This window comes from Gossypium raimondii, chromosome 5, assembly GCF_025698545.1.
Source record: "Gossypium raimondii isolate GPD5lz chromosome 5, ASM2569854v1, whole genome shotgun sequence".
Taxonomy (NCBI): Eukaryota; Viridiplantae; Streptophyta; class Magnoliopsida; order Malvales; family Malvaceae; genus Gossypium; species Gossypium raimondii.
In genome coordinates this window covers 23,502,778-23,563,725 of record NC_068569.1, presented here as the reverse complement: position 1 = coordinate 23,563,725, position 60,948 = coordinate 23,502,778, and the positions used below count along the sequence as shown (strand labels likewise).

Below are 60,948 nucleotides of genomic sequence, written 5' to 3'. Positions count from 1 at the left end.
ATCTAGTTTGAGTTTTTTTCCCCTTGTTTCTATATTGTTTTGTTTTGTTTTTGAAAACCTAAATTATTGTTTTTTTTAAAGCACTAAATTATTCTTTCACTTGTCTGCAAACGGGATACTATCTCTTGCTCAGTTGATATGGTCGATTGGAGCTGTTTTACCAACAATTGCTGTTGTACTCGATTTTCTATTTATAACAAATCTGGTTTACCAAACGCCATGCATAGTTCCTAAAACAAACATACGGGCGGAACCGAGGACCGCTTGTATGAGAAGACCTAGAAACCACAATGACGACCGTCGATGGTGCGGCCATTGCCCTAACCCTGTCAACAATTCCACCCTCATCAGTTCCAGGCTTAAGCCTCTATATATGTTCCATATTTCTCTGTAAGCCTCTCACAATTTCTCATACATACAGCCTTAAAACCCAGTTATATATATTTTCTTTTCCTCTTTATTTGACCTTGGCTTCATCATGTTCGTCGAGAAAATCCCAGGAGATTATGAGAATGGTGATGTCAACAAGAACTTGGACGATGATGGTCGTTTCAAAAGAACCGGTTAGTTTACCTGAAATATGTTATATATATATATATATATATATATATATATAATATCCCGGCTTTTCATGTTTTGTGTAAATAATATAATATTGTATTATTTTGATTTGAAGGGACTTGGGTAACTGCAAGTGCTCATATTATCACTGCTGTGATCGGGTCAGGAGTGCTATCGCTTGCATGGGCGGTTGCTCAGTTGGGTTGGGTGGGTGGTCCGGCTGCTCTAGTGGTTTTCTCCTTCATCACTTACTTCACCTCTACTCTCCTTGCTGATGCCTATAGGGCTCCTGACCCTGTCAATGGACAAAGAAACTACACTTACATGGATGCTGTTAGAGCTTACTTGGGAGGAAGAAAAGTCCAGCTTTGTGGATTGGCTCAGTACATGAATCTTACTGGAATAACCATTGGTTACACTATCACTTCATCTATTAGCATGGTGTACGTATAATCATTTTCCAAACTTTGAAATTTCTCTTCTTAAACTAACCCTTTTTGATGTCTTTATTTTTATTTTTATTTATTTCCCTTGTAACCAGGGCGGTGAAAAGGTCGAATTGCTTCCACAAGCATGGGCATCATGCGAAATGCGAGACATCAAACTACCCATTCATGGTCATCTTCGGCTGCATTCAGATACTTCTGAGCCAAATCCCCAACTTCGCCAAGCTTTCATGGCTCTCAATCATAGCATCCGTCATGTCTTTCGCTTATTCTTTTATTGGCCTTGGACTCTCCATTGCCAAAGTTGCAGGTAATGCTGAATTACAAACAAAATTGATCAATATATTTGGTTTTCTGTTGTATTGAATTTCATGCAAGTAATTTGTGGTCTGAATTCGGTGTGAATAAGGTGGGGAAGACGATGTAAGGACAACCTTAACAGGAGTGGTAGTAGGGGTGGACGTGTCGGGGTCTGAAAAGGTTTGGAGGACACTCCAAGCTATAGGGGACATTGCCTTTGCCTATTCTTTCTCCAACGTCCTCATCGAGATTCAGGCAAGATTATATATTTTCCATTTTTTACGATTTTCATTTCTAAAATTCAGACATTTAACCTCCAACAATCCACGAAAAGCACTTTCCAAAGACACAAAAACATATTACTTATTTGTGCTGATACATAGGCTGCACTATTGGAGCACTTCTTTTCCTATTTCTTGCTATTATTAACAGGCATGTGTGGTTCTCTCATTTTCCAGATTCTTACATAAACCCTTTAATTTTTTTAAGTATTTTGATATATGCTAGAAATTGAGAGTTGAGACACTGCATTCGTATTGGCCCTTTAATTGATATATGGTTACCGTAGGATAGCGAGCGACAAAGATCCCTATGGACCTTTAAGGATTTTAGTGACTGATTCTTATTGGCCATTTGTAGACAAGAAGTTGAAAATACAATGAAGTAGCTCAATTCAAGAGATGAAATTTAATTTTGATTTATTTAGTTGGCGTCGATTTGGTCAAATGTGCATGTTAACACAGATTTATTTCTATGTTATCTCATTTGAGTGATTATTATTTATTTTCAGGACACAATCAAATGGAGCCCAGTAGTACCGGAGAACAAATCAATGAAGAGAGCAACCGCTATTGGAGTATCAACAACAACTATATTTTATGTACTTTGCGGCCTTGTTGGTTATGCAGCCTTCGGAAACGATGCACCCGGGAATTTCCTTACTGGCTTCGGCTTTTACGAACCCTTTTGGTTAATTGACTTTGCCAACATTTGTATTGCCATTCATCTTCTTGGTGCATATCAGGTAATTTCTCTAACCTTTTCGAGATCCGTGTCTTGCATACCATTTAGGCTCCTAAAGCCTAAGGCCCAAGGGGTTGACGGGTCTAAGTAACGTGATTGACATATACATCCAGGTTTTTGCCCAACCGTTGTTCGGGTTCGTGGAGGGCTGGTGCTCGAGGCGATGGCCGGGTAACAGGTTCATTACAAGTGAACAGGCTGTAAGAGTTCCATTCTATGGTGTGTATTACATCAACTTGTTCAGGTTGGTTTGGAGGACAACGTACGTTATTGTAACGGCATTGGTAGCCATGCTTTTTCCTTTCTTCAATAACTTCTTGGGTCTTATTGGAGCTGGCTCGTTTTGGCCATTAGTAGTCTATTTCCCAATAGAAATACACATTGCACAGACGAAAATGGCTAAGTACTCGTTCAAATGGATGTGGCTCAAAATACTGACCTGGGCCTGCTTGATTGTTTCACTCATTGCTGCTGCCGCTTCTGTTCAAGGACTGATTCAAAGTCTCCAGGCATACAAGCCCTTTCAGCTTCAAGATTAATCATTGTTGAAGATCACTGTTTTTCCGGCCGGACTGCCTGCAAAAGGTCAAAGAGTGTCGTCGGAGTTTAGTCTTCGACCGTGCTTCAAAAATTCTATATATGGAATATAATGGAAAAGGTTGTTCATTAAGAAAGAATTTAGTGGAAATTAACTAGGTAGTTTGTGTTGTCTTCTGAAACAAAATTATTGTAGGATAAAAGTTTCTGCTATTGGTGCTGCCTTGCTCTTTCTTGATAACCAAAGCATTAGAGAGGATTAAATCAATTCTCAATGAAGTGACAAATTGTGGTCACTCAATTGCTAGATTCAATGGCAGGGACAAACGTACGTCTTTCCTTTGGCCTTTACCATATAAACACTTTGAGCTTCAAAAAATGATAAATTTACTTTCAAATCCTAAAAATTAAATAAAATTATAAATTAATACAATAATAAAAATATACTTTAACCTTTCAAAAATTTTTTGATTCAAAATTGTCCCCCACAATGGAATTCTTATTTGCCCCTGTCCGTATAACATCAATAATATTTGACAAGGATTTGGTCATGAATCATGATTACTTTATTTACAGCCCCAACAATCCCAGATATGGACCCATTAACACAAGGCAGCATATATACCAGTAGAAGATTCATAGCTGAATAACTAGTATGATGGATATGTAAATCATATATCTGGTCAATGCACTTACTATCACTAAAATGATCCTTTATGCTTATCAGATAATTACTTCTATGCTCACTCGACAGTTGCTCCTATGGCCCCATAGTCTTGTATTCATCAAGATTCTCCATTATCAGACTTTGAACCATTTTTATTACAGATTTATCCACAGCAACTAAAGACTTGAAGGAGACCATAGTAGTTGTTTGGTGTTGGAACTAAGAATGTAAAATGAAGGATGTAAGCAGTTTCTTGAGCTTGAAGGCCCGATGCTTGCTGAGCAAACAATACAAAATCAAACTTGAAAGACAAAAGAAAAGTAAGATGAGAGTTTGATGATGAATCTTTTGTGAATTTTTCATTAACTTGTAAGATGGCATAATACCATTACATATACCAGACATACGCTGGTCAAGAAAAACAAAATGGTTACCTAAACATTACCTACTACCACTAAGTACATTGAAACTTGTTGAAACAAAACTTGCACACTTAGTAAAACTGATTTATCAGCTCAAACATCAACAAATTACATCAAGTACATCAACAACTTAGTTCTAATCTAACTAAGTTACAAAATATCATTTGAAAGTAGCAAAATGAACAGCAGCATGAACTTCAGCTGCAACTGCTTGGCTCGGGAAGCTTCTGTTGCTTCTTGTCTGCATGCATGCCAGCTTCAACATTTGGCAATGTTGAAAATTAGCTCCTTCAGTAATTTAAGTCGTTTGATCAGCAATTTCATTATCAGTTAGTTTTGACAATTCATCGAACAATGGTTGATTCTTATGCTCAGCTTGTCTAGTTCTTTAGGTTTAGCTTGTATCTCTTTTTTCCTTTTAATTCCCCTAACATGTTATCATAGATAATTCTTGTCCTCCTCCGTTGGCCTCATCCCACAACTAGCCACAGCCAAGAACGATGGTTCTGATACTAATATGCGGGCCAAATATCCGAGCTAAAACTTACTGATAAAAGGAAGAATGAAGAAGAGAGAAAGGAAAGGAAAAAGAGTCATGTAGCATAGAAGAAGAAAACTCAGAGAAGGTAATTTTCGTTTCTATTGGTAGTAACCACTTACACAGTTTCTCATGTTTCCCTTACCAGCTTGTACAATTACAAATTACATAACACTTCATAGAATTGAAATTAGGCATGTATCACAAACCTCAAATTTCAATGGAATTCAAACTTCTTACCCAAAACAAACAATCAAGGCCATAGATTGATAGTAAGGACAAGTAATGTGAGATTAATGCATTTTTTATATAATAATTTATATAACAGAAATTTATATATTTATGTTATTTTATATGTGGTATATATTTTTGGGGAAAGGTCTACTTATTCGGTATAGTTTTACATCTTTCTGTATTTTTTGTACGATTAATATTTTAATGATCTAATAATTGAATTTATCAATATAATTATACTTGTGTGAATTTTTGAGCGATTCAATATCTCTATCATATTGATCTAAGATACTCTATATATTAATATATATTCAACGGTTGAATATTTTTATATAAAATAAATAGTTAGAATTTTTAGTTTATATCAACTTTGACATGTATGATCTATATGAATGAAATATTAAATTCAAGAGTTAGATCATTAAAATATTAATCGTACAAAAAAAAAAAAACAAAATCAATCATGGCATAAGTAATCAAAGTGAAAAGCGACTTACAACCTTTTTTTATTGCATTTGAGGTTCCAGAAGCAATGAAGAACACCCGGCTTTTGGAGTCAAAACTATGGTGAAAAAATGTTTTTCACCCAAATACAAAAGTTAAGGTAAGTGTTTTTGGCTTTTGCATTTAGAAGTAAAAATTACCAAAATGTCTTATGTAGGGTTTTTTTACTTGAATAATATAAAAAATAAATAAATATGAAGATAAAATAACAGAAATAATATTTGCGGGAATATGCAAAACCAACAGTGAAATACAGGTGCTGCTTGACCAATCGACGACACCACTTTATTTTTTTAAATATTTTTTCGAGTGCAACCTGATCAATTGGTGGCACCAGTATTTAATACCAGAAAATACGATTTTTAACAATATACGAATAAAAAAGAAAGAAAACACGATGTTTTAAATTTTTTTCTAGTATTAAAACACGGGCTCGTGATCAACAAGGCACATCCACATCATCCATCAAGCTGGTGCCACTTGACAAATCGATGACACCAACTTAACGGATGATGCGGATGTGACCTATCAGTCACATGTCCATGTTTTAACACCCGAAAAATTTAAAACACCATTTTTTTTTTCATTTCAACTTAAAAACAATTTAAAATTGAAAACTTTTTGGGTGCCAACATTGGCGGCACCAATAAGAATTTTTTTTCCTATATTGTTTTAAAAAAACTCATATTTTTCAGTATTAAATATGGGCATTGCTGATTGATCAAGCTGCACCCCAAAAAATAAAATTTTTAAAAATAAAGTGGTGCTGTCGATTGGCCAGGCGGCACTGGTATTCCACTGTTTATTTTGCCTATTCCCGTAAATATTATTCTTGTTATCCTATTTTCGTATTTATTTATTTTTTATATTATTCAAGTAAAAACTAGACCTGATCATGGGTCGGGCCACTCAGTCCCGCCCGAAGGCCTGCTCGAAATGTGGGAGGGTTTGGGCAAAAATATAGACCCGAAAAATGGGCTTGGACAAAAAATAAGGCTCGTTTAAAAAATAGGTCAGGCCTCAGGTAAGGCATTTTTGGCCCAGGCCCGGCCCGAATTCACTAAAGGACAAAAAATTTGCTCTTTTTTTTAATGTTATTTTCTTGTTGTTTTCTCCCTATTTTGCTACCATTTTACTATTATGTTGCTACTATTTTGTTGGTATTGTTTGGATATCGTATAAAACTTATTTTATTGTTAATTTTGTTAATATTTTAAAGGCATTTGTAAATTTTGTTATTATTTTAGAGGCATTTGCTTGTTAAGTTGCATTTATTTTAGTATTATTTAAGTCTACATATTTTTTAAAATTTATTTTCAATTTATTGAGAAATAATTATTTTGGTGTTTTTAGTATTTTTGATGTATTATATATATTTAAAAATTATATAAAAAATTAATACGAACGGGCCGAGTTGGGCCCGGGTTTTATCAATTTTATCCGGGTTGGGCTTAGGCAAAATTTTAGGCACATTTTTTGGGCTGAGTCCGAGTCTAGTAAATGGGCCTAAATTTTTGCCCGACCCAAACTCGGCCTGTGTCGGCCCATGAGCAACTCTAGTAAAAACCCCTTGTTTATATTAGCTATTTAAAAATGCATATAAAAATTAGATTAATTTATATTTTATGTATTATTATATTAATTTATTTAAATATTATATACCTTAATTAATATTTAAAGATATTACAACTTTCAATTATAATTATTGATAATAATGGAAAACACTAAATATTAATAAACCATAAAAGGAGTCCATAACTGCCTTAATTTAACCCAAAACGCCCTTATACATTCCCCGCCATTCGGCCTTAGACGTCTCTTGACACATGGACCTAATTTTGTAATTTCCAAGGCACTCTCCGCGCGCTTAAATGATTTTCTCTTCCAATCCTACCAGACCAGTAGGAGTGGTGTTTTTCCGTTTGTGGAAAATTTTCTTTCCTTTGAAATCCTTTGAGAATTGTAAACGATTTTTAATTTTTGAAACTTTTCAACTTTCAAGGGAAAAGAAATCAACGGCGGCGAAAATGAACGATATGGTGGAAGCCGTTGGGGTTCCTCCTCCGACGCCATCGTTCTCCTCACCTACCAGTCCAAGGAAACGCGGCAGCGGTGGCTGCTACTGCCGCATTTGGTCTTGTTGTTCGAGGCGAATTATCTCGCGGAACAATGCGAATTTCGAACGGAGCACGGTTCCGTCGCGGTTCATGTACTATCGCTGTGGTTCTTGGTTGAATTTCTCGGACGATGATTTACAAACAGTGCGTACAGGTTTCTTGGAGCGGAAACCGATTATTGAAGCAGTGATCGACGGTGCAAAGTATATAATTGATTTTAAGAGGATGCAGCAGATCAATTACTCGACAGGAAATTGGCGGTCAGTTGCTTGGATCGATGAAGATGGCAAGTGTTTTTTCCCCAACGTGTTTTTCTGCAATGAAGACTTGTGCAAATCTGAATATGAAAACGAAAGGGATGATGATATCAGCTGCGACTGCAAAAAGAAGAATAATCGCACTCCTGAGATTGATATTGTGAGTAAAATTGATCGAACTTCTTCGGAAAGAAAGCAAGTTGATGGGTCAGAAAGTTCCTCTGACAAAGCCGTGGGAGTAAATGTGATTAGAACTGCTGAATGGCCTAATGCGAAAAGGTTGAATGAAACAGAGAGAGAGTATATGGTCGTTTATAACCTTTTCTTTGACGGAATAAGGAGGGTAGATAATGGAGCTAGGGTTACTTCGATTTATCGGTGCAATTGGGAAACGGATTTGGATAAGGCAAGGCTTGTAATTTTCCAGAAACAGATTGAGATTACTAAGGCTGAAAGAGGCACTTCAAATGTGACTTATGCATGGTATGGGGCTTCCGCCGAGGTTGTGGGGAGTGTTCTGGCTTATGGTTTTGGGTTGCCCAATAAGGTTACGCCTATTGATGTTTACGGGAATGGCGTTTATCTGTCTCCCTTAGAGTTGCCACACTTGAGGTAATTCATTGCGTTTTTCTTTTTCCAGTTAACTGCCTAGTTTTACTTTAGTGGCTCAGTATTGGCTCGGTCACCATTTAGTTCTAGATTGAAATCAACTTAGCTTCAGTAGTAATTCAAGCCAAGTTGGTACAATGCCAATTTTTGGCTTGCCTTCGAGATACAGTCTAGTTGCTAGAACCTCTGCACTGCTGTTTCAAAAAAGATGTGTACAAGTTTGAGATATATAATTATGACGAACTCTAAATAGTGGTTCTGTTTGGCTTGAAAATATGCTTTTCTTTTTTTAGCTAGTGTACATGATTTCCTTATAATCTCATGATTGTTGTTGAATACTTAAATAGAGAGGTTCATAGAGTCTCCTTTCCTTATACCAGTTGATCTTAAGGAGGAAAAAACAACTTAATCATGATCAGTTCACATTGATAATTTTAACTACTCCTTACTACATTATTGGAGACTTGTAGTCAAACTACGAGGTATTGCTTGGTTTGGCCTAAAAGCTACACGGTTTTGTCATGCTTACTTTTGGGTAATTTTAACTTTTGTACTGATTATTTTGAGCTGTTCTAATGTTGGATTAACCGTTACAGTGCAATTCTAGCTGATGCAGATGAAAATGGTGTGAGACATCTTATTCTGTGCCAAGTTATATTGGGAAATATTGAGAAAGTGGAAGCTGGATCTCAACAATATCTCTCATCAAGTGTGAATTTTGATACTGGTTCTGATGATCCTAGCAACCCAAGGTGGTATGTAGTATGGTCACATAATGCGAACATGTATATTCTTCCCGAAAGTGTAGTGAGTTTCAAAACTTTGGGTAACACGCATGGTAAACTTTTATACTCTCCTTGGTGTCTTTGGTTCTTTTTTCTCCTCTCCTTTATATGGTTTAGAAGTTAAGAGGTTGTTTTCTTGTAGGTCCAGTGAGGCCAACTTTTTCCATTCAAAAATTGTTAAGGAAGTTGAGGGACTCTCTTCCTCCTGCCAAATTCGAGGAAATAGTAACTTCATACTGTTCATATAGGGTAAGTAGGCTGCATGCTAATCAGATGAAGATTTTGCTTGTTGCTTGTAGCGGAATTTGTCTATAAAGTATGAACACTTTTTAATTTTGTTTTTTCAATTGTTTACCACAGGCTGGAGCAGGGACCAAGGGTGATTTTACTAAGAAACTACGACTGGTTGTTGGTGATGACGAGTTTCTGAAATCTGCTGTTATGGAAATTGGTTCTAACTCATTTCAAAGTGTCCAGCATTTGAATTACTGATTCATTTGCCCCTGTCATTTTATAAAAGAAAAGGATTAGGATAAGAAAGGAAATGCTTAGTCCGCACACTAACCCACAGTACATGTAGCAATTGTGGTTGACAAATTAAAGAGTTTACAGTTTACAGTTCACAGTTTCAGATTTGTTTTACCACTGAAGGTTTTACTATGGTTATAAAAATTGGAACTTGGAGAAGAAATGAGCTTCAGAGTTCTTCAGTGGTTTTTAGCTTAGAGATGATAATGTGAATGGTATAAAACATCTTATACTGTGCCGGCCCCGGGTCATACTGGGAAATATTGAACATGTGAAAGCAGGATTTCATCTCATCTGTTGTGGATTTTGACACTGTGCTGGTGATCCTAACAATCCGAAGAGATATAAAGTGTGATTGACAAACAGCCCATATTTAACCTGAGTTTTGGGTTTCAGACCTTGGTAAATGCAAAGGTAAACTCTTTTATCTAAACTATACCCTTTGTTTTCCTTTTTGTAAGTTTGTGGTCAGTATTTTCGGTGTTATCATGCAAGTAAGTATGTTTGGCCTTACCGAATTTCTTTCGAAGATTTTGAGTTCTTATTGTCTAGCCAAAGCAAGGGAAGTACATACTTTTAACGCACTTTGATTCCCTTTTTCAATTGCTGACTACAGACTGGAGAGTCGACTCGCGATGGTTTGTTGAGCAACTAAACAGAAGCAAATAAACGAAAATTGTTGAATTCATTCACAGAATAAGGTTACAAGCTCGTTTATATACAGGGAGCTACTACTAACAGACTGCTAACTAACTTTTCTAATCTCCTAACCTTATTTAACAACTAATCACTATATTTAACAACCAACATACATTCCTACACTCCCCCTCAAGTTGGAGGGTGATATATGTCTCGCACCCTCAACTTGGATAATAGATATGTTGTTGAACTCTCAGACCTTTAGTTAATATATCTGCTAGTCGTTCCTTCGTTGTGACATGCCTGGTTTGAATTAAACCACCTGTTGGAAAAAACAACCCTCGATCAGGATTTTTCTTTATGTACCTGATCACTATGAATATATAATTGTATGTACTTGATCACTTAGACTCCATGTCCTATTATAATCGTCAAGAAAATTACTACAGACAGAAGTTTATTCATCTCAAATCAAAAGACCAATAATTCATGGAAATCATTGCCTGCAATGTCATGGAAAAGATTTGTTAATGTGAAGAATAATTTGTTTAAGAATTTGTTTAAGACTGATAAATGGAAAAGATTTGTTGATGTGAAGAATAATTTGTTTAAGACTAATAAAGTATTCGAGTGGGATGATTCAGTTGCTTTAAAAGTTTTCCAAGAAACTAAATAGAGATTTGTTTATGCGAAGAATAATTTGTTTAAGACTGATAAAGCATTCGAGTAGGATGATTCAGCTGCTTTAAAAGTTTTCCAATAAACTAAACAGAGATTCTCGGAAAATTATCATGGCTTTTCTTATAAAAATAAATTACCAAGTAATTCAACTGATTTATATATCGATGATATTGATTGAGATCTTGAAATCAACCCAAAATTTTTCTCGAAAATAAAGTCAATTTCTCATGATGATGAAGAAGAGAAGAAAGAAGAAATTATCACTTGATCGGAGTACGATGGTCCTCCACCTTGTTTGCCTACCATAGTTGAATCATAGAACAAATACAACGAAAATTGGCAAAGAACTTTGTAATTAGTTTAGTAGTTGTTAATAGAATATATAATTGTATGTACCGGTGACTCAATCCTTTTCCTTGTTGGAAAAGAAATTCAAATTTCAGTTAATCCTTTTTCTTGTTGTAAAAGGAATTTCAGTAAGTATTTGTATAATAAAATTATTAAAAAATAATTATATCTGCATTAATAATATTTTTTATTGAATGGGTTTTATTAGTTAGATTTAAAATTTTAAAAGTAATGATTACGAATTATGACTTTCAAAATAATGATTACAGAATAAAGAATTATAACTTAGTAGCAACATTCACTTTGAAACTTACAACAGTAATTCAGTGAAATTGACTAAAAAAATAAAACAAGCATCAAGTTGCATCTTTTAATCCAACCAATTGCACGCATCGACACCATAGAAAATCTATAAACTACGATGCAACACCATAGAATCATATAAGAACATCTACAAACTACGTAGACGGCTTGTTCACACATTAGATTTACCCTTTCATTCTCCACATAAAGGTCCCTGATTGTTCTTGTAGCATGTTCATTCACAGAATACAAGCGGCCTGCAAAATATAAAACAGAATAGAAGAACCCTTTGACTTGGTCAATCATAGCCGGTAGCCCCTGCACTATTCAACTTCACAAAACACACTCTTAGCAATACTTCAGAGTGACAAATGAAAATATTACCATGTCCAAGATGCTCGTTACCAATTACCAAACTATAGGGAATAGGGTTGATAGGCCTGCAACCTTTTTTCAATGTGCGAACAAAGAAATCCCTTAAACATGCAGATTCTTCAAAAGGGAAAGCTACATCATAAGTTATTCTTCATTTTCAGTTGACTGTGCATTTATCTCATCAATCGACAAAAGCGATCTAAAAGAAAATGAGAAGGGAAAAGTTATGAGGTAAACATACTTGAGTGGAAAGCATGAGCCTATGCTCTATACACATGCGGGCACAGCCAAACTGGAATGTCCTAAAAAACGATCTTTAAAGGAGCATGGGAACTGTCAATTTGTCATTAGTGTTCAAATTAGAAATCGTAAAAAATAATACATGCTTAATATTATTCAATCATTTAGTAATGATCATTAATGTTTAAACTAGTCACCACCATATGTTCAACCTATTTTTGTGTAGATGAAAATTTGGTATAAAATCCCATTAAACCTTAAATTTAACTAGATATATTCAATCACGTAAACGATCTGCATTAAAATTTAGTACATTGATTATATTGAAGTTGTATTAAAATTTAAACACAAAGATACGATAAGAGTGCATTGGTTATAGATGCAAACATGAGATTCGTAGTTGTAATTAGTTTACTTCAACTACTATTACTAAACTAATTACAAAGTTCTTTTCCAATTTTCTGTATTTGTTGTTCCATTTGTGGCTCATCATACTCCTATCTAGTGACTTTAATTTGCTCTAATGGAATTGAAAGCGAATCAATTTTTTAACTTCTTTCTCTTCCTTTTCTTCATAATTGGAAATCGATTTTATTTTCGAGAATAGTTTTAGATCGATTTCAAGATTCCAATCAATATCATTGATATATAAATTAACCGCATTACTTGGTAACTTATTCTTACAATAAAAACCATGATAACCATGATAATTTTCTTTGAATCTCTATTTGGATTCTTCTTCATAATTGGAAATCGACTTTATTTTCAAGAAAAGTGTTGGGTGCATTACTTGGTAATTTGTTCTTACAATAAAAGCCATTAAAAGTTTTCCAAGAAGCCAAACAACTGAACCATCCCACTTGAATTTCCATGAATTACCATTATCATTCGGTTTGGGACAAGTAAACTTCAGTCTGTATTATCTTTCTAGACGAATATGATTGTATTTGTATAAGAAATTTATTAAAAAACAATGGAAGTAAAAAAGGAATTATCTAAAAATTAATGTTATTTTAAACTCAGTTTTTTACCCGTAATTTGATTCTGTTTGGTAGTATTTTTTGAAAATGATAATTTATAAAAAATTTATTACATTAGCAAACTGAACTAATTAATAACATTTTAATTTGACATAATTAAAACTTTTTCGTAATGAACTTAAATAAATATAAATACAAATTATGGTGTCAAAAGAAAGATTCCAATAAAGAAGGATTCCAATTGAAGAACATAATGTATCTGCTGTCTAAATACGAAGAACATAATGAATTTGTTGTCTAAATATGCTATTTAAATAAGATATTTGATTTTTTTAAGGTTCAGGGTACAAAAGGGCATTGGCACTTAACTAATATTTGTTGACAGGAAAATTGCAACAGCAATTCAGAGAAATTGACTTGAATGTAAGCTCAAAACTCTCCAAATATCATCATTCTTTCAGATATCATGTCATTGGCTTGTTTTATCCTTTCCCTAGTTGCATCTTTTAATCCAACAATTAGCACGTATTGAGCCCATAGAATTATATAGCTGTACAGTCACTATTTTGCCCGGGCCCGGCCACAAATAATAAAACCTAAAATAACAAAAAAGTCCAAATTACAAACAAACCCAAGCGGCCCAAATCCAAAACTCTAAACGGCTTAATGGGGCCCAAAATTAAACAGCATCAGGGAACCTTAAGGTTCTCTCCTTTCTTCGCGCCGCAGCTTGCTGCCCATATGCCTCCAGCGTACTCGTCGCCCGAAGTCTGCCACCGCCAGCCAGCCTTGCACCAAAACGGCAAGCCACTCCTCTGCCTTCGCCAAAGACCTGCAAACAAGCACAAAAGAAGAAACAAGCACCACAAAAGAGCAGAGACAGTAAAAATAAATGTATTTTCTTTCGGTTATATAAGCCCAAAAGCAAACAATGTAAGGGGGGGGATATTGTATGAAAAGATTGGAAATAAAAAAGAAAGAAACTTTGAAGGTGATTTTACTTCTATTTTGGTTTCAAATTGGGCCGATTCTACTTTTTTTTTTTTTATTTTATACGAAAATAACAAGAAAAAGAAAGAAAAAGAGGAACTTACTAGGATCGTTTCGCGTCTGTGTCGTCGGAGGCTTCTTCTCCGGCGATAGAATCGGTTGTTGAAAGGCTGGTGATCCTCTCCCTTTTGTTTTCTTTTTGGTGTTTCAAGACCGGATCCGTATTTAGGAGGCCGGGATCTAAAAATAGGGTAAAAAAGGAAAACTTTTTGACTCTCCGCTGCCGTGCGCGGTGGCATTGGCGCCGGCGATTGGTGGCCGGGCCGATGGCCACTGGTTGAACCCTGGGCCGGAGAGGGGGAGGGCCTTGAGAGAACTTCTGCAGTTTTTTTAGTAAGGGGGAAAGAAATAAAAAAAAAATAGGGCTTAAATAGCCCCATAAAACGGCGCCATTTTGCTACTAGGGTTCAGGTGCCAAAACGACGCCGTTTCGGGCCTGACTCGCGCGTCGACCCGATCCAACTAAGGGTGTTCATTCGGTTAACCGACCGGTTAACCTACCCGAAATAACATTAACCGAATTAACCGACCTTTCAAAATTTTTAACCGTTAACCGAACCGAAATTTTTTCGGTTAATTTTGTCGGTTAACCGAATTAACCGAAAATTATATATTTTTTATTTTTGGTTAAAAATTAACCGAATTACCCGAATTAACTGGATTACCCGAATTACCTGAATTAACCGAATTGAATTACTACATAATTAAATTATTTTTAGACTTTTAGACTTTAGTTTTAGTTTTAGTTTTAGAATTTTATTTTTATTTATTAAATTATTTGTAATTTTTATGATTGGGTTGGGTTGGGTTGGGTAATTGGGTTGGGTAATTGGGTTGGGTTGAATACTTGGGTTTGGATTGAGTTTAGGTGAATAGTGGGCCTATTTATATATTATAATTTTATTTATTAATTTTTTCGGTTAAACAGAAAAAGTTCGGTTAACCGACTGGTTTCGAACCGAATTAACCGTTAACCTAAAAATTAAAAAATAATTAACCGACCCCCGACCGAAAATATTCGGTTAACCGACCGATTAACCAAATTCGGTCGGTTAACCAAATTTTTTTAGTTTTACCCGAATTTTGCACACCCCTAGATCCAACCCAGGGGATCCGTGTGTTTTTATTAATGGTCTATTTCGTAAATAGTCCTTCCGATTTTAAATAGTTCTGCAATCAAGTTCCTTTTAGTTTTTAATTTTGCCCCAAAATTTTGTTCTGATTTCATTTGAGTCCCACATAAAGTGCTGCGTTTTGGAGGGCAGGGATATTTTTCCTTTTAGTCCCTCCTTGTTATTCGCGTACAGGATTCAGTCCCTTTCTTTCTATTTATTTGCGATTTGACCCCGAATTTTATTTTTAATTCAATTTAGCCCTTTGTTTGTATTTTGATTATTTTATTATTAAAAATAATAAATTATTATTATTAATTTTATTGTTATTATCATCAAATTTTAAATATTGTTATTAATTTTATTGTTATTATCATGATTTTTATTTTTATTTTTATTTTTACTTCAAATGTTGCTATATATATATATATATATATATATACATATATACATGTTTAATATTTACATACATGTACACACTTACATTTTTATATATATATTATAATTTATATACATGTATGTATTTATATGCATATTTTAAATTTATATATGTACATACTTACATGTATCCTTTATTTTCATAAATATATATACACATATTTATACATATTCTTTATATTTTAAAATATACCCCTCTTTTACATATATAGTTTTATATTTTATAATTCGTACATACATACATACATATTTTTCATATATTTTACAATTCACATACATATATATCCACATATATTTTTATACTTCATAATTTTAATACACACATATATATACTTTATATTTTTATAATTTTGTTCATCTCTTTTATTTATTTATGTCTTTATTATTATTTTTAAAAGAATATTTCAATCTAATTTATTCACATATTTGTTATTATGCATGTTATTAATTTGTCCTTTTATCCATTCATTTTTATTGTTGTTGCTCGTATTATTTTTTACTATCGCATTCAATATTGCTTTGTACGCATATTAACATCGTGTTTCATTTCTACTGTTTCATGTTAGATTAATTTATTTCAATGCATAAATTACGATTTTTGAATAAGATAAATCTCGTGTTTAGATTTGAGAAGGTCGTACCCTAACTTACTTGGTCTCGATTTTCACAATAAATCTAAATACACGAATCATTTCAAACTCAAGTTTTAAACGATCTCGGGAATTAAGAGGAGATCGTGTCCTAACTTACTGGGCATGATCCTTTTTTTTTCTCAAGTTTTAAACGATCTCGAGAATTAAGAAAAGATTGTGTCCTAACTTTCTGGGCATGATCCCTTTTCTAAACCCGAGATAATTAAATATATTTTTAAATAAGTAAATTTTTGGCATTCATTCGCGTATCGGGAATTCAAGACATTGTGTCCTAACTTACTTGATATAATTCTCTTTCTCGAATAACGTGAAATATGCACTTTTTCCAAAAATTTTCAACATTTCAATAAAGGATCGTATTTTAAATCTCTTCAAAGTTTTCAATTTTCGACACTAAGACATTAAGTAATCAACTAGTTACCAATTTTGGGCGTATCGATGGTGCTAATCCTTCCTCGTGCGTAATTGACTCCCGAACCCGTTTTTCTGAATTTCGTGGACCAAAATCGTTGTTTTAATAAAATCAAATCGTTTATTAAAAAAACAACCACTTTTCGAGGTGAGCCGATCACACCTCATCAAAAAGGATTGGTGACGACTTCCATATTCGTTTTCATTTTTCAAAAGTCCAAATCGACCCCGTTTTCACAAAAAAATGGTGTCAAAGGAAAATCTACAAAGTACGTAGAGGGCATTTTAAGTTGCTGACATATTAGATTTATCCTTTCGTTCTCCACATAAAGGTTTTTAATTATTCCCGCGGCATGTTCATTCACAGGAAACAAGCAGCCTACGAAATATGCAGCAGATCAAATGATATCATTTGATACTATCATTGTACAAAGAAACTCACTGGAAAATGTCGTTAAACAACAACATTCCAATCAGCTGGTGAATGAATGCTATGATAGTCTCCTGGCTTCAACTATATTACACAGTACAATCCCTTTCTCCCGTGCTTCTTCAACCTACTACCAATAATACTTGTATATCAATAATAGCCAGAAACTAGAATTGCCCTAACATATAAGAATTAATAGCATGCAATGCACCAAATAGTTGATATAATAAGCAAATTTACACCTTCTTGTCATCGTAGAGCCATCGAGCATGAAGAACACCAAGCATGAGTAAAGTAGCTACTATGACACTTGGCACCAGAAAAGCGTTACCTATAGAAACCAAAGCAAGTAAAACAAAATTAACTTACACATATGGTAATGATCATTAGTGTTCAAATTAGAAATTGTAAAAATCAATATATATTGGTTTGAAGGTCTATGACAACAAGGACTTTTATTTAAATTCCCTGAGAACTCGAGATTATTTGTATCTATAAATGCCTTTCTTAGTCAATTTCACTGAATTGTTGTTGCAATTATCATTTTATCAGGTTGAAGGTCTATGACAGAAACGACTTTTATAATTTATGTTTATCTAATTAAATATTTAATTTAAAGGAAGTCAAAGTAAGAGATTCTCAAAAAATTATCATGACTTTCTTTGCAAGAAATAATCTTGAAATCGCCTGAAAACTTTTCTCAAAAATTATAAAGGCATCGGAGAAAGTATGATAAGCCTACACCTAGCCTACCTCCCATAATTAGATCATAGAAAACCAAATACAAATAAAATTGGTAAAGAACTATGGTTTATCATTTTTCAGTTTATAGAAACTAATCCTTAAGAACCATTATGCCTTTTAATGCATGTTAATCATAATTTGTTCACATCTAGAACCAATGAACCACGATGCCTTTTAATGCACGTTAATCATATTTTGTTCGTATCTCTAACTAATGCATTCTTATCATATCAATGTATATAGATATAATTTAACTTTTTTATTTTATAATATATCGTTCTTTTTTTAAAAAAGTAAAAGCAGTCGAATTTTAAGGTTTAATAGGATTTTCTACTAATTTCTCATTTAAAATAAAAAAAACAAAACCATACCGGTATAATGCATCGAAAATACTAGTTTAAGGAATTTTCACATCTGCACAAGAATATAATGTGACTTCTATTAATTCATCATACTCATACGATGTCAACTTCTGATTCTGTTCCTCCTCCCCCCAACTTTGTATCATGAATCAACTTTAGAGCATATTTTCGTTGATTCAACACAATACCAGCCTCAGATTGTGCAACCTCAATACCAGGAAATACTTGAGATGCCCAAATCCTTCCTTTTGAAATTGTGATGCAAAATTCTTTTAAGTTTAGCTACAAAGTCTCTACCATTTTTGGTTATCAGCATGACAACTAATTTATCTTTCTCTTAGTAAACAAAGAGTAATCATGTTTAGTTTGAACATAACTATAGCAAATAAGAGCTTCAGAAAGCTCTATATTTCGTTGTCGAGAGGCCTGCTTCCAATCATATAAGGATTTGAGCAATCAATACATCCGTTCCTCCCCCTGATTGTGAAAATCCTCGGGAAGAGTCATGGTGATAAGTGTCTAATTGAACCCTTTGAGACATAAATCTCAAAAAATTAAATTAATGGCTCGAATTAACTCTCCAATAAATAATCCTTGGCAAATTGAAGGATGAAGAATAGAAGAAAAAGAAAATAAGATGGATGATAGAAAGATTGTCCCCTTTGAAGAGCAAAGCTTTAATGAAAACAACCAATAGTGATGAAAAGTCTATGTCCTATGAAACCTTTTGAAAACTGATCTTCAACAAGCTCTACATATAACTCTAACCAATCCCCTGAGGTCGAACCCTAGTAAATTGAAGGGTGAAGAGTTCTCCCACGATTTCAAAACCAAGAAGAAAACCTACTTCTAAAATATATAACTCAAAAGTTGAAATTTAATAATTAAGGTATATCTATAATAAATAATTAAGAGGCCTTTATATAGGCTAGTTAATTACATTAAAATAAAACTCTAATTAATCGAAATATGAAGTAGTTTTAGCAAAACTAAATTTTCTTATTGACTAAGAAACATAATATATACAATAATATTGGGCTCATATATAAAAAAAATTATGCCTAAAAATCAAATTTAATATGATTTAAACTTGAATTAAAGCCCGAAACTTGTAATTTACTGTAATAATTCCGTCCAAAAATTTTACTCGCGCAGTATTCACAAAAATGGTCATAACTTAAGTTATTGAATTCAAAATCAAGTGATTCAAAATACGTTTGGAAGCTAAGAGATAACTCTTCAAACGTTATGCAAACATCTTAGCCCACAACTGCCTAGATCTCATCTAAAAATTTATTTCAGGTTAACTAATCTTTTGAGCTTGAAAATTGACAAGTTGACTAAATTTCAGACTATCCATGCATGTATCACATGTACACTTCCTCATGCAATTCACCCTATAGAAAGGCACTATAGGCATTCATCAGAAACAAGGGCCAGCCAAAGCGAGCAACAGGAGCAAGAACAAGATGAACAAACTTCCTTAGAAACATGTGGGGACGGGATAGGAGAAGATGATGAAGGAATAGTAGAAGAATGTGACAATTGAATAAGTGGGTCAGTGGTAAACTAGAAGCCAAAGGAAGGGGAGTCAGAGTCTATTAAGAAAACTGAATATCGACTGAATTATTAATCAAAAGAACACGCCTTTACATAATATATCCTACACTATTTATAATACAAAAGTTAACAACCCTTAACTACTAACTAACATAACTTCTAACTCCTAACCGTTAACAACTGCTAACTGCCACAGCAGTTATATACTATAATATTCCACCACCTCTTCAGCTCCTGCTAATCAACACCTCGTAAGCACATTCTTTTTGAACCGAGCTTAAGACCTGAACGAAACTTAGTAAACAGTGGTGCTGACAGCGGTTTAGTGAACACATCTGCAACTTGCTCGTGTGCTGGTATGTGACCTACAGTAAAATGTCCAGCAGCGACTTTTTCCAGTACAAAGAAGAGATCCAACTCAACGTGTTTAAACTTAGAATGTAGGACTGGGTTTGCAGAAACCGCAACTGCTCCTGAGCTATCACACCACACAGAAGGTTTTCGCAGAGAAGACATATGCAGTTCCTTCAACAAGGACACTAGCAAGACCACTTCAGCAACAGTATGAGCCAAGCCCCTATACTCTGCCTTTGCTGTGGATCGGGAGACAACCGACTGTTTCTTTGATCTCATGCAACAGGGTTACCACCAAGGAAAATACAAAACCCCGTAGTTGATCGACGATCATCAATATCAGTACCCCAATTCGCATCGGAGTATCCAACCACAGCCAACGAAGCCTTCTTTGTGAAGTGAAGTCCATAATCAATAGTGCCTTGAAGGTAGCGAAGGATCCGTTTAGCAGCTTTAAAATGTTGATCAAGAGGGCTATGCATAAATTGACATACCTTGTTAACAGCAAACGTAATATCCGGCCTGGTGATGACCACGTATTGAAGAGCACCAACAATGCTACGACACTCAGCCTCATTTTCAATCATACAACCATCATTTTGAGACAATTTTGAGAAATCAACCATAGGAGTAGGAGAGCTATTCACGTTATCCGTACTAGCCTTCTTTAGCAAATCACGAATATACTTGGTTTGATTCAAAAACAGACCTTCAACAGTGGGTGTCACCTCAATACCAAGAAAATAACCAAGAGGTCCCAAGTCCTTCAAAGTAAATTGAGTGTCCAAGGAAGAAACAAACTTGTCAATACTTTGTTGATTATTGCCAGTGATGATGATATCGTCGACATAGACTAGAACGTATAAGATCACTCCACCATTCTTCTTGACAAAAAGGGATGCATCGGATTTGGTACACACAAACTGTGAACCAAGTAAGAACTCACGTAGTTTGGAGAACCAAGCCCCGAGGCGCCTGCTTAAGGTCGTACAAGGCTTTCTTTAGCCTGCAAACAAGCGGACCTGTGTGGCTGTGTTGCTCAAACCCAGGTGGCTGTGTTATATAAATTTCTTCCGACAATTCACCATTGAGGAAGGCGTTGTTAATATCCACTTGTCGAAGCTGCCATCCAAGTTTCATAGCTAAGGATAAAACAACGCGAATAGTCGTTGGCTTGACAACCGGGCTAAACGTGTCTTGAAAGTCGATACCTGCCTCCTGTAGATAGCCCTTCACCATTAAACGCCCTTTGTACCGAGCAATAGTGCCATCAGATTTCCTTTTAAGTTTAAAAAGCCACTTGCAACCTACAGCTTTCCGATCAACCGGTAGTGGAACCAAGTCCCACGTGTGATTTTTCACTAAAGCGTCATACTCCTGTTGCGCTGCAAGAGTCCACTCTTTGCTCGTGAAGGCTTGCTCAATTGTCACAGGCTCAACTGTTGCAAGTTCAGCAGTCAAAGCCTTGGGCTTGAAAATCCCATTTTTGGACCTCGTTTGCATGGGATGAAGATTGAGCCGTGGTTGCATGGGAGACGAGTGAACAGGTGAAACTGGAACACGTGAACCTGGCAGACAACTAGGAGGACTCGTCGAAGAATTGGAGGCTGTAGAATTTTGACATGCAGACATGAATGAAGCATTGTTAGAAATCAGATGCACAGGAGAGCAGCTTACGTGTGACCCCCTGTGTGGAGTGACGGATTGAGGTACAGAAGGCTCTGGAGTTGGCACAGCTGTAACCGAGTTTGACAAGTTGATAGACCCTAAGCGAGATCTCATGATAGGAACGACAGACTACTGATGATGAAACTTAGGAAGATCACGAGTGGACTGAGAATTATTTCCAACCGTAGAACCAACCCCAAAAGGGAAACAACCCTCATCAAACACGACATGTCTGGACACAAATATTCTATTATTTTCAGCAAGACACTTGTACCCCTTGTGAAGCATACTGTAGCCAAGAAAGACACACGGCTGAGATCTAAATTGTAATTTGTGAGCCTGAAACGGTCTAAGATACGGATAGCATCTACAACCAAAAACCTTTAGATGCTGATAATTAGGAATAGTGTGATGAAGCACCTCATGAGGAGACTTGCCATGGAGCACCGGTGTTGGAAGTCTATTAATGAGATAGACCGCACTTGTGAAAGCATGAGTTTAGAAGCTTATAGGTAGACTTGCTTGAGCCAAAAAAGTCAAGCCAGTATCAACCACATGACGATGTTTTCTTTCGACCAACCCATTCTGTTTGGAAGTGTGAGGACAAGAAAGGTAATGTTTTATCCCAAGTGAGGTTAGTAACTGTCGAAATGGACGATACTCTCCGCCCCAATCTGTTTGGAGAGCTCGTATCTTGCACCCAAACTGCACTTCAACAAGTTTCTGAAATTGGATAAACTTGTTCACAGCTTCAGACTTACTTTTAATCAAATATAACCACGTATGTCGTGAGAAGGCATCCACAAACGAAATGTAATAGAGACATCCATCAGAAACCATAGGAGCAGATCCCCAGAGATCCGAAACTATCAACTCAAAATGGGCAGAATAAACAGTGTTTGAAGGTAAAAATGGAAGTTTATGTAATTTTCCAAGTTGACAAGTTGAGCAAATAGCACTCGATTTACAATTCTTTAAAGCTATATTACACTTTTGAAGAACTGTAGTAACAGTCTTATGACACGGATGCCCAAGATGTCGGTGCCAGAGTTTAAAATTAGAGTCACTAGCAGAGGACACTCCTGATTGTGTTGTATGAACTGCAGCCGAGCCAACAGACGAGGTGAAATTCTCCAAAGTAGTAGAGTGTTGAGAGAGCTGAGAGAGAGAGAACTGGTACATTCCATTACGCATGCGCCCCACCAGTAATGTGGTCCCCGTCTTGATGTCCTTCACAAAATAATGAAGTGGATGAAATTCAAAATAAACACAGTTGTCATTAGCAAACTGTGCAACAGACATTAGATTCTTGCATATACGAGGAACATGAAGCACATTCTTCAAATGAAACACCCTGTTGGAATGAACAAACGACGAGGAACCAACATTGTCAACTGGTACAGACATACCATTCCCCATAAACAGTTTATATTTACCTGTATACGGAGTCACCTCTTGTAGACTTTGCAAGTCATTTGTCACATGGTTAGTGGCACCGGAATCAGGAAACCAAACAGTGGAAGTGAGGTTACTAGATGACACCGGACCAAACGAAGAGGCCATATTAGCCTGTAAACCAGCAGTTTCTAAGGACCCCTTATGAGTGCAACATGAAGAAGAAGAACACAATTGATGAGGAGGCTCCTGGAACTGATGACACTGAGCTTGCATAGGCTGTTGAGACACACCCTCAAAAGATTCATCAAATCTATAGTAACATTTATGAACAGTATGTCCAATACGCCCACAAAGTTGACATTGAGGTTTGGCATGCATGAACTTGCGTCCACGACCTCTGCCTCTGAAGTCCCTGGAGCCACCACCTCTAAAAGACGAGCGAGACCCTTGACCAAACTGTTTAGCCTGCCTCGTGTCAGATTCAGAACGTTGAACCACATTTGCTTCCAAAGACACATCCGAAATAACATCTTGTTGCCGCGTCTCACAATCAGTCAACAACTCCGTAACATAATCAAGAGATACATTCATCGTTGATGCAACAATGTGAATTGATTCGTACTCCACAGGTAAACCAGCAAGAATGATACTAATCTGTTCTTGTTCAGAAATGTTATTACCAGCAGCAATCAGAGTATCACACTGGCCTTGAATCTTGGTAAGATAATCTTTAATAGACAACTGACCTTTCTTTTGAGAATACAACGCATGTCTGAGAGTTAACATCGTTAAAGAAGATTTCGCAGCAAATCTTTTGAAAACCTTACTCCACACATCAAAGCTAGTCCCTGCTCCAGTAAGATGAACCAGTATACTATCGGAAATAGTGGTCAACAACCAAGAAGCCAAAAGCTTATCTTGTTGGGTATGAAAAACAAAGTCAGGATTAGGAACAGGAGACCCATCACTAGCAAGAATAGACTGAGGAGGCACCTGGACGGTTCCAAGAACAAAACCATGCAAACCATAGCCTTCAAGGATTAACAAGATTTGTTGTTTCCATAAGAGAAAATTACTAGCAGTAAGCTTCACCGTATCATGCTTGGGAAACTGATGAAGTTTGCGCAAAGAAGCGTGTCCAAGATCTGGAGAAGAAGTTACCAGAATCAAGCGTGGCAGTATGAATGAATCGACGATCACCATCGAATCGCATCCATCGCCATAACCAAAGCAAAAAAAAATTTTATGGCTGTGATACCATATTAAGAAAACTGAATATCGACTGAATTATTAATCAAAAGAACACTCCTTTACATCATATATCCTACACTATTTATAATACAAAAGTTAACAACCCTTAACCACTAACTAACATAACTTCTAACTCCTAACCGTTACCAACTGCTAACTGCCACAGCAGTTATATACTCTAATAGAGTCAAACGTCTAGGAAGAAGAAATTGGAAATAAGGTGGAGTAGGAGTTTGACACTAAAAGGATGAGTTGGTGGCAGGATTAAACAAAAGATAACCTTTTTGAACAGTAAAATAACCCATAAAAATAGAAGGTATAGATAGCAGTTGAAATTTATCTGAAGAATGAGGGACCTTAGCATAGTAAAGACAATCAAAGACTCGTAAATGGGAAAAATCAGGCGTTTTATTATATAACATTTCAAATGGAGTCTTTCAATCAGAAATTGAGATAGATAAATGGTTGATAATGTAGCATTAGATTGAAATTGAGAGCTCGAGCAATTCTCGAGAAGTGATTATGTTCGAACGTATAAATACAAAAATTTTGATGAATAATACCCAAAGAAGAAAATAAAGAACTACTTTGACCTACTTTTATAACAATAGGAAATTAAGTGCTAACCAAGGTGATAAATTGTTTTAAAGCAACAATAACATCACTTTTAAGTTTAAGAAGATAAGTTCAAGTTGTCGTAAGAAAGTAACAATGGTCACCATGTGTTTAGAATTTATAAGGCCCTTGCAAATCAATATGAACTAAGGAAAATGGTGACTCAGCTCGAGAATGACTAGTGGGAAATGGTAAATGTGTTTGTTTAGCTAGCAGAGAAACACGACAAAGACGAATTTAATCAGTGTTTAAAGGATTACGATGCAAATGGTCCATTTTAGATGCGGAAGCGTGACCAAAACTTATATGTCAAAGAAATGATGTATCATTTGTGGACAAAAAAAATGAAATTGAAGGTGTAGCCGGAGTTGAAGACAAATGTGTTAAGAGTAGATAAAGAGCATGTTGCTCCCTACCAATCCCCTTCACCAGTCCACTGTAAAGGTCCTATAAAAATGTAAGACTCGGGTAGAAATAAAATATTTCAAGTGAAAATTAGGGACATAAAAGACATTGGTAAGCTTGTATGAGGGTGATAAATAAGAAATAGGGACAAACTTACTAGTGGGCAACTAAACAAGCGATGAGTAGATGCACGTGGAAATGGAAATGGTTGAATTCATTCACAGAATAAGGTTACAAGCCTGTTCATATATAGTGAGCTACAACTAACAGACTGCTAAGTAACCTTTCTAACCTGCTAACCATACTTAACATCTAATCAACGATATTTAACAATTGACTAACATTCCTACATTTTTCGACACAATTACAATGAGGTTTGAAGTTCTTTGATAATGTTATTCAAACATTATTTGCGTATACGATCGAATCTCATTTTCCTCTCAAAGAAAGGATTAAGAAATTAAATTCCCAGCAATGACATCGAATTTTAATTTATCTAAACTATTATAAGATATGAACAATATTTAATAAGTTTAAGATTTGAATTTTGAATGAGGAAATATGCTTGTATTATACTAGAAAAATAATGATTGTTAAGCAGCATTGTGTTTCTTCTAATCATAGAAGGAAATTTTCATATCAAGTACAAGAGTTGTTATATATATACACAGAATTTCCAACCTAATCCACTTATGTCTTAAAAGTTTTGGGGACACAATATCTAATAATATTCAAATTTATTTTCACTTATATAATGACATCTAGCTTTCTTTTAAAAAGGTTAAAATTTTATTTTACTTGATTTGTACATCACTTTTAAGAGTATTGCGTAAAATTTGATAGTTTTAGTATTAATGTTTATGATTTTTTTTGTTTTTGAAATTGTTATCTTTTAGAGGTGAGTAAAACTCGATTCAATTAAAAAATTGAAAAAATTTTATAATTTAGAGTTAACCGAATCGAGTTATTCAATTATTTGAATTATTCGAGTTATTTTAAAAAATAACTTGATTCGAGTTTCGAGTTCGAGTCGAGTTGAATTTCACAATTCGAATAATTCGAGTAACAAATTGGTGTAAATACCTTTTTGGTCCCTATCAACTTTGAAATTAAGTAAATTGGTCTCTCTCACAACAAAATTACAAAAAAATTAAAATAATTTTCAAAAATTCAAAATATTTATAAAAATTTCAAAATTCATATTTTAAAAATTTTAAAATTTTTTTAAAAGTATACAAATTTTAAATTTTTTAAAAAATCTAAAATAATAATTTCATGACCTAATTAATGATTCAAATTTATCATACTCAAGTATCTTTTTATTAATTTTTTGGAAAAAATTTCAAATATATATGGTTTCAAATTTATGTGCTCTAACATGGAAATTTTTATATTATAACAATATTTTTATTTGACATGTTTATTTTTTTAAAATTTTAACTCGAACAATTTCACTCGATTCGGCTCGACTCGAATTTCATTTCACTTGACTCGATTCGAAAAAATTTCAAATTGAGTTAGGATGATGAAATAGAACTCGTGAACTCGATTAACTCGAAATTTTTTCACTCGATTCAATCAAACGCTCATCCTTATTATCTCCTATTGTATAAAAAAAAAGTGATTGTATGAAATTGGAGCAAACAAACCTTATGTGAAGCGACCGAAGCTTGGTTATATGAGAAAAACTTGGTTATTATCTCCTATCGTATTAAAATTGGAGCAAAGCGACCAAAGCTATTAGGAGACCAAAAGTGACAAATCTTACCTTCCAAATGAGATGTAGCCTAAATTTTTAGACTTATGTTACACTCATAAACATGTATATTTATAATATAAAAAAAAAGTAAAAATAATGGAAAGAGTGAAAAAAATGGAGAGTGAATAGATAAGAAAATTATGAATTTATTTAAAATTACTAATGTAACCTTAATAATATATATTATTTGATTTTATATATTTTCACTATTGCTATATTGTTTATTTTTAAATTTTAAGTAATTTTTTGAAATAGTAAATTCTAAATACTGTAATTATGTCATATTATTATTCGGGTATGAGCTAAAATAGTTTTAAAATTATTTAAATATTAAATCAACAACAAACTAATTAGAATAATAAACCGAGCTGGATTAAACCAAAGACAAATCTAAATTAAGAAATAAACTCGATATTAATTATTACCGAGTTTTGAGACTTTATATCATGGGTTTACCCAACTTAAAAATATTCTTTTGACTAAACACATAATAACAGTGAAGGATGAAATCATAAACTAATCATTTATGTATAATTTAATTTATGTTTGGATAATTAAACTTTAATTAATTACGTTTTGATCAATAACGTTATCGATTTGTAACATTTTAATTACTATGTCATTATTAAGATTTTGGAAACGTTCTGAAAATCTAACATGACATAAACCATGTTGTTAAAAGCTAATGTGTCATCCACATCTGCCACGCATAATTATATACATTTTTAACTCTCTCTCTCTTTTTTTTTACTTTATTTCTTCTAGAGGTGAGCAAAATTTGAATCGTTTTGAAAAAAATCAAAAAAATATTCCAATTTTAAATTATTTGAATCAAATTAATCGAGTTAATCGTGTTGAAACTGCTATGGTTCATGCTGCATGGTGGTTAGTGGAAACTACCTTTGTATGTGTGATAGTGGGACACCTAGTTGGTGGTTTTTTATGGGGAACCACCACTATAAATACCAACTAGCTTAAGGTCCTTAAGCTCCAAAAACAAAAGGCAATCTCATTTCACAGATAAGGAGTTATATACCATCTAGTGAGGTCTTCGAGTGCTTAGAAGATTTTGGCGGTTTTTAATTTTTCATACAACTAAATTCGACGTCCTCGTCGGTGGTTTGACGTGCTCGACAATGGTGACGCAACATTTGGATTTTGGTATTTGGTTTAGGCAATGACTGGAGATATTTATGTTCGATCTTTTCAGCTGCACTATATTGTAAATGGTTATTTATGCTAATATTTGGTATCCAAGCATGGTTTATCTTTATCTTGTCCGGTTTTAAAAGTTTGTAAATTTCTCAAAATATCGATGTCATGTTTCTTTGAATTATTATTTTTAATTTTTTTGAGAATCTTTATTGCAAACTTTTGTGCAAAATCATTGGATTTTATTAAAGTGGAATTTCTAAAACTAATTATGTTATAAATAATTTAGTGAAAAATTTTAGAAATTTGATATTAGTTACATACATTTTTAGGTGCATAAAATTTTAAACTTATTGCATAAGGTATTTAGCAACAAAACTTTAGAATATATGTCTAGGGATCCAAATAATTTTATTTAATTAGAGAATTAGTCACAACAACTTTAATTAAATGAAATTATTTATTGTAGTAAGGATCTCATAAGGTTTATAGACAATAGATGTTGCATAATAACTTAACAACAATCTTGAATAAAGTTTAAGGATTAATATCAAGCTAAGTGATTTTCATAATTTTATTTAGTTAAAGACTAGCCACAACATCTTTAGTTAAATAAATTTATTAAAGTTAAAAAATCACATACGGAAAGCATATGTATTAAATTCCATTGCATAATTTATTAAGATAAAATTATTAGATGACTTTTATAGTTTCCCAGGAGTTATGAAAATTAATTTAATATTTTTTATAAAAATGACAATAAATAATTCTATCATAAAATGGATCTAATTGAATTAAAATTTAGTTCACAAACAATTTTTATGACACTAGATTCATTATTTACATAATTTGCATTGGTAAATTATGATTTATGTTTCCCTCAAATTTTTGTTAAGCATTTATGTTCATTCATTTTGCAGTTTTACAACCTCTGAATATGTTTAATAATAAAATAGATATCCCTGAATTAACTAGTGAGAACTTTGAGTTTTGGAATGAGAGTATTCTTCTTCAATTGGGGTGCTTGGATAATGACTATGCCATAAGGAAATCTGAGCCACATATTACTGAAACCAACATTCAGGTTGATCTTACTATGTATGAAAAATGGGAGCGATATGATCGCTTAAATATCATGTTCATAAATAGTAAGATTCCTATTGATGTTCGTGGCTCAATTGAGCATTATGAGAATGTCTAAGAATTATTTACAGCCATTGAAAAACAATTCAAAACTTATCAAAAGTCATTAGCTAGCACCCTAATCATGAAGCTCACATAAATGAAGCTCACTACTGTGAAAGGTGTACGTGATCACATCAACAAGATGAGAGATTTAGTAGCTCGATTAAGAGCACTTAAGGTTGAAATGTCTGAATCTTTCTTGGTGCACTTTATATTGAACACTCTTCCACCTCAGTATGAGCCATTTAAGATCTCCTATAACACACATAAGGATAAGTGGTTCATCGATAAGCTTTTGACCATATATGATCAGGAAGAGACTAAACTCATACTAGAGATGGGAGAGAGTGCATGGACGGTTACTCAAGGAAAGAAGACAGTCCAAGTCAAGCAAAAGGAGAAGACCAAAATACAACCCCAAGCTGACATAAAGGAAGAGTCCAAGTTTTTTTTCTGTAAAAAGAAAGGACACTTAAAGAAGGACTATGTCAAGTTTAAGAGTTGACTTGAAAAGAAAGGTAAATAAATCTCACTTGTTTGCTTTGAGTCAAATATGGTTGATGTTAGTTAAAACACATGATGGATTGATTCTAGTTCTACAATTCATATCTCAAATTCCTTACAAGGATTAGGAAACCTGAGGGAACCAGTGGGAGATAAGCGACACATCTATTCAGGAAATAAGATGGAGTTGCATGTGGAAGCAATTAGAACATGTGAATTAGTGCTTAAGAGTAGTTTTGTTTTAATTTTAAAAAAACTTTTTTATATTCCCAGCTTTTCTAAAAATTTAGTTTCTATTTCAAGACTTGCACCATTTGATTATTGTTTTAGTTTTTCAAGCATTGGTTTCAGTTTATTTTATAAAATTGAACTTGTTGGAAATAATGCTTTATCTAATGTCATTTATTCTCTTAATTTGTAAAATAATACCACTCATAATGTTATACATGTTCAAACTGGTACTAACGTGGTGTTATAAATGAATATTCCTTTATTTTATAGCACCGAAGATTAGGACACATCTCCATTGAAAGGATTAAGAGATTAGTAAATGGGTTACTCAGTACTTTATATTTTACTAATTTCAATACTTGTATAGACTACATTAAGGGCAAGCAAACTAACAAGTCAAATAAAGGTGCCAAGAGGAGTTCGACCATATTGGAAATCATCTATTCTGATATATGTTTCCCAAATATAGATGTGCAAGGTCAGAATTACTTCATCACTTTCATATACAATTACTCACGATACATGTATCTCTATATGCTTCATCATAAGAGCGAAGCATTAGAAGCCTTTAGAGTTTTCAAGGTTGAAATAGAGAAACAATGCGATAATCAAATCAAGATTGTGAGAACTAATAGAGGTGATGAGTATTATGGTAGATACATTGAGGATGGACAAGCATATGATCCATTCGCGAAGTTTCTTCAAGATAACGGTATAGTTGGCCAATACACCATGTCAGGCTCACCTGACAAAAATGGTGTTGCGTAAAGAAGAAATTGAACTTTAATAAACATGGTGCGAAGTATACTTAGTAGCTCTCAGCTGCCTAAGTCCTTATAGGTTGAAGCTCCCAAAACGACTGTGTATATATTAAACCGAGTTCTAACCAAGGCTGTCCCAAAGACACTTTTTGAGTTGTTCAAAGGTTGGAAACCAAGTTTACGACATATACGCGTATCGGGATGCTCGTCTGAAGTAAGAGTTTATAACCCATAAGAAAAGAAACTGGACCCAATGACCATTAGTGGGTATTTAATTGGATATTGCAAAAGGTTCAAATGTTACAGATTCTATTGTCCATCTCATAGCACTACAATTGTGGAATTGCAAAATGTAAAATTTCTTGAGAATGACTCAATCAGTGAGAGTGATCTATCTCAAGACACGATTTCCGTAAGTCAATCTTCCACTTCAGGTGAGAGATTGGTTATCATACATAACACCCCTCAAGCTCAACCAAGTGTTGTACAACCAATCAATGAAAATCCACACGCTGTTGAAAACACTCCAATAGAACAAACTGTTCAAGAAAATCCAGAAATTATTGAACAATTAGTTAAACAACATGATCCACAAGAAAATGTTGGTTCAACATTGAGGAGATCTACTAGAGAAAGGAAATTAGCAATTTCTAGTGTATATTGTGTATCTGCAATAGTCTGACTATAATATTGGAGCTGAGAATGATCCTGAGTCATTTTTACAAGCCATGAGTTGCAAAGAGTCAGAATTGTGGTACAATGCTATGAAATAATAGATGAATTCCATGAAAAATAACGAATTTTGGGAATATTGTGTCGTTGTTTAAAGGCGTAAAAAAAATTGGATGTAAATGGGTCTTCAAAACAAAAAGAGACTCAATAGGCAATATAGAAAGATATAAAGTTAGACTCGTTGCGAAAAGGTTCACTTAACAAGAAAGAATTGATTATACTAAGACTTTTAGTCTTGTATCTAAGAAAGGTTCCTTACACAATGTGTTAGCATTAGTAGCTAATTTTGACCTTGAGTTGCAACAAATGGATGTGAAAACCGCCTTTCTCAACGGTGGCCTAGAGGAAGAGGTATACGTAAAACAACCTGAAGGATTCTCCTCTAGTGATGTAAACACTTGGTATGCAAGCCAAATAAGTCCATATATGGACTGAAACAAGCCTCCCGACAATGGTATTTAAAATTCCATGAAGTTGTCTCTTCGTTTGGTTTTGTTGAGATCATGGATCAATGCATATACCGAAAGGTCAATGAGAGTAAAATCTATTTACTTATTCTATATGTGGACATTTTACTTGCAACAAATGATAGGGATATGTTACATGAGGTGAAACAATTTCTTTCTAAAAGTTTTAATATGAAATATATGGGTTATGCATCTTATGTCATTGGCATTAAAATTCATCGTGATGGACATTGCGGTATCTTAGGTCTATATCAAGAAACTTATATCAACAAAGTTTTAGAAACATTTCAAATAAAAGATTGTTCACTGAGTGTTGCTCCTATCATGAAGGATGATAAGTTCAATTTGAACCAGTGCCCAAAGAACGAATTTGAGAGGGAGCAAATGAAAGACATTCTATATGCTTCTTTTATTAGAAGCCTAATGTATGCTTAAGTTTGCATAAGACCTGACATTGCATTTGCATTTGGAATGTTGAGAAGATATCAGAGTAATCCAGGTATTGACCACTAGAGAGTTGCAAAGAAAGTTTTGAGATGTCTTAAAGGGACAATGGACTGCATGCTTACTTGCAAGCGATCAGACAATTTGGAAGTGGCTGACTACTCCGATTCAGACTTTGTCGGCTATGTTGGTTTACGTAAATCAACATCAAGTTACATATTTATGTTTGTTGGCAGAATTATATCTTAGAGGAGCATCAAGCAGACCTTAATGGCTACTTCCACTATGGAGGCTGAGTTCATTTCATGTTTTGAGGCTACCTCACATGGAGTATGGTTGAAGAGTTTCACATATGGGCTTAGACTTGTGAATTCAATTTCTAGGCCGTTAATGATATATTCTGACAATCCAACTGATATCTTTAATAACAACAAAAGTGGAAGTTGAAGAACATATTATCATTAAGTATCTAGCCATAAGGGAATGTGTTAAAAAAAGAAAGAAAGAAAGTGTTCATTGAGCACATTAGCATTGAGCAGATGTTATCTAATCCTTTGACTAAAGGCATGCCACCACACAAATTTAAGAATTATGTTGTCATTATGGGACTTGTTCCTACCTTGTAAATTTTCATTATAAGAACGATTATGAAGAAACTCTGTTAAGTTTGATGTTTTTCATATTTTGTGTGCACATTAATTTGATTATTTCGAGAAATATTACTATAGATTTGGAGAAAGTTTAATTTAAAAAAAGAAGTTATAAAACCCATTTGATCTCATGCGTAAAAAAAGGAAAGATAAGGGAAAATTTCGTCTTCAATCCCTGGAGTTAACATTTAATTACATAATTTGTGTCGTGGTAACTTTCCTAATGTTTCTAATATAGTGATTAAAATATTACGTTAAAGACCAAAACATAATAAATTAAAATTTAAAGACTAAAACGTAATCTAAATGTAACTATTTTTTCAATTTACCTAATAAAAAATTAATAAAAGACAACGAAGAAACCCGATAAAAATTTTTATAAAAAATCACGCGTGAGCAATTTGGTTATTAATATCAAAGAAAATGATACGCGTCCAAAAACCAAGCCAAAAAGCATGCAAATGCGATTCTTCGTTGAATCCCAAGACGCCTTGCATTTGATATTCTCCCCTTTGGGGCTTTCTCTTTTGTTTGCTTAAGCGACTCATCGGAGTTTACTCATAAAAAAACGACGGCGAAAAAAGAAGAGGAACCTAATACGATGTCGCAGTGTTCCATCGAAGTTTTACCACCCCAACAACAGAGAAATGATGTTGTTGTCGGTTACGCCCTTACATCTAAGAAAGTTAAAGAGCTTTTTACGACCCAAGCTCCAAGGTTTAGCCAGGTTAGTCTTCTGTTTAATGGCTTTCTGGGTTTTTTTTTTCTTATGGGTTGTAATTTTTGGGCAACTTTGTTTCTGGTTGATCGTTTTGGAGTCGAATGTTGTCGTTTAGTCGGAGTCTATAGTTTATTGTGGTGATTATAATATACCTATTTCAGTTTTTCATTATTTGGAAATGATGCATGAAGATATTTACAAAGTTATAGTATTTATTGAACCAAAAGATTTTGAATTTGATAATATTATAATATATTGAATTTGCTACTACTTTGTAATAAAGTCTATCTTTAAGCTGAACCTTGAACTACCTCCATTGCTCTAAAGAAAGCTTTTTCCTCTTCTTTTTATTCAGTATCTGCAACATGATACTCTGCTTAATGTTAAAACAAGTGTAATTTTCTGTTGTTGCTATGTTGTTTCTTTCATTTTTGTAACTGTGTGCAAAATGTTGGAAATGGTGTAGAAATAAGGGGATATCGTTTGTTCCAATTGATCAAAGCAGACCTCTTTCGGACCAAGGTCCTTTTGATATTGTATTGCACAAGGTTAGTAAATATATTTCTTGACGTACGTTTAACTGGCTTTCTTACATTCCAAGATGAAATGAGGGGGGAAAGCAATGAAAGGGTGCAGACAAGCACTTAATGCAAGCATGGTCTTCCCTAATACGAACCATTTTTAATTTTGATGCAGATGACAGGAAGAGAGTGGCACCAGATTCTTGAGGTTGGTCTGGGTTCTAGGTCCTATAGTTTCTGTTTCCTTTTGGGAATGATGGTAACTTAGAGTGATCTAGTGTGAACCATGAAGCCAGTTTTGTTTTATATATATATACCCTTTTGTTGTGGGTTTACATGTTAGGAAACAAATAACAGTGACCGGTGCCAGTCAATTAGCATTTAACTATAGGCGTTGGTAATAAGTTCTTTTGATGCAATATATTTTCTCCATTAGCTTATAGTTATAGTCAACTTTCCCTTAGTGAGCTGTATTCATGTTGATTTTGAAATGGTTTCATGAGTTTTATGTTGCTTTATCTTTAGAGAGTTAATTTTTTTTGGGGGGGGGGGGGGGAGGCTGTTTATCTAGCTATTTAATGGGTCATATCTGACCTGTTTTGTTGGTTTTCCATTTTTTAAAGTATCTTGTAGCCTGTATCAGCTATTTTCACGTTTCAATAGTTCATTTAGGCATGAGTTTAGGTGCCTGTATGAGCTGTCTTTCAGTTTCAATAGTTTTGGTGTTGGCATGAATTTAGGTGGTGGCATTCATATTATTCAATCTGATAAATAAGCGTTTTATAATTGCAGGAATATAGACAAACACATCCAAAAGTCCTAGTTCTTGACCCTCCAGATGCTATACAACATCTACACAATCGCCAATCAATGCTACAATGTGTTGCTGATATGAATTTATTTGAATCTTATGGTAATTTCCGCTTTTCTTTTGTTGACATTAGAATCGAGTAGATGTTGGATCTCAAAATAAACTCCCGAGCTGATCAGATTAAATGGTGATGTTTTATAATGCAGGAAAAGTTGGTGTTCCGAGGCAATTGGTCATTAAAAGAGACACATCATCCATTCCTGATTTTGTTGCCGAAGCTGGGTTGAGACTGCCCCTTGGTATGCACAGTTTATAATGTGTTGTTTTAGCATTTTATTGGGTCCATTTATATTGTACATAGTTTAATAATCTGTTTCATGATGCATGTTAGTTACCTTCGAGATTGACATTGGACCATTGCCAAACTTGAATCTTAAGAAGAATAGAAATGCTTTGTCTAGATCATGCTCCCAAACCATGTGATTATTTTTTCGGGTTCCATTGTTTTCCCCTAGTGTGCTCCTATTATTCATAGCAATTCTTTCTTATCGGACTTGCATGTTTCCATCTGTTTCAGTTGCGAAGCCATTTGTTAATGATGGAAGTGAAAAATCACATGAATTATCACTTGCTTATGATCAATACTCTCTCCAGAAACTTGAACCTCCACTTGTTCTTCAGGAATTTGTTAACCATGGTATTTTACTACAGCATTTATTACCGACTTAAAAACTGTACAGTTTCCAACTTTGACATGCCTAACTGCTGTAATGCTGTCATCTAAAGTCCATAGGAGGTGTTCTCTTCAAGGTTTTTATTGTTGGAGAAGCCATAAAAGTTGTCAGGCGTTTCTCTTTACCAGATGTAACCATACGAGAGCTCTCAACCTATGTTGGTGTTTACCAATTTCCCCGGGTTTCTTGTGCTGCTGCTTGTGCAGATGATGCAGATTTGGACTCTAGTGTGGCTGGTATGTTGTTGCATCTAAAGATACCCTTTCTCCTTTGCCGCTTTCTTGATTCTTCATGTTAGTTCTTCAAACATGAATGTTTGATCATGCAACTATATTCAGAACATATTTGAAGACATGTTCATGGTTGGCTCAAACCTCAGTTTATTGTGGTTTTCCAATTAATGTTTGCAAGACCCTGCTTTGAACTGAGTTGCAGTGTGAAACACTGTCATAAGAAATGCCTTTAGCATCTTTCTCGGCCATCTAACATATGTTTCTCCTTCCACTGCAGAGCTTCCTCCTTGGCCCTTACTCGAAAGACTAGCAAAAGAACTTCAACAAAGACTGGTAATTTTTTTAAAATTTTGACTGTTAGTTTTTTGTTCTTTGCACATTACTGATCCCTAAACAACTTTTTGTTGTGTGTAGGGGTCTTCGGTTATTTAACCTGGACATTATCCGGGAGCACGGAACAAGGGATCATTTCTATGTCCTTGACATCAACTACTTTCCTGGCAAGTGGTACCTCTATTCTATAAGAGGTTATAGTACCAGTTTTCTACCTGGTTTGAAGTCCATTTTATTCTTTACTTGAAGAATTTGGGTTTGCTATCCCGATTATGATTAAAGGTCCTTCCCTTTTGGCCGGTTGTGGGCAAAGAGGGTTTCAAACCCTCGAGTACCCTTAATAAAAGAACCTTTCCTCTCCCTAGCTATTTCAGGTTAAGATGTGAAAGTGCCTTTCTCTTTATAGGAAAAGTTGAGCTTGTAAAAAATGCTGACTTGCTTCCCCAATTGTTTGACAATATTGCAGGGTATGGGAAAATGCCTAGGTATGAACAGATTTTTACAGACTTTATATTGAACCTTATGAAGAACCAATAAAAGAAACGACCGGTTTATGTTACTCGATAAGGAAGTCAGTGATGGATACAGAGATATTTCCGTCCGACTCAGGTATATATATATTTTCAAGGTTTTTTTTTATACTTATTATATCCTCGTACTTGTATTCATTTATGTGTAGGAGTAGGAGCAACATAAGATGATACAGGTAACTTTGGGAGACCATGGGGGAAAGAAGATGTTAAAAAGATGGCAAAATGTTGCAACTCAAAGCAGTGATGAAATCTGAAAACACCAAATTTTGTGGAATTAGAATGGGGTCTGCTATTTGATTACAAATGGTTGTTTTTAACCATGTCTTGTGGGGCTCTCTCTATTACTCCATTGCTGTTGTTACGTTTAAAACATGGTTTGATAAGAGAGCAGTTGGTGTAATACATTATTTCTGATGTTTCTTAGTTTCAGATTCTTTGATTCCTTGCACTTTCTTTGTCATCAACACTCTCAATTTTTATTCACCTAAATTCCAAAAACTTAAAATCCTGTTAAATATTAAATGAAATTACCATTTTTAACTCAAACTTAGAAATGAAAAACTAGTCTATTGGTTGGATTTTAATTGATTGGTCTTATTTGATTAATAAATTGTTAAAAAATTATTAAAAACAAAAACTAGATCAATTTAACCAATCCATATTGGTTTGTGAATTAATTAGTTCAACCTCTTTCTTTAAATAAAATTGATGTACTGATAATTTTTATCCAACCGGTTCAATAGATTATTCCAGTCCATTTCCAACAACATGGTAATTTTTCATTTTCATAATGAAAACATTGAATAAAATGGGTTTGATTGAAAATTTTAAAAATAATTTTTGAAAAATGAAGATATGTGAAACTTAAAAACAACAAAGGAGATCTTTAGAGGAATCGAGGATTGTTTTTTTAACAATTTTAAATATAAAATATATTACCATAGTTCAAATTATATGTAGGAATTTATTTTATTTTATTTTTCATGTTTCTATTACAGAAAATAGGTGTCGAATATATTTTCATGTTTTCATTATTGAAAACAAATTTTATTATTACGTACACTTGATTACATCATCTATAATATATTTATACTTCTATATTATTATTCAAGCCTTCTGCTTGAATTAGTGTCATGAGCTTAATTAATGAAATTATTAAAATATCCTTCCATATTTAAAATAAGTTATATTATTTGAGAGTACTTGAATTTTTTATTTAAAATGATAATAAAATATGCACATGAAGGATTTAAACCAACGCCAATTGTATTTATAAAACTTTAAATTACCACCAAACCAAAACTTTATTTTATTTTTATACATTTTAATATTATTATGCCGACTTTATTATCTCCATCAATTGTATATATTATTATTTAAGCCCTAATCGAAGTTATTGTCACGAGTTAATCGATACCAACTCAATTAGAAAAATTACTAAAATATCCTTCCACATTTAAAATAAATTATATTATTTGAGAGTACTTTAGCCTTTTTATTTAAAATAATAATAAAATTTATGTATATAGAGGATTTGAACCGACGCCAATTGCATTGGTAAAACTTTAAATTTACTATTAAACCAAAACTTTATTTTAATTTTTAGTATAAATATCAAAATTATACATGAACTTTGATTTAATGCGCAATTGTATACATGAACTTTAATTTGGTGCAATTATACACATGAAACTCTAATTGTGGTTCAAATGTATACTTGAAACTTTAATTTTAATTTAATCATACACATTTAAAGAATAAATACATTAATTTATTTTTATATTGGATAAATATAATTATTTATGTATGGAATATATAACATAAAATGATGTTATATCAATAATTGTGTTAATAATTTACAAGAATTGGATCAAATCAAAATTTCATGTATAAAATTGCACAAAATCAAAGTTCATGTATACAATTGCACATTAAATCATAGTTCATGTATAGTTTTGGGATTTATCCTAATTTTTATATTTTAATTTTATTTTGAACGCTTTATTACCTCCATCAATTATATATTTATATTATTATTTAAGCCCCTAACTGGATTGATGTCATCATGAGTCAACTAAGTATCAACTCGATTAGGAAAATTACTAAAATTTCCTTCTATATTTAAAATAAGCTATATTATTCGAGACTATTTTAGTCTTTTTATTTAAAAACAATAAAAATGCATATGGAGATATTTGAACCGATGCTAATTGCATAGGTAAAAATCTTAAATTTACCACTCAATTATAATTTTATTTTAATTTTTATACATTTTAATCTTATTATGAACACTTTAAATTAAGTTATACTTAGTTAAAGAAATTACTAAAATATCATTCCATATTTAAATTAAGTTATATTATTCGAGGGTAATTTAATCTTTTACTTTTTTTAAAAACTAATAAAAATTTGCATATGGTGGAATTTGAACACGTGCAATTTAATTTACCACTAAATTAAAACTTTATTTTAACATAATATTTATATATTTTTGTTTTAAATATGTAGTTTCCACATATGTACGTGATAGAATTTTTAATATAAATAATAATATTTAATTTTTTTTAATAAAATGACCAAAAGATAAAGAAAATATATGAGTTACATTAGCTCTAATATCTCCATAGTTTTTCTTCTTTGCCCATGGTAGGGTATCATCGTGCTCTTCAGAGTAAATGTTGATTGTAATGCAACAACTAACACTGTTCTCAACAGAATTAGTTTCCTTAAAATTCCATTTTCGTGCCGAAAGCTTTCTTCATAAGTCGATTCAGTTCTTCCATCTAGACTCCTAATGTGAATGACCCATGCAAGTACATCATTCCTTCTAGGCCAACCAAGGGTAATGTGGTGCGTATTTATGTTTGTTAAGCTCACACTACATGCATCTCTGGTTTTTCTTTTTGTTCACTGTAATCCCATCCCTTGTTGCTTTCTTGATCTTTTGAAAGTAATCCTTTGCTTCCTTGATTTCTGCGATAGGGTTTGGTTTTATTCCTTCGTAAGTTTACTTCATTCTTGTGCAACCAGATTTTCCAGAGGAAAATTGCTAACCCTATGAGTACATCCTTTGTGAAGTCAATACCTACTTGTGCTTGTCCCGTAGCTTGTGATAACCATTTTTTGATCTATCCTATGCTTAATTACATTCCCAGAACAAATGATTTTCGTCCTCTCTATTACCTTGACAAAGTGCGCATTTCGATTTTCGTCCTCTCTATTACCTTGACAAAGTGCGCATTTCATGCTTATGGAATTCATTCTCCTTTTAATCATTGTCTTACAGGGAAGGGCCTCATTAAGAATTTTCCAAAGAAATATGATAACCTTGTATTGAAGCTTGAGGGACCAAAGGAATTCCCAAATCCTTTTTGGGACCTCTTAATTTGTTGTGTTAGTATTTCCTGTTTGCATATTATCGAAGGCTTGAAAATATGCAGATATAATCGAGAATTTTCCATCCTGGGTGTGCAAGCATTTAGGTTTTAGAAAACCCTGGACCTTATATCACGGGGTTAGATCTTTCGTCTCGCGATCCGTGCGGCCTTAGGCGATCGTCAGCCTTAAGACCACAAGCGAGGACTCCTTTAGAATTCCTCCAATGCACCAATTTGTATAGCAGAAACAATTTATGCCAAAGAAGCCACACAGAACAATAGAAAGCCACAGAAAATAACGCACGAGAAATGTTTGAGTAAATGCTCTCAAAATTCTATTACTCTCAAGAATTCAAGTTACAATGGATACAATGGAGTGATTACAAATGAGGGGAGGCTCTCTATTTATAGTTGAGCTCTCTCAAAACTGACGGTCAAGATTAAATTACACCGATGGACGAGATTAATCGTATCCCTTAAATTATGGGATTTACAAGATATACCATATTAAATCGAATCTAATCTTTACAAGATATGATTCATATCAATCTCTTAAGACTAGTTACCAAGATAGCCTATGTTGTCATATATTCATCATTGGGCCACCCAGGCTTCAATCTGACAGGTTTCTCCAATAACTTACTGAATCGGGTCAATTCTTGTGGGCCAAATGATCTCCATCTAAACAATAGACCTTCATTAGATGCATTTGGTGCATTGGTCACAGGCTTTGAATTGCGACCCATGACACTTGGATTAACTAATCGCCGCCTATTCAAGTTAGCATAATGTCTCAAATTAGTACTTAGATTAAGGGTCGTCAAACCATCGTGCGAACTCCATTTGTTGTCGTTTTGCCAGGTGATATTGTTGCTAACCATCTCCTTACCCATAAGGATGCCCTTTCAAGCCCAAGAATCACCTGACTTCATCTGAGTCTAAAGAAAATTATCCAATGTACAATATTTCTTGACAAGGTTTCTTGAAAGAGCCAGTTTTGGCCGTTTACAATTCTCCTTGCAATCATAGCCAGCAAGGTTTTATTCATTGCATGCATATTTCTTATGCCGAGGCCCCCCAAAGATTTTCTAGAGAAGACTCAATTCCAGTTTATATAATGAATCTTCCTTCTACTTGATTTGTTGCCCCACCAGAAGTTTCTCATTAATTGATCCATTTTATCACAATGTTCTTTGGGGCTTGAAAACATGATAATTGGTATATGGGTACACTTGAAAGCACATATTTAATCAAGGTGAGCTTCCTTCCTTGCATAATAATTTGATTTCCACAGAGATAATTTGGACTCCATCTTATTAAGGATGGGTTGAAAGAAATTGCTTTTCTTGTTTAGGAACCCCAACCTCATCCCCAAATATTTACCAGTCTCCCCGGTAGTTCTTACCTGTAAAATACCTTTGAACGTTCTTTCGAACTTTGGGTGGCAATTCTTACTGATCTTCAGCTCCAATTTATTATAATTGATGTGTAATCTTGATAAAGTGCAATATTGCTCCAAGATCCTTTCATTGTGTGGCATGCCTCCTTATCCATCTTACGTAGGATATCGATACACTTAATCCGACTTTGAGATCATGGATTTGACCCTCTTTCTCCACCATACTAATAATAAATGATAAGATATGCTTTGACAACGAACAAACAGATAAGACAGTAACCTAAAAGAGTTCTTTCTAAACGTGGATAATTCGTTATAAACATGTTTTAATATAAACATCTTTTTCTAAATATTTTAATGATAAATATGTGGATAATTGGTACCATGATTTGACCTGACCACATGCATTGCTGCCAACTCGACTACATTTATTCTAGCAATTTCCCATACTTCCGTGTGGAGCTGAGCCACTGCTTATCTATGGCCCTTCCTTTTCATCCTCTGTAATGCACCGGTTTTAGTCCAGAAACGTCTCTCCTTTTTTCTTTTACCTCCCCAATAATTTCTCTTCCCTAATCACATTGTTTTTTCTTCATCTCATTTCTTTCATCTGTTACTTTGAAATCTTCTTAAACATACCACCTCTGCTTTTCATTTTTATTTCTTCTCTATTATCTGTTTCAACACAAATTTTAAAAAAACAATGGCAATTCAGAAGAGTTCTTCCATACGTAATCTGCTTCAATCCTTACGAGCTGCTTCTTTTTCATCTATGGTAACTTATTAGCCTTTTCAATATATAACGTTGATTGTTATCATTGTTACTGCTTTTGTTTGCACGGAAAGTTGCTTCTTTCTTATATATATATATATATATTGTTCCTTCGTGTTCATGATTGGATTTCATGATTCTAATCTTTTTGATGATTGGGTGCGAATTTACCGTTTTACAACAAGATATCCATTGAGTACTCTCCAAATGTTCAACTCATATCTTCGTAGAGATTGATTTAGATGTCCAAACGTATGTTAGATAAGAACAACAAAGTCTCTTTTAAGATGACAGTGTTTTGTACAGTTTATTGTAAATGCTGGATTAATATGTTTTTTTATTATTACATGTTTATAGATTGCAAATGATCATAGGTTCACATCTCACGCTTATTCTTCAGCAACGACTCAACCATCTGGTTACTGGTAATTTACATGAACACTAAAAACTAATCAATTTTTGTCGATAAGAGTTGTCGGTAAAACCCTGATGCAACCATGACAATTTTTTTCTTTTTAGCTACTAATGCATGAATGTCTTTATTATTAGCGACAAATAATTGGGTTTGGACAAAAAGTACACTGGAGAGTTTGTCTTTATCACGTTTCTTTAATAAATATTATAAAAAAAAATTTATGAACTTTCTTTTTCATTTTAATAAACCCTTGCATCAAATATAAACTTTAATATTATTATAATATTTTTAAGGTTTAATTATAAATTTCATCCTTTTATTTTATAAAAATTTATAAGTTGATCCCTACTTTTATTTGGAATTTGATCTTTATCCTTTATAAAATTTGTAGTCCAATCGAGTAACACTTTTAAATGTTATCATTAAATCATCAATTTGAAAATCAACAGTAAAAATATATAGTTCAACAATTTTATATATAATAATTAGCAAAAATAAATATAGATTCGTGCGTTTACCAATAATTAGATTAACTTTTATGAAATTAAAATAGGAGAATTAATATTTTAATTCCAGAAAGGAGAGGGATGAAATTTTAAAATAAACTAATTTTTAAGATAGAGTTTATCCAATAATTTAATCTATTAAGGTGCATTTATTTATTTTAATAAATACATAAAGTGGTGACGATGAGGATGCGGATGTGAATTGGGATAAACTTGGATTTGGATTGACGCAAACCGATTACATGTACGTTATGAGCTGTTGTAAAGACCAAAGTTTTCTAAAAGGACGACTCTGTCGATATGCCAATATCGAGTTAAGCCCTTCCGCAGGTGTCTTAAACTATGGACAGGCAAGCCATGCTCTATCTCAATATTATCAATAATGCAATTTCAAATATATTCAAACATAATCTTGAAAATCGAATCTCAATATCTACTGTCATTCTTTTTTATGCCGTAATTGACAAACCCAAATTTAAATTTGGGCTAAAAATGGTGATAAAGATGATAAAGGATGGCCCCCATAAGCTTAGAATGAAATAATGAAAGCTAAAACTGTTGACTATCCAGGGCGTATACGAAGGCATGAAAGCTAACAGGACACAAGATGGGCGAATTCTTCTATTCCGAGCAGACCAAAACGCAGGTCGAATGAGGCACGGGGCTGAAAGAATGTGCATGCCATCCCCTTCCATTGACCAATTTATTGATGCAGTTAAGGAAACTGTATCGGCTAACAAGCGTTGGGTAATTTTGACAAACACAAACAGTGCATTCCCTGACAAATTACCCTTGGGTTTATTTTAACAATGTATGAATTTCTGAATTGATTACTTGCAGATTCCTCCTCCAGGAAAAGGATCACTGTATGTTAGGCCTATGCTTTTAGGGACTGGTCCTATATTAGGCTTGGCACCTGCTCCGGAATATACTTTCCTCGTTTATGTTTCCCCTGTTGGTTACTATTTCAAGGTAGACTTGTTTATTTTATATATATATATATATATATATATATATTCAAAGTATTTTTAAAACAATTTGGATGAAGACTCAATTGTATTCTGATAATCCTGGAATCAGGAGGGTACTGCACCTTTGAACTTATATATCGAGGAAGAATATGTTAGGGCTTCTCCTGGAGGAGCTGGAGGAGTGAAGTCAATCACCAACTACGCACCAGTGAGTAACGTTTGTAAATGTCTCTTTGTATTCATCAAAAATCAATTTATTTGATCCCTTTTATTACAGGTTATGAAAGCAATTGCGAAAGCCAAAGACAGAGGATTTTCTGATGTCTTATATCTTGACGCCATTAATAAAAAGTATCTGGAAGAGGTCTCCTCTTGTAATATTTTCATTGTTAAGGTATCCCAGCTCTATCAGCTTCAAGTACATGAAAAAAAGCTTTAAAAAGTATCACTGATTTGTTAGAAACCCTTTTTTTTCAGGGAAATGTGATTTCAACTCCGGCAACAAATGGGACTATTCTTGAAGGGGTAACTCGAAAAAGCATCATTGAGATTGCGAAGGATCATGGTTACCAAGTGAGTGAATTGATTTAGAAATTAATGTGTTTGGGGTTTAGGTTTTAATACAAGATTAATGTATTAGGTTGAGGAACGGCCGGTTGCGGTTGATGAACTAGTTGATGCCGATGAAGTTTTTTGCACCGGAACCGCTGTTGGAGTTGCTCTGGTTGGTAGCATTACATACAGGAACAAAAGGTAATAACCCCAGCGGTCGTAATACGATGTTAGTGTCAAGGTTTTATGATTTTCTTGATATTCACCGCAAGGAGTGGTACTAAGTGAAGCATATTTATGTGCAGAATTGAATTCAGATCAGAGGGTAGATTGGTGTGCCAGCAACTGTACTCGACTCTCGTGGGACTTCAAACTGGTCGCATTGAGGATAAAAAAGGATGGACCCTAGAGATCAACTAAGATCTTTAATGCTGAAGGCTTATAATTTGCTGCAGTATAAATCCCGTTTGCATAACGAATATAATTATTAACTTCAATAAAAATCGGGTTCATATGTAATTGTTGATTTCATACTTAAAAAGAATAAAAATTTATGGACCTAATTTATCGATTTCGTTCAACATCAATATTATTATTTAAATTACTAAATGAGTTGGCATTACAAGTCAATTGAGCACTAACTCGATCAAGAAAATTATTAAAATGCTCTCGAGTTCAAGAAAATTATTAAAATGCTCTTTCATATTAAAAATAAATTATATTATCGTGATGGTAATTTTGTACCAAATCAATAATTTGGGTATAGTAAGACTTGAATACATGCCATCTACATTAATAAAACTTTAATTTACTATTCAACTAGGAGCGGAGTCAAGAAAGTTAGATTGTGGGGTCGATTTTTTTAAAAATTAAAACATTTATAAAAGTCATATAAACTATGGATTACTATTTGATACATTGTCGATATATAGGTCTCATTTGGCCTAGGTGGGGTTTGGCTGGGCGGTTTGGTGCATTTAGAATACTTTTTGTCTCACGCTACTTTAACAGCCCGTTTTTAGTGATATTAGAACAGTGGTTTCGGGACCACAAATCCGATTCCGAAAGAAAGTTTATTTTAATATTAATTATGAGTTGCATTATGATTGAAATATTTCATGAAAATTTCATAAAGACATTTTACTGATTTTATGTCTAATCCAATAAAAAGGACCAAATTGCATAAAATGCAAAAGTTGAGTTCTACTAGCTAAAAGTATCAAATAGCTTTGGAACTCAAAATTTGAGGTCCTTATATGGTAATTAGACCATTAAGTGGAGTTAGTAGATAAGATGATTCATACATGGAAATTTAATTAAAGAAAAGGATGAAATTGGAAAATAAAAGATGAAAAGATGATAAATTAATAAAATAAGAAAATATCATCATTTTCATCATCTTTCCCCAAAATTAAATCCATGGAAACCCTAGCTAAGAGCTCAAGCAAGCTTCTTTACTTGTTTTTAGCTAAGAGCTCAAGCAAGCTTCTTTACTTAATTGGGTAAGTATTCTTATCCCGTTTTTAGTAATTTTAATATTTTCAAAATCGTAATAGCTTAATCTAGTTATCTCGGGGAATTAATTTGTAAAGTTATCAAAGTATTAGGGTTTTTCCATGGATGAGTATGCATGAATTATGAAATTTATGGTAAAAAATGAAAGGTTGTTGATAGGTAAACAACTTTTGGAAAGTGAATTTTGATGAAAATATGATTTAGGGACTAAATTGAAAAGATGTAAAATTTATGAAAAATTATGATTTTGTGAAATACATGGGCTGTAAATGTTATATGTAAAAATTGACTAGGCTTGGAATAAGGATTAAATTGCATGAATTTTATTTTCTGAGCCTAGGGATGAAATCATAATTAATCAAAAGTATAGGGGCAAATGGTAATTTTTCCTAAGATGTAAATTGGATGGAATTGAATATGAATTTTATTAAATTGAGTTAAATTTACTCGTATAGATCTGAATAGACCTAGTTCGGAATTGGATCGGGGAAAACAAAAGTATCAGAATAGTAGTCTACGAACACGTATATTGTCAAGGTAAGTTCGTGTAACTAAATTGTGTACATTTATATGTTCAAATTGAATGTTATGTATGTGTATTTTATAATTGATATGTATGAAAATTAATCACATATCTGATAATACCCGATAAGTGTTAAGTCCCGTTTGAATAAATGAAATTCGATGGATACAGAATTTCCCGTATTAGTTGCGGTCCTGCATATGTTGCGGACACACCATAGCTCAAAAGAGCGTAACGTTATTAGCCCTCTCAAGCTTCCCATTATATGGTTCTTGCGAGCTTCTTGTTAATAGCTCTTCGGAGTATCCCGATCGGTTGTGATCCTGCATGTGTTGTAGGCACACCGTAGCTCTTATGAGCGTCCCAATATATGGCTCTTCATGAGCTTCCCAAATAAAGGCTCTTTGTGAGCTTCCTGATTAATGGCTCTTCAGAGTTTCTCTATATTGCTCACTTGAACTTCCTAATATATGGCTATCCGGAGTTTCTCGTTAATGGCTTTTCGGAGCTACCCGTTATTGGCTCTCATGAGCTTCCCATTATATAGCTCGGATAAACTCCCTATTACATGGCTCACATGAGATTCATGTATTGTGGCTTAAGAGAAGACTTCTTGATTATATGCTCTAAAGAGCATTCCCGAATATGAATTGACGGATTACAGATTTGTACACTTCAAGTGTACTACCCATGTATCTATTAATATTTAATGATTCAATGGGAAAAACCTGATATGAGAAAACATGAGTTTTAAATGAATTATTTTCTGTATATCCCTAAAATACATGGAATTGAAATATGTGATTTTAAGATATGGAAAGTTTATGAATATGGAAATTTTGTTACATGATGAGCTCATACTTGTTTCTTGGAATTCATGTGAATTACATAACTAACAAGTTTGATGAGAATATTTGTTTAGGCTATTGGCTAAATTGTTTTGAATGTATTATGTATGCTTACCTTAAATGCGATTGAATGGTAAGTTAATTTGTTGTTATACGAACTCATTAAGCGTTAAAAGCTTACTCTATTTTATTTTCCTCTGCTCCATAGTACTTCGGAGGCTCGTTAGGTTGGAAGCTTGGCGGAGATATCATCACACTATCCATCGGCTCATCTTAGTATATTTAGTAAATTAACTTTGGTTATAATGACATGTATAGGATAATTTGGCCAATGTTGGCATACACATGTTTTGGTTGTAATTGGCCATTGAAATGGCTTGTAATGGTTGTGTTTTGATATATATGGTATTATCATGTTTGAGGTATGAATTTGAGTATGCATATATGCATTTGGTATCTAGGTAAGTGTAAGTTTTGGAATTACATAATAATAAATTGTCTATTGGGATGCCTAAGAGCACATTGGTTGTATGTGTAATATGTTAAATTTAAGACTTGGTTTAGGCTTGGTTTAAATGTCTTGAATTGGTTGCTAAATGTGTTAAAATGTTGATGTAGGTGGAAGACAAGTTTGGGTGAGAAATAAGTCTTGAAAATGACCTTATTTTGTCCACACGGATAGAGACACGGGCGTGTGTCTCAGCCGTGTGTGACACACGGCCTAGCACATGGGTGTGTGTTCCAGTCGTGTGTCCCTTGCATCTTTAAAATTTTAAAATAGAATGCTCAGGTATTTTTCCACGGGCAGGGACACGGATGTGCCTCAGCCGTGTGTGGGACACGGCCTGGCACATGGGCGTGTGACTTGGCAGTGTGAACTTTGGGCCTTAATTATACAAGTCAGTATGCTCACACGGCCTAACACACGGGCGTGTGGCTTGGTATTGTGACCCAAGTCAGTAACCACCTTAATTTGGACACGGGCTAGGAAATGGTCATGTATCCCTACTTTGAATACCCACACGGCCTGAGACACGAATGTGTCTCTCGACCGTGTGAGACACATGGCCTAGCCACACGGGCGTATGTCCCTTGCACTTTGGAAAATTTTTGAAATTTTGTGAAAAATTTTTTAGTTTTCGATTTAGTCCCGACTCGATTCTAATGCGCATTTTGGGCCTCGAAGGCTCTTATAAGGGACTTTATGGTTGGATTCTGATATGAACATTGTATGTTGTGAAATGTCTATTATATGTTCTGAAATCTCTGGTAATGCTCCGTAACCCTATTTTGGCAACGGATTCGGGTTAGATGTGTTACATTTATTGGTATCAGAGCTAAGGTTTAGCCAATTCTCAGACTAACGTAGCAAATACGGGTCCAGCTATACATGCCATTATATAACTTGTGATAGTGTGTTATCTCCTGACCATTTTAAATATGTTTTTCATATAGTAATTTTGTCCAATCGAGTAAAATCCGAAAAAGCTGGGAGCAATGCTCAAGCTTCAGTTCAAAAAATAGAATCTAGTAATAAAAGGCCCGTATCTGATGGCCGAGGAGAAGAGGCAAAAGAAGCCTTCTTCCAAATGATAAACGAATAGTTTACAGAATTTGTAATAACAAATTCAGCTGTACAATAACCTCCCTCTCTCGTCTCTCAACCGATGCCTGATATGCCATACGGTATTGAACTTGTTAGAACTGGTAAGCCCCCTGTAGATAAAATCCGTAAATATGGGGTAGAAGAATTTAGGGATACAGCCGAAGATGGTCCTGAAAGGGCTGAATTCTGGTTGGAAAATACTATCAGAGTTCTTGATGAACTATCCTGTACACCAGCTGAGTGTTTGAAATGTGTTGTATCACTGCTAAAAGACTCAACTTATCAGTGGTAGACTACCTTAATTTCTGTTGTGCCAAAAGAACAAGTTACTTGAGAATTTTTCCAAACTGAATTCGGAAAAAAATATCATTCATAGGTTTCTTGATCAGAAAAGGAAAGAATTTTTGGAACTTAAACAAGGTCGCATGGCAGTATCTGAATATGAACGAGAATTTGTTAGACTGGGTAAATATGCCAGTGAATGTATCCCGATCGAAGTTGCAATGTGTAAGCGATTTTAAGAAGGCCTGAATGAAAACATAAAGTTGTTAGTTTGGATTCTGGAATTAAAAGAATTTGTCATACTGGTTGATCGAGCTCATAAAGCTGAAGAGCTGAGTAAAGAAAAGAGACAAGTTGAGATGGAAACAGAAACTTCAAGTAAAAGATTTACTGGAAATTCATATCAGTCGGCCTCAAAGAAGTCAAAAAAAGATAATGACTGTTCTGTTACCTCTGCGGGATATTCTAGGAGAAGCAAAAACATTCGATACTCTAGTCCAAGATCCCAAGCTACATCTGTAGCAAGTGCGGGTAGTGTTAGAAACACTAAACCTAAATGCAAGCATTGTAATAAATTTCATTTTAGAGAGTGTCGCATGAAAAGCGAAGCTTGCTTTAGATGTTGCTCTTTTGACCACTAACTTAGAGACTACCCGGAAAACCCTGAGAAAGATATTATACAGACTTCAAAGTTGAGTAACCCTGCTTCAAGAGGTAGACCACCTCGTAACCCTGGTAATGTGAGTGATAGCAGAGGTACAAGAAAAGATTCAACTGCCAAATTTGAAGGACGAGTACAAGCAAGGACATATGGTATTTGTGCATGACAGGATACCTCTACACTAGACATCATTACTGGTACTTTTCTCTAATTGATACTAATATTATTGCTTTGATTGATCTTGGTTCAACACATCTATTTATTTGCACAAATTTCATGATTAATAAAAATTTATCTGTTGAGTCCACTGAATTCGTGGTTAAAGTTTCGAACCCCCTGGGCCAGTATGTGATGGTTGATAAAATCTGCAAGAATTGTCCGTTAATGATACGGGGTTTCTATTTTTCGGCTGACTTAATGTTATTGCCATTTGATGAATTTGATGTGATTCTGGGTGTGGACTGGTTAACTCAACATGATGCCGTGGTAAATTGTAAACAGAAGCATATTGTGTTGAAGTGTCTGAATGGTGAATTTCTCTGTATTGAATCTAATAAAATAGATGGCTTGTTTAATGTGATATCAGCTAGTCTGCAATGAAATATATCAGAAAAGGGTTCGATGCTTATTTTGCTTATGTGTTGAAACTAAAGTATCTGAGTCAAAGTTTGAATCAGTGTCAGTTGTCTATGAACATTTTGATGTGTTTCCATAGGAATTACCCGAATTACCACCGGTTAGAGAAGTGGAAATTTCTATAGATTTTGTTCCTGGGACGACACCGATATTTATAGCACCTTATCGAATGGCTTCTACAAAATTAAAAGAATTAAAAGCACAGTTGTAAGAATTGATTGACAGAGGTTTTGCTCGACCAAGTTCTTCACCTTGGGGTGCGCCAGTTTTATTTGTTAAGAAGAAAGATGGATCTCTGATATTGTGTATTGATGTATTGATTACTGGCAGCTTAATAAAGTTACAATCAAGAACAAGTATCCACTACCCCGCATTGATGACTTGTTTGACCAATTGAAAGATGCTTTAGTATTTTCAAAGATTAATCTCAGTTCTGGTTATTATCAGTTACGAGTAAAAGATTCGAATGTGCCGAAAATAACCTTTAGAACAATGAATTTCTTATGATGAATAGAATTTTTAGACCATACTTGGATAGATTTGTGGTGGTATTCATTGATGATATTTTGATATATTCTTGAGATGAAAATGAACGTGCTGATTATTTGAGAATTGTTCTGCAAACTCTGCGTGAGAAACAACTGTATGCTAAATTTAGCAAATGTGAATTTTGGCTTCGGAAGTTAGTTTTCTGTGACATATAGTGTCGATTGAAGGCATCAGAGTGGATTCAAGTAAAATTTCAGCTATTATTAATTGGAAGCCACCGAAAAATGTGTTTGAAATCAGAAGTTTTCTAGAATTAGCCGGTTATTATCGGAGGTTTGTAAAAGAATTTTTTATAATAGCTTCTCCGATGACACGGTTGTTACAAAAATATGTAAAATTTGAATGGTCTGATAAGTGCCAGCAAAGTTTTGACCGGTTAAAAGTCCTGTTAATTAAAGCACTAGTACTAGTCTAGCCTGAATTGGGTAAGGAATTTGTGATTTATAATGATGCATCATTGAATGGTTTAAGATATGTCTTGATGCAAGAAGGTAAAGTGGTAGCCTATGCTTCTAGACAGCTAAAACCATATGAAAAGAATTACCCGATACATGATCTAGAATTGGCAGCTATTGTATTTGTATTAAAAATCTAGCGACACTACTTTTTTGGTGAAAAACGTCACATATTCACTGATCATAAAAGTTTAAAGTATCTGATGTCGCAAAAAGATTTAAATCTGAGACTGTGCTGGTGGCTTGAGCTACTGAAAGATTATAATTTGGTAATTGATTATCATCCTGGAAAGGCAAATGTAGTTGCTGATGCTCATCCAGGAAAGACAAATGTAGTTGCTGATGCTCTAAGGCAAATGTAATTGATTATCATCCAGGTGGCTTGAGCCATGAATACTGGATTGTCACTGTTTGATGGTGGTTCAATTTTAGTTGAATTAAAAGCTAAGCCAATGTTTTTACAGCAGATTTATGAAGCTTAGAAAAGTGATAATCAATTGCAAGTTAAACAAGTATAGTGTGAATTGACTTCTGATTCAGAATTTCAGATTGGACCTAATGACTGTCTGTTATTCAGAGGTAGAGTTTGTGTTCTGAAAATTTGGAGCTTGTATAGAAGATTTTGCACGAAGCTCATAGTGGTATTATGTCTTTGCATCCGGGGAGTAATAAAATGTATAATGATCTGAAACAGATATATTGTTGGCCGGGAATGAAACATGACATTTCTGACTATGTATCTAGATGTTTGGTATGTCAACAAGTTAAAGCTGAACATCAAGTACATTCAGGATTATTACAACAAGTCACGATACCGGAATAGAAATAAGAAAGAATTACTATAAACTTTGTATCGAGATTGCCTCTATCTCCGAGAAAGAAATATGTCATTTGGGTAATCGTTAATCGTTTGACAAAGTCTGCACACTTTATTCCGGTACGTATTAATTTTTCCTTAGACAGATTAGCAGAACTATATGTTTCTGAGATTTTTAGATTATATGGTGTACCAGTTTCTATTATTTCTGATAGAGATCATTGGTTTACATATCGATTTTGGAGTAAGTTACAATAAGATCTGGGTTCACAGTTGCATTTTAGTACCGCATTTTATCCGCAGACAGATGGTCAATCCGAACGTATAATCCAAATTCTTAAATATATGCTTCGGTGTTCGGTACTAGAATTCGAAAGCAGTTGCGAAAAACATTTGTCATTAGTCGAATTCGCATATAATAACAGTTATCAGACAAGTATTAAAATGGCACCATATGAAGCTTTGTATGGTCATAAATGTAGAACTCCGTTGTATTGGACTGAGCTCAGTGAGAAAAAGATATATGGAGTTGATCTAATCCGTGAGACTGAAGAAAACGTGAAAGTGACCAAAGACAGTTTGAAAGTAGCTTCTGACCATCAGAAATCCTATGCAGATTTAAAACGTAAAGAACTAGAGTTCCAAGTTGGTGAAAAAGTATTTCTGAAAGTTTTACCTTGGAAGAAAGTTTCACCTTGGAAGAAAGATCTTCGGTTTAGCCGTAAAGAAAAATTGAGTCCATGATGTATCGGGGCCATGTGAGATCACTAAAAGAATTGGACCTGTTGCGTACCTATTGGCATTACCACCAGAGCTTGATAGAATTCATAATATTTTTCATGTGTCCATGTTACGGTGATATCGATCAGATCCTTCTTACGTTATCTCTCCGACAGAGGTTAAGATTCAGCCTGATATGACTTATAGCGAGGAACCAGTCAGAATTCTGGCACGTGAAACTAAATAATTAATAAATAACAAGGTAGCTCTAGTCAAAGTTCTTTGGCAATAACATGGCATAGAAGAAGCTACCTGGGAACCGGAGGAAACTATGAGAAAGCAATATCCGAACCTGTAACAGCCTAATTTTCAGTGGTGTCAGAAACAGTGATTCGAGATCACTAAATCTAACAAGTGAGTCTTAAAATTTAATAAATTAATAATTATGGGTCAAGTGTGAATTTAGAAGAATTTTGAATTAGTGAATTTTGTGATTTAAAAAGAATTTAATAGGTAAATTGGGTCTAAATTGCGGTGTCGAGACATCGAGTTCATAAACCGAGCCATAAATATTTTTATAAATATTTATGGAATGTCATTGAGTTAGTATAAAAGTTTCGTTAGAAAATTTTAACGTTTGATTAGTCAATTAACTAAAAAGGACTAAATTGAGAATAGTGTAAAATTTGTTAAATTATGATTAAATAGCTTAAGTGACTAATGAGGAGGGATTTAAAAGGCAATTAGGCCCAAAATTTTATGGGCTGGACGGTTGGGCAAGAAAAATCAGCAGGAAAGTAAGGAGAAATATGGGCAAAATTGGAAATTTTACAAATTAAATATATAAAACAAAGATAAAAGTAAAAAATCTAGAGATATCATCATTTTTCTTCAGCCAAAACGTAATAGGAGAGAGTTTTCAAGCTGGTTTTTCATATTTTTCATCACGTAAGTTCAATTCTTGCTTTTTCTTTGAAATTTTCATGTTTTGTGACTTTTACAACTAGGTCCAACTATTGAATTTGTTAGTTTTTGAATTTATGAGTGATTTTGTAAGTTACCATGAATAAGTTCTGGAATTTTATGATGAATTATTATAGATTTTAAGTCTTAATTTCATTATATTATGATCTTATTAAAATGATTTTAGTAGAAAATGATTTTTAGGGCCTAATTGTGAAAAAGTTAGGAATTTGGGTTTTGTACTGAAATTCTGAATATCAAAGGCTGTTCAGTAGTCTAAAATGGTTGGATAAAGTGTTAATTGGGAAAATTTTGATCAATTGAAGGGTTAATTGAGTAGGGACCAAATTGTAAAAATTGTAAATTTTGGAGGTAAAAGTGTAATTTCGAAAATTGAAAGGCATAAATTGTGAAGTAAATTAGTATTGAATTAGATGCTAATGAATGGAAAAATTTATATTATAGATCGAGAATCCGAAGATAAACGCGGAAAAGAGAAAGTATCGAACTAGTTTCTAAACTTTTACAACTTCTACAAATCGGCCCAGGTAAGTTCATATGGCTGAATTTTTATGATTAATTGTTAATGTGGAAATGATATATTGTATAAATTCGTATATTGTTACTGAATTATGATTATGGTAAAAATGAGAAGAAGATGAGATTGTTAGTTCAAATTAAGGGACATGCAGGATTGAGTACACATGTTTGGCAACCAACAACGAATTGACGGATAAGTCCATGGTGGATCCATGGCAAATTGTGAAAAGTAGGTATGGTGTTTCAATGAAGAAAACCATACTGAGTTGTGAAAAGTAGGTATGGTATTTCAAGGAAGAAAACCATACTGAGATATAGCAATGTGAAATGTTCAAGCAAATCGTGGTACGGGCAAACGATGTACTCAATTCCGTAAGACGATCCTTAATTTGACAGGTATTTGTAAGTGCAATTGAAACTAAATGTCAGAATAGAAGTTGACATCTGATATTGAGCACGATTAGATATATTTATTATTTGAGATTGGGGTTGGGGTTGGCAGGAAATGCTGAATTTTTATTTGTTTGTTAATGTTGTTAGTGAAATTTTGGTAATATTTTATTATGAGCCTGTGAACTTACTAAGCTTTCTGTAAGCTTCTTGGTGTGTGTGTTCTTGTTTCTTGTAGATTGACGATATATATATTTGAGGATCGGATCTACAACAACGATCACACTATCCAGATTTACTCAGTAGATTTTGTTAAACAACTTTTGGATTTATATGGCATGTTTAGGAATTGAAGTAAAAAGTATTAGTATGAATGACTAAATATGCAAAATAAATTTGAATGTTATGGTTGTGTTAGATATCGAAATTTATACATGTTTTTAGTTTGAAATGGTTGATTGGTTGAACTTCATTAGTTTTTAAATGAAGTAGTTGAAATACTGGAATTGGTTGTGATTTAAATTTGCAGGAAGGTTAGATAATTATAAAGGGTTATATTGAATTTTTTAAAAATTTGCAATGGAACAGCTTTTGGATATATGCATTGAGGTAACTTTTAAAAATCATCAAAATGGTGGAAATTTAATTAGAATCTGAGTGAGATACTAAATTAAAGATGAATGAGTCTACTTTCACATGAAAGAAATAGAGTAAGAAAAAGAGTTGTATATTTTTAGATATTTGAATTTTAGTGAGACAGGGTCAGAATGATTTTGAGGTCCCCTGTTCTGACTTTAGAAATTCATTAAAAATTTCACAGAAGGAATTATGAGTTATAATTTATATGTATAGATTCCTTGATGAGTCTATTTTCAGGAGAAATAAGTGGAAGCATCATATGAAGTCTGTACAAAGAGATAATTTAATTTTAGTGACAAGAGGTCAGGATGGTCGGTCACTAAAACAGGGGAGAATTTAACTAATAAAATGTACTAATTGGCTAAACCAAAAATTCTGAAAATTTTATGGTGAAAATATATATGAGTATAGTTTCAGGAAAAATTTACGGATCTAAATTTTGAGTTTCATAACTCGAGTTATAATTAAATAAGTGACTGCTGCACAGGTGGATAGATTTGCTGTAAATAGTGAAATAAATTTTCAAACCAAGTTTTTATGCTCCGAATTAGTAAGATAAGCTAAGTAATGCCTCGTGCTCGACTCTGTAAACGGTCTCGGGTAAGAGGTGTTACAGAACCTCTTTACCGGTAAGATTTTTTAGGACGAAAATTCTTAAGAGGGGGAGAGTTGTAACAGCCCGTTTTCAGTGAAATCAGAACAGTGGTTTCAAGACCACAAATCTGAGTTCGAAAGAAAATTTATTTTAATATTATTTTATGATCTGCATTATGATTGAAATATTTAATGAAAATTTCGTAAAGAAATTTTACTGATTTTATGTCTAATCCGATAAAAAGGACCAAATTGCATAAAATGCAAAAGTTGAGCTCTACTAGCTAAAAGTATCAAATTGCTATGGAACTCAAAATTTGAGGTTCTTATATGGTAGTTAGACCATTAAGTGGAGTTAGTAGATAAGTATGATGATTCATACATGAAAATTTAATTAAAGAAAAGGATGAAATTGGAAAATAAAAGAGGAAAAAAATGATAAATTAATAAAATAAGAAAATTTCATCAATTTCATCATCTTTCCCAAAATTAAATTCGTGGAAACCCTAGCTAAGAGCTCAAGCAAGCTTATTTAGCTTAATTGGGTAAGTATGCTTATCTCGTTTTTAGTAATTTTCATATTTCTGAGATCGTAATAGCTTAATCTAGTTATCTTGGGGAATTAATTTGTAAAGTTATAAAAGTATTAGGGTTTTTCAATGGATGAGTATGCATGAATTATGAAATTTATGGTAGAAAATGAAAGGTTGTTGATAGGTAAACAACTTTTGTAAAGTGAATTTTGATGAAATTATGATTTAGGGACTAAATTGAAAAGATATAAAGTTCATGGAAAAATATGATTTTTGTGAAATATATGGGCTATAAATGTTATATGTAAAAATTGACTAGGCTTGGAATAAGAATTAAATTGCATGAATTTCATTTTCCGAACCTAGGATAAATCATAATTAATCAAAAGTATAGGGGCAAAATGGTAAATATTCCTAAGATGTAAATTAGATGGAATTGAATGTGAATTTTATTAAATTTAGTTAAATTTACTCGTATAGATTCGGATAAACCTAGTTCGGAATAGGATCGGGGAAAATAAAAAGTATCATAATAGTAGTCTATGAATACGAATATTGTCGAGGTAAGTTCGTGTAACTAAATTGTGTATATTTATATGTTTAAATTTAATGTTATGTATGTGTATTGTATAATTGATATGTATGAAAATCAGTCATATATCTGATAATACCCGATAAATGTTAAGTTCCGTTTGAATAAATGAATTTTGATGGATACAGAATTTCCCGTATTGGTTGCGGTCCTACATATGTTGCGGACACACCATGGCTCAAAAGAACATCCCGTTATTAGCCCTATCAAGCTTTCCGTTATATGATTCGTGCGAGCTTCCCATTAATAGCTCTTCAGAGCATCCCGATCGGTTGTGATCCTGCATGTCTTGTAGGCACATTGTAGCTCTTATGAGCGTCCCGATATATAGCTCTTCGTGAGCTTTCCGAATAAAGACTCTTTGTGAGCTTCCTGATTAATTGCTCTCCGGAGCTTCCCGATATGACTCGCTTGAACTTCTCGATATATGGCTATACGGAGCTTCCTGTTAATGCCTCTTCGGAGCTACCCGTTATTGGCTCTCATGAGCTTCCCGTTATATAGCTCGGATAACTCCCTGTTACATGACTCACATTAGCTTCCTGTATTATGGCTCGAGAGAGGACTTCCTGATTATATGCTCTAAAGAGTATTCCCGAATATGAATTGACGGATTACAAATTTGTACACTTCGAGTGTACTACCCGTGTATCCATCGATATTTAATGATTAAACGGGCAAAATCCTAATTTGAGAAAACATGAGTTTTAAATGAATTTTTTTTTGTATATCTCTAAACTACATGGACTTGAAATATGTGATTTTAAGATATGGAAAGTTTATGAATATGGAAATTTTGTTACATGATTAGTTCATCTTTGTTTCTTGGAATTCATATGAATTACATGAATAACAAGTTTGATGAGAATATGTGTTTAGGCTATTGGCTAAATTGTTTTGAATGTATTATGTATGCTTACCTTAAATGCGATTGAATGGTAAGTTAATTTCTTGTTATACGAACTTACTAAGCTTTAAAAGCTTACTCTGTTTTATTTTCCTCTGCTCTATAGTACTTCGGAGGCTCGTTGGGTTGGAAGCTTAGCAGAGATATCGTCACACTATCTATCAGCTCATCTCAGTATATTTAATTAATTAGCTTTGGTTATAATGGCATGTATAGGATAATTTGGCCAATGTTGGTATACACATGTTTTGGTTGTAATTAGCCATTGGAATGGCTTGTAATGGTTGTGTTTTGATATATATGGTATTATCATGTTTGAGGTATGAATTTTATTATGCATATATGCATTTGGTATCTAAGTAAGTATAATTTTTGGAATGACATAATAATAAATTGTTTACTGGGATGCCTAAGAGCACATCGGTTGTATGTGTAATATGTTAAATTTAAGACTTGGTTTAGGCTTAGTTTAAATGTCTTGAATTGGTTGGTAAATGTGTTAAAATGTTGATGTAGGTGGAAGACAAGTTTGGGTGAGAAATAAGGCTTGGAAATGACCTTATTTTGTCCACATAGTAGAGACCCGGGCGTATGTGACAGCCGTGTGTGACACACAGCCTAGCACATGGGTGTGTGTTTCGGCCATGTGTCCCTTGCATCTTTAAAATTTCAAAACAGAATGCTCAGGTATTTTCACACGGGCAGAGACACGGGCTTGTGTCTCAGCCGTGTGTTGCACACGGCCTAGCACACGGGCGTGTGACTTGATAGTGTGAACTCTTCGCCTTAATTATGCAAGTCAGTATGCTCACACGGCCTAACACACGGGCGTGTGGCTTGGTTATGTGACATAAGTCAGTAACCACCTTAATTTGGATACGGACTGGGACGCGGCCATGTGTCCCTACTTCGAATTCCCCCACGGCATGAGGCACGGGCGTGTCTCTCGACCGTGTGAGACACACGGCCTAGCCACACGGGCGTGTGTCCCCTGCACCTTGAAAATTTTTTGAAATTTTGTGAAAAACTCTCTAAGTTTCCGATTTAGTCCCGACTCGATTCTAATGCGCATTTTGGGCCTCGAGGGCTTTTATAAGGGACTTTATGGTTGAATTCTGATATGAACATTGTATGTTGTGAAATGTTTGTTATCTGTTCTGTAATCTTTAGTAATGCTCCATAACCCTGTTCTAGCAACAGATTCGGGTTAGGGGTGTTACAGTTACAGTATTGTTACAGTATCTAATCACACTGCCCATCCAAACTAAGCCTTAATCATAGGCTAATGCAAAATTTTTGGGCTCGCTTTTTAAGTTCGGGCTTGGCCCAAAAAATGGGTCTAAATTTTTGTCTAAACTTGACCCAAATAAAATTGCTAAACTCGAGTTCGGCCCAGCCCGTCCGTATTAAACTTTGTTATATTTTTTATAATTTTTTAAAAAAAATATAATACATAAAATATAATAAAATATTAAAATAAATATTTCCCAACAAATTAAAAATATATTAAAAAAAGTTTTTATACTTAAATAACACCAAGATAGTTACAACTTAGCAAGTAATTGTCTCTAAAATAATAGCAAAACTAATAATAAAACAATAGTTATATAATATCCGAATAATAACAACAAAATAGTAGTAATATAATAACAAAATAACATCAAAATAGCAGCAAACAGCAACAAAACAACAGTAAACAAGAGTGGAAATTTTTTTTAGGCAAATTCGAGCCAAACCTGGGTTAAAAAAATCTTACCCGAGGCTCGATCTGCTTAAAAAATACCTTATTTTTTGTCTAAACCTATTTTCGGGCCTATATGTTTTCCCAAGCCCTCCCACTTTTTGCGCTGGCCTTTGGGTTTGGGCAAAT

At 33.8% G+C, this 60,948-nt stretch overlaps 3 protein-coding genes and 1 pseudogene across 4 annotated transcripts; all 4 read left to right on the top strand.

Annotated features, from left to right (window-relative positions):
• Positions 1 to 478: 478 nt before the first annotated feature.
• On the top strand, positions 479 to 2,869 carry LOC105767658 (amino acid permease 6). The gene is made up of 6 exons (XM_012587228.2): positions 479 to 563; positions 677 to 1,004; positions 1,103 to 1,317; positions 1,417 to 1,562; positions 2,098 to 2,331; positions 2,444 to 2,869. The coding sequence occupies exons 1-6, from the start codon at positions 479 to 481 to the stop codon at positions 2,867 to 2,869; spliced, it is 1,434 nt and encodes a 477-aa protein (XP_012442682.1).
• A 4,269-nt stretch (positions 2,870 to 7,138) lies between these two features.
• On the top strand, positions 7,139 to 10,663 carry LOC105771075 (probable inactive poly [ADP-ribose] polymerase SRO3). Of its 2 annotated transcripts, XR_008195967.1 has the most exons (5): positions 7,139 to 8,218; positions 8,812 to 9,053; positions 9,143 to 9,249; positions 9,361 to 9,942; positions 10,145 to 10,663. XR_008195967.1 is itself a non-coding variant. In XM_052630859.1 (4 exons), the coding sequence occupies exons 1-4, from the start codon at positions 7,260 to 7,262 to the stop codon at positions 9,490 to 9,492; spliced, it is 1,440 nt and encodes a 479-aa protein (XP_052486819.1). In that variant the 5' UTR covers positions 7,139 to 7,259; the 3' UTR covers positions 9,493 to 10,663. The 2 variants fall into 2 exon arrangements, 1 of the variants encoding a protein (XP_052486819.1); XM_052630859.1 differs by having other exon boundaries at positions 9,361 to 10,663.
• A 23,287-nt stretch (positions 10,664 to 33,950) lies between these two features.
• LOC105770828 (inositol-tetrakisphosphate 1-kinase 3-like) lies at positions 33,951 to 37,732 on the top strand (annotated as a pseudogene).
• Positions 37,733 to 42,540: 4,808 nt separating this feature from the next.
• LOC105770827 (branched-chain-amino-acid aminotransferase 2, chloroplastic) lies at positions 42,541 to 45,889 on the top strand. The gene is made up of 10 exons (XM_012592178.2): positions 42,541 to 42,867; positions 43,222 to 43,289; positions 43,961 to 44,135; positions 44,356 to 44,532; positions 44,626 to 44,757; positions 44,866 to 44,964; positions 45,034 to 45,150; positions 45,234 to 45,329; positions 45,397 to 45,509; positions 45,614 to 45,889. The coding sequence occupies exons 1-10, from the start codon at positions 42,796 to 42,798 to the stop codon at positions 45,726 to 45,728; spliced, it is 1,164 nt and encodes a 387-aa protein (XP_012447632.1). The 5' UTR covers positions 42,541 to 42,795; the 3' UTR covers positions 45,729 to 45,889.
• The last annotated feature ends 15,059 nt before the right edge of the window (positions 45,890 to 60,948 follow it).

Bases quoted from the DNA above. Each gene is read 5' to 3' on its own strand.
- LOC105767658 (XM_012587228.2), top strand. From the start codon at position 479: ATGTTCGTCGAGAAAATCCCAGGAGATTATGAGAATGGTGATGTCAAC. The intron at 564-676 runs GTTAGTTTACCT...TTTGATTTGAAG, and splicing joins TGGTCGTTTCAAAAGAACCG to GGACTTGGGTAACTGCAAGT. The intron at 1,563-2,097 runs GCAAGATTATAT...ATTTATTTTCAG, and splicing joins ACGTCCTCATCGAGATTCAG to GACACAATCAAATGGAGCCC.
- LOC105770827 (XM_012592178.2), top strand. From the start codon at position 42,796: ATGGCAATTCAGAAGAGTTCTTCCATACGTAATCTGCTTCAATCCTTA. The intron at 42,868-43,221 runs GTAACTTATTAG...ACATGTTTATAG, and splicing joins CTGCTTCTTTTTCATCTATG to ATTGCAAATGATCATAGGTT. The intron at 44,136-44,355 runs GCAAGCCATGCT...TTGACTATCCAG, and splicing joins GTGTCTTAAACTATGGACAG to GGCGTATACGAAGGCATGAA.
- LOC105771075 (XM_052630859.1), top strand. From the start codon at position 7,260: ATGAACGATATGGTGGAAGCCGTTGGGGTTCCTCCTCCGACGCCATCG. The intron at 8,219-8,811 runs GTAATTCATTGC...TAACCGTTACAG, and splicing joins TTAGAGTTGCCACACTTGAG to TGCAATTCTAGCTGATGCAG. The intron at 9,250-9,360 runs GTAAGTAGGCTG...TGTTTACCACAG, and splicing joins CTTCATACTGTTCATATAGG to GCTGGAGCAGGGACCAAGGG.